This window comes from Mustela nivalis (genome assembly GCF_964662115.1).
Source record: "Mustela nivalis genome assembly, chromosome: 1".
NCBI classification, from domain to species: domain Eukaryota; kingdom Metazoa; phylum Chordata; class Mammalia; order Carnivora; family Mustelidae; genus Mustela; species Mustela nivalis.
Window position 1 is genome coordinate 106471603 of NC_139020.1, and position 64295 is coordinate 106535897.

A 64295-nucleotide genomic window follows, 5' to 3' on the forward strand; every position below is an offset into this window, starting at 1 on the left:
CACACTTTAGGGGCCACAAGGAACTGAAATGACATGGGGTGTCCCCAATTCTTCTCAGATAACCGTAGTGATCACAATGATATCAAGACTGCACATCCCTTAGTCAACACCTGAATCCGTGCCGAGCATTGCGCTAGTTATTTTCTATGTGTTTTCTTATTTAAGCATCACCCAATCCTGCCAAGAGTTGTGAATCTCCATTTTGTAAATGAGAAAATTAAGAATGAGAGAAGTTTTGTAGTTTACCCAGCATCACACAGTAGGAGAACAGGGCAGGTTTGAAATTCAGATCAGACTCCAAAAGTCACAGGCTTTTAATCCTTCTATTTTACTCAGAACTCAGTTCCTTTTATGGTGCTAACCATTTAATGTGTTCCCTCCCTTCAGCAATGCAGCTACATCCTACTGAGGACTTTGGGTGTAATAATGAGTGGGGGGGCGCAGGGTGTGATGATGGAGATTCCTGGTGGAGACAGGCAGGCAGACGGCAGAGAACTGCTTTACTTCTAACCCCATCCCACACCCCAATGTAGGCTGTGCTTAAGGTCAAAACACACTCTGGATCTGCTACTACTAGAAAAATCCAGATTTCGCGCGGATCACAGGTCTACCCACTCACCAGAGGCATGTCTTGACTTTCTGTCCCCAGGGACCCACTAATCATTTACAGCATGTTGACAGATGTTTTAACCAGGGGTCAAGGTGACTCTCCCTGGTTACATAACAGAAATGCATAAAGACTTTGTTTAATCAATTGTGTGTGTGTGTTTGTATGTGTTTTAGAAAGTCTGTATAAAATTCTCTGCTGGGATAAAACTATAGCAAGGGGTGGTTTTCACATGTGCGGGAAATGAGAGCCTTCAGGGCAACACTGCTCCTGATCCCCTTGCTCGCGCTGCAGAACTCCTGCGCCGCCACCGTGAGTCCCGCAGACTGCGATGCTACTGAGCCCTTTGCTGGGAAAGTGCTAGACGTGATCAATAAGGGACGGCGGCATGGCTACCTTTTCCAGTTGCTGCGGGTCGCTGATGCCCATGTGGACCAGGCGGTGAGGAATCGGCAGGGCCAGAGCTGAGCTGGGAGACCAGGAGCCCCTAAGGGGAAAGTGGTTTTGGGCCAGAATCGTGCTGCTTTGCACTGCTATGCAGTGGCTTCGGCTAGGGCTTCCCGTTTAGTGTCTGCTGCTGCTCTACATTGTTCTTTCCTTCGAACTCACATCTGTTATTCGTATGTCTGTAATTGTGAATCAGTCTCTAAGTCCCTATAAGCATTTATTCTGAGCCAAATCAAATAATAAGTACTGTAAGAGAAGACTTAGAGCAAAGCATGGCCGGGGTCCTCAAGGAAAGAATCATTGGCTCATAGACACGCACAGGCAAACTGTGTAAGATAGGGCACAGTTCCATAGCCAAATAAGCGGTATAGGCGCTGAAACAATCTAAGGAAAGGAGATTAAAATTGGGTGGGAGAGGGGTGTGGGTAGGGAATCAGGAAGGAGGGTGTCAGGGAGTAATTGCACATAAGCCGAGGGGGGAGGGGGGAGGGGGGTAGTTCCAGAAGATTTATGTGGGCTTTGGAGCAGCTATCACATTGGAAGAGAAACTAGGCTTATCTTGAAGCAAAGAGAGCCTACTGCTTTCACATAATAGTAAGATTAAATGCTCATTTGGAATACATTTGAGGGCTTGATAGAGATTCTGGAAGGAGGCTTCCCTCCCCACCCCACCACCAAAATAAGACTGGGCTCCTCCACATGCTTCCTTTGGTGGAACTGCTGAAATCAAGGAGGCCAGACCACAGAGCTGCACAAGAAGACAAGCAGAGAAATTCTACTTGTTACCAGTATTAGAGACGGAGACATTACAGGTTGCAGAGACCAAGACCGATTGCTGGACTTCAGGATTCAAGCAGCAATTCAGCGACTGTTGGTTCCATTTCAGGCTCTCTGCCTCCTGTGCAGAGCATAGGATGGCTTGGGACAGTGCTACCTCTGAGTGGTGGTGAGAAGTTACGTGGGTGATTAAGGCAGGTCCACAGTGTGCCTGGAGAGATGGAGGCAGGTGCCATGAACCAGGAAGCTCTTTCCTGTGTTCGGGAGGGAGGAAATGAGGATCAGCCTCAGGCAGTGGGAATCAGAACAGGAAGAATGAAGGAAAGACAGGAGGCATTTCAAAGAAAGATGGTGGGCAAGCCTGGTGCCTGGATAGTGAAAGCAAAGGAAAGAAGTCAAAGTTGATCATCCGATTCTGATTCTAAGCCAGAGACTAAGGTGATCCGTAATTAATGACGCCTCTGCTCAAAGACAAGGGGAGTTGGGAGAGGGAGCTGGTTTGTAGGAGAAGAGAGTGGTTTCAGCTTTGGGCAAGTTGAAATCAAGGCAAGCAATCCAAGTTCAGGAATAGAGCTGGGAGAGAGGACATGACTGCGCGTACAGATTGGAGGCTGTCATCACTTATAATTCTGGGCTTGCACCTTCACCACCTCCACCCAAACCCACACTGCTATTTAGTGGTTGCTTTTTAAAGCTCGTGGGCAGAAGCAGCATCATGACCAGTTAGAAAGAACATTTGGAAGCAACGCTTTGAAGCTATTTATTCAAAATAAGTAGATCAAATGACACAAAGGTAGGACATCTGTGAGGGCTTGGAGAGGAGCAGGACTTCTGTTTCAGAAATAAAGAGACTGCTTCTCTCGAAAAAGCACTGGGCTCCCACATGCTATTCACCTGTTGCTCTCTTGGCATTCCTCAGGAATCTGCAGCTGTCTATTACTTAGTCTTGGATGTGAAAGAATCTGACTGTTCGGTCCTATCCAGGAAACACTGGGATGACTGTGAGCCAGCTCTTTCTAAACGTGTACCTGAGATAGTAAGTAAGCAAGGTACCCTTCTCCTTCTTTTATCGTTCTTGACCTTGACCTCTGTCTACTCTGCTTACACAGGGTGGCTGCATGCCTGGTGGCTAACACAGCGAGAAAGGAAGAGCAGATTCTGCCTCTTGACTCATGAAGACTATGTTGACCTTGAGGAATAGTCTCCTGAGAGCCATACCTGGGATCTGGGATCCTGGGGATTATGGTCTCATGGGATAACAAGCCCAGCTGTGAGACCTTGGGAAAATCACCTAAAGTTGTTAGAATTTTGCCTCTTCAACTGTGAAAGAAGAGGAGGGGTTTGGAGTAGCTGGACCCCAAGGTCCACTCCATGGGTCTAAGTACCTATGAACTTGTGAGTATGTCCTATAAAGACTGGCCCCATCGGCAGGAATAGCCCAAGGGATTAACTGCGGTGACCTTGAGGAATAGGGTCTTATTCTATACACATTGCATGTGGGCACTCACCAGACTCTCCACCATTGGAAGAGAACACAAAGAAGATTAAGCACATATGCAAGATTTCACTTCTAGAAAATAAGATGTTTGCATATGTAGAACTTTTAGTACCTTTTTCCCTTGAAAATGTTTGGGATATGGTCATGATCTGTTTAAACAGTTTCTCCCTGGCTCTCATGAAGGTTTTGGAGGCCTACAGCGTTCAGCTTCCAGATATAGACTAAGACAATACAGGTTTTGAAAGAGGATTTGGTGAGAGAAAACATAGCTGAATTCTCAGTTGATAGTAGGGGTATGTGACCTCACTTTTTGTCCCCTCACGTTCAACCCAGGGAAAGCAGTATGCGATGACACAAACCCTTTTCTCTTACAGGTGATCGGACAGTGTAAGGTAATAGCTACACAATGTTTGAATGACTCCCAGCATTTCAGAGTGAATGACTATAACTGCACCACAAGTTCTGGTATGGTCGTCTGTTAAAATGCTAATTCTGGATTAACAATTACACCATGGTATTCATCATATAATGCTAAGAAATGGTTCCTGCCCTCATAGACTCAATTATTATTTGCTGTCTTCAGAGGAGAAGGGAGAGGGTTTTCTTCTGTTACCAGTACACCTTCCCTTAAAGAAATTCGATATAGAATAGAAATCTGTAAGAGGTGGTACAGTATCATTGTACAGAACATATGTTCTGAGGTCACATTTGAGTTTGAATCCCAGCTTCCTCACTTAATAGTTGTACCATCTTAAGGGCAAGTTACTTAACCTCTTTAAGCTTTCCTCCTTTGTAAAATAAGGATAATAGTATTAGCCTTCCAGATCCTTCTTAGAATTAAGATGCTATATGTAGCATACTTTGCAGACTACTTAGCACTCCATTACTGATTTCAGCATCTAAAAGTTGTGTATTACTGTAGAGTTCCCAAAGTGGTTACACAGTTTATCCCATTTCTCATCTTACAACAAGATCATACGAGGTAAAGATTATGATACTTTCTATTTTAGAGATAAAATAACCGAGTCTCAAAGCGGTTCAGTGACTTGGCCTTGGGAACACAGCGAAAATGTGGTAAAGACATGATCCTATTTTGGGACTATTAACTCTGAGTGTCATCCTCTTTTTTGTTGTTGTTTCCAAAAGAATCATTACAGAATTCCTTTAAAAATTGTCCATTGCAACATGATTCAACTTACAATAATTTCATAGCCAAGTGACTACTTCAGGAAGTCACCTTGAAGAAAGAGTGACCTGTATTTTCTCTCTCTGGGCAAAACTCTGTTAATAATGCCTCTGCCTCCACGGAGAGACAGGAGGAGTTTAGTGAAATATTAACCCTTTGTGAGTGATGGGAGGTGTGTCTCAATGGGTACACAGCAGAGACTAAAGCATCAAAAAGATCTGGATTTAAGCAGAGCTCTGCTACTGACTGGAGAATTTGATCTCAAGTGAATCACTTAGCTTCTCCAACCCTCAATTTGCTCATCTGTAAAATGGGAGCGATCATTCCTCTTGCTACCATACTTATGTGGATTAAGTCCCAGCATTGACATTGCTGTTTCCAACCCAGTACTGCAAAATTGCCATCTTCTTTCCCCAGTCTCTTCAGCACTGACCAATACTAAAGATAGCCCTGTACTCCTCGACTTCCTCAAAGAAACTGAGCTTTACAGGGAACTAGCCAACAAAGCCCTTGAGAAGTACAAACGGGAGAATGGAGATTTTGCTGCTTTCAGAGTGGACCGAGTGGAGAGAGTTGTCAGAGCGGTGAGTGTCTGCTCACGTCAGCTGGCTTCTGAGGGCCCAACTCCAACCTGGCAGGTCCAGACTCGGTGGCACTGGCCCTCTCCACTGGCCTCACATGTCCGGCTCCTTTCTAACTGAGGGCCCTGTTGCAGCCTCAACCAAAAGGCAAGAGATACCAGAGAAACTGCTTTCCTGCAGTTTTTTAATGTTGGGGAGTTGTGGGACTATAAATATCTACTGAAGAGGAGGGAAAACAGAAGGAGGGAAAGACAGAAGAGCATTATTGGGGTTACGTGAGTCATTGAAAATCACCCAGTCCTAACCTCCTTGTATGATGATGGGAAACTGAGGCACAGAGATGCCGTCTCAGCACACCCAGGGTTGTGGCTGGTGCAAGACAGTTCCCCTGCCTTCCATTCCAGTCCAGGGCTCCTGTTGCCTCCCACCCAGAGGGGTGTTGTAAAGTGGTTATCTGATGAAGGTCTTGCATTTTGAAAATGCCAAGTTAAATTAATTACGGTGTGTACCTGTGATGGAATGAATACAGCACAGTTACTAGAGAGAATGTTTTGGGTCTGTATGCACTGGGAAGAGTTCCTAAGGGGAAAAGCAGGTTAGAGAATGAAACTTGGACTCTGATGCCATTTGTGTTGATTAGATATGTGTGTATATGGGCAATATATTTAGGAAAAGCTAGAAGAAACACATCAGATATGTGGTAGGCGTACTTCTGGGAAGAAGAGATTAGGAGCAGGAAGGGTGAGTTTTCACACTGCTTGGTTATGTCTATATTATTTGACCTTTTCAATGAAATAGTATTTACCTTATCACTTACGTGACGAATTTTTAAAAGACAGTGGCCCTGAGAAAAAGGGCACATACTGGCGATTTGAATCACCATGGTGCTTTACAGTCCATTGGGTAGTAGGCATCTACGGCCTCTTCCTTTATTCTAACATCTTATGTGCCTGAAACTGCTTTGATCCAATTTGTTCTAGAGAGGAGGGGAAAGAACCAACTACTACGTGGACTTCTCTGTGAGAAACTGCTCCAGGAGCCACCATTTCCCAAGGCACCATAATGTGAGTATAATAAATGTCTCTGAAATACTAGAGTATTTGGTTATAGGTAACATTCAGAGACCACCCCCCATGCATCAGGCACCCTTCCACCACCCTGTGAGGAAGATACTATTTTTGTCTCTCTTAGAGATGGAGAAACTGAGGCACAGGGAAGTTAAATGAATCATAAGAGTATGATTTTATAATACGCACAATACATACCTAACCTTGACACTGAGATTGAATTTAAACTCACTAGGATTAAAGATTTAGCTAAAAGATTAAGAGCCTACACCATGGGTGCCTTCATTCACTTCATCTCATTTGCTCTTCACAGTGACCCCCTGTGACAAATATGGACGTACCTGAGGACCAGCAAGGGGGCTTGCCCAAGGTTCATATCCAAGCTGAGATTAGAATCCAGTTCTCCTAATGCTCAGTCCAGTGCGATTTTCCCCCTAATCACTTATAAATGGATACTCATGCATCTGTAGAAAGCTTTTATTAGTGAAACTCAGCATTGGTAGGGCGACTTAGAGTTTCCAAAACACCTCCACTGATGTTATTGCCTTGTTGGATCCCTGTGACAACTGTGCTGAGGAGAAGCAAACGTTTGCCCTCATTTCCGTGGGACAGAAGTTTAACCAGTTGCCCAAGTGCACTTAGCTAGAAAGTGTTAGGACATAGGATTTTAACAGTGGGATTCTGATTTCAAGTTCGGGATAATTCTGAGGTTTAACAGCATATTCTCCGGGGCCAGAAGAGAGGAAGTATTCGTTAGTTCCCTTCTGGCTGGTCAGTGTTCCCACCTGAAGCAGTTCTAGAATCCTGCCCCCAGAAAAGATACCTCTCTCTCTCTGTCCCTTCTTCAACAAATCCTTAACAACCCAGTGCAGAAACTTGGCAGCCCGAGAAGAGGAGTCTCAGTCCTAAGGGTTTTACAACATGATCTCATTTAATTAAGCCCTCCCACAACCTGAAGGTAGTTAGAAATTTCAAGTGACTTGCCTAAACTCACACAACTGGTAAATGGTGAAGCCAGAATTCACGTAGCTCCGTCTGACTCCAGAACTGTTCTCAGAACCTCAGTGCTTAACTGTTGCATCTAGAAAAGCATTGTCTTCTTGTCCTAGTCTAATTTTGACAGCTGGGTTTAGGAGCCTCTGCAGCAGAGGGATGCCAGCCAGTCATAGCCTCTGTACTCAGGGTACAGCCCTAAATCACTTTGATAGGGTCCAGCAAACCCATTTTCATACTGGTTCCCTCCTTTCCAGAACTTTCCTTCAAGGGTCAGGGTAAAGTTGTACAAATTCCTCTTTGGCACCTCTCTTCATTCTCTCTAGGCACAGGAAATTGGGTCTCCAGTGCAGAAGGTTTGGAGGAAAGGCAAGGCATCAATGATGGGGTATCCCTCACGACCCCCCATGGGGTGACCCTGGTGTGAACCTGGTGTGACCCCTCATGGAAGAGAACCACAGCAATTTCAAGTGAACCACTTAGGAAACTGCACTTTCTCCAAGTATTGACTGGGAAAGATTGTTAAATAACTAGCAGAGATATTTGACAATATTACCCTGATTTTTCTAAAGCTCATATTTCCCAAACATATAAAAGTTTACAGCTCTAGCTGTGCACCTTCTTGTGACCTGCACACACACATACACACACAAGTGCATACGTATACAAACGAACAAGCTTCTCTCTTCTTTATAGGCCTTGGGATTCTGCAGAGCAGATTTGTCCTACAATGTAGAAGTCTCTGACTTGGAAACGCCAGAACACATTGCCATAAACTGTGAAGTCTTCAATTTTGAGGTGGGTTGCTTAAGTCATCTTTGCTTAAGTCATGCCAGACAAAGAGATATTTTCATACATATAGTGTATTTTGTTCTTTTAGCTCTGGGGGTGGTGGGGAGATAGGGATAGAGGCAGAGAGATGAGAGGGGGCTGAAAAGGAATATAGAGGGAATAGGCCCCCAGGGAACAAATGGGGTACAATTGCTGATATGATACCCCAATTGGGAAGAGGTAAGCTTTTAAAGTAAAATCATAACCAATTCAATGAACATCTAATGAATATGAAAATGGTCCTTGTAGCCAAAGCTCCAGTCCTGAGACTCAAATCTTCACTTTCATCATCAAGCCTAGAAACTAAGGGGAATGGATAAACCTCAAACACATTATATAAAGATACATAAAATAAGGCACAAAGCAGTGTTTCACATCTGTCCCGGAAAGCTTTGTTCTGTACCAAGATAGTCATCACAGTATTTTTCATGTCAGCAAAAACTGAAAATAATACAAACGTCTATGTATTGGAGGAAAGGCAAGGCATCAATGATGGGGTATCCCTCATGACCCCCCATGGGGTGACCCTGGTGTGAACCTGGTCTATGTATTGGGGGGGTGGTGAACAAGGCAGGTTGGTCACCAGGAGTAAGGCTCCACAGATTTTTTTTTTTTATTAAAATCTTGACAAGAAGGAGAGTGAAGAAATGAAATGGTCACCCTTAAGGACCATAAGAAATGCTTATACCGTATAAGTAACATTCTACAATGTAATTTCACCATTTGATGTTGAAATGAGAAAATAGGGATGATAAGTAAAGTTTTTCATAATACAATATTTATTGCCTCTGAAGAACCACCTTTACTCTGAGATATATTTCTGACTCTTGTATTATCAAAATATTCCAATTGTGAAATAATGATGGTAGCAGATGACAGGTTTTTTGTATTTTATTTTATTTAAGATTGATTTATTTATTTTAAAGAGAGAGAGAGAGAGTGCTCAAGCAGGGAGAACGGCCAAAGGAGAGGGAGAGAAAGAATCCTAAGCAGATTCCCTGCTGAGTATGGAGACGGATGTAGGGCTTAACCTCAGAACCCTGAGATCTTGACCTGAGTGGAAACCATGACCGGATGCTTAATTGACTGAGTCACCCAGGTGCCCCATTGTTTGCATTTTAAATGTCAGTTTGGATGGATAAAAGTTTGAGACTGCTATCCTATTTTAAAAATTGATTTGTGGAGTCTGGAATTCTGAAATCCATTGGTCTAAACTGACTTTCACATCTAACTACTCCTTTTGTGTTCTGCAATGACACTCATTTGTCTGTATCCTTTACCAGGAATGTAGAAACATCAGTGGTATACCACACCATTTTGGCCATCCTCACCACTCTGGTAGGCATGAGCATTCTCTTGCTGGGAAGCCTCCATTTAAGCCCGATGAATTTAGAGATCACCATCATCCCCACAAGCCACATAAATTTGGATGCCCACCTCTCCTAGAAGACAGACCACCATTTCAGGCAGGAGCTTCTCCACGATGGCCCCCTCCAGGACCAGGATGTCATCACCCCCATTTTGGCCCCAGTGGGACCCATGGACACCCTCATAATCATAGTTCCAGTGAGCACCATCCCCACGGACACCCTCCTCCTGGGCATCATCCCCATGGGCACCATCCCCATGGGCACCATCCTCATAAGCATCATCCCCATGGACACCATCCCCATGGGCACCATCCTCATAAGCATCATCCCCATGGACACCATCCCCATGGACACCATCCCCATAAGCATCATCCTCATGGACACCATCCCCACAGCCATGATTTCTTTGACGATGGGCCTTGTGATCCACCACCCCAAAGCCAGGGTCCGGAAGATCACCATCGCCGGGGCCATGGCCCACCGTCTAGGCACTCAGAAGAAGGAGATCTAGGTAAAAGACACTTTCCCTTCCACTGGAGACAAATGGGATATGTTCACCGGCTACCTCCACTAAAGGATGGTGAAGTTCTTCCTCTTCCAGAAGCCAATTTTCCCAGCTTCTCGTTGCCAGACCTCAACAATCCTAAAAAGCCAGATATTCAGCCCTTCCCTCAATCAGTTTCTGAATTATGCCCAGGGACATTTAAGAGTGAGTTTTTACATGTCTCAAAGTTTTTTGCACACTCGCTTCCAAAATAAAATCTGATTTCCTCGATGTTGAAAAATTAATGTTCTGACTTAGAACCATAAATAAAATATGATCAATAATGAATACAAAATTCATGTACTTTAATCTTACTTATATATTCATGGTAGGGCAAATGTGGGTGAGAGAGGAGATGGCATAAGAAGACAGAGATGAAAGGAAAGGAGAGGAAAGATGTCAATGCTACAAGTCTGTCACTGACCACAAAATCCTTGCAGCAAATCTCTGATCCTCTTTCTTTCCTGAATTTAATAACTCCTTTAAGTCTAGAGGCTTTCCTCACTGAGTAGTTAGGTTGTAGCTGGGCATACCAAGAAGGTATGTTTTATCAGTCAAGGGATTATTCTTCTAACCCAAAATTCAAATTCCCTCCTACTTGTTATTTCTAGTCCTCTAAGTTTCCCTTTGGAAAAAAGTAAGTTCTAAACTCAATTTGATGCAATCAAGTCTTGGGCTATGAACTACAAAGAATGTTGCAGGAACAAATCATAACCATGAGTTCAGGTGCACAAGAAATATCACTTTATTTTCAGAACAAATTAATTTCCATTTCAGGCTGCCATCCTGGTAGATTAATAGGAGACTCAACCTCAGTTCTTCTTAGAATCCCCTCACCCTGCTACTCCCCACACAACCTTGTGCCGCAGTTCTAGAATATCATGTAGTGCCAAGGTGTTTGGGTGGTGGGCATGAGAAAGGAGCTCTGAGTCTCCTTCACTGGTCCACTAGCTTCCCTCCTGCTGAGAGATGCTTACTACCCTGTACGCCTCTCTCCTTGGGTCGAGCTTATCAGCTACTACAGTATCAAACTGAAGGTAAAAGATTCTCTGCAAGACTGCTAATGAACTTGTCTGCCCTTGGCTATTCTCTTCCTGAGGTCTTGCTGCCTTCCAGGCTACATGCCCAGAAAGCAGGGCAGACATGTTCTCTGCTTAGGACCTCCAGAAACCTCTGTCCTGCTCATATTTTCCCCCTAGGCTGCGTGTTCTAGGCTCAGGTAACCTCTCTTTATTCAGTTTTGGTACCAGAGGACTCTTTCTCCATAATTAAATCCTCTTTCTTTTCCCTTCTTCCCAAATCAAAGCTCAAGCATTTAGACATAGGCTAATAAGACTTTGGGTTTGCTACCTGAATTACTGGAAGCACTTGTAGGTACATAGTGATGGCAGGAGGTGTGTGTGTGTGTGTGTGTGTGTGTGTGTGTGTGTGTGTGTGTGTGTCTGGGAAGGGGAGGGAAGTATAGGGGGGAAAAAAAACCAAACTAAGGCCAAAGGAGATGTGGGTAAGTTGGTTGTTAGGTTGGGAAAAAGGAGAGGCCCACAAAGAGGCAGAAGCTGAAACTGGGAGAGAGAAGAGAGGTCTAACAGCACATAGTGCAGGAGGAGTTGGAATCAGAACTTAGAGTTTATCAGAAAGGTTCCTTAGGTTTGGCAAGTAGACACCCAAATCCACCACACTGGAAACAAGATGCAAGGAGGGGGAAAACAGGACCTCATTCAACCCATCTCTTCTTATGCTTCTCTACTTTCTTCTCCACCCTGAGGAGCATTTTTCTTTCTAGAACCAATGCAACTGAGTGATGAGAGGCCAACTTGACCAGAGACCAGAGAGGATGCCCATATTTTATTTTTGGTTGCCCCAGCGTCCTGGTATGGGACTCCCGGCATGCACTTTGTCCCCGTGCACAGGCTCTCCAGGCATGCAACGTGATCAGTAGCAGCCCATTTTTCTGCAGCTAGATATTTTGCAAAGAAATGATTAAAAGATATCTGTATGTTGTACTCATTGTTGCACTGTTGTGCCACGTAGTGACCTTCAGGAAGGGTTTTGGGAAAGTCACCTGGGAAAGGGAATAACAGGTGATTGGTGTTTTTTTTTTCCTCCTCCTTTAAATAGTTTCTGATTTGTTATACAACCTTGTGCAATCACCTGGAAATGTGCTCTGTGCTCCCACGTGCTTCCTGAATGCAAACAAGCAGGTTAACGACCCCAGTGTTATAACATTTCAGCCTGAAATCTGTCTGGATAACCCAACAGAGCCATTTGTTCTTTGGAAATAGGGCGAATGGTATATGGTGGCAGGAACCCACCCGGACCCGGAGCCCTGAAGCAGAGAGATGCGTGTACAGAGATAAAGGCCTGGAAATAGCTAAAATCAGCATCAAAGTTGGCGCCCGATTCTTGATTCTCGGTGAACCTGTCCCTCTGCTCCAGAGGGAGACTGCTAAATCATGAAATTACTTGCCTTGCTTTTTCTCTGCTCCAGGCTGCTACCAAGTTTAACCCAGGAGTCCTCACAAGAAATCGACTGCGATGATGAAGACTTATTTAAGGCAGTGGACACTGCGCTGAAGAAATACAACAGTAGAAGCCAAAGTGGCAACCAGTTTGTGTTGTACCGTGTAACTGAGGTCGTCAGGACGGTAAGTGAGTTGTGTTTTACCTTGAGGCCATTTGAGATGTGTGCTGTCCTTCCTAGCCCAGCCCCTCCCCCAATCCCACCACCCCACACCCCAACAATAGCAACACCATCCATCACCCAAGAACCCAGGAGCAAAGGTAGAAGCTTACATCTCTTAGAAAAGATCAACACCACTCTGGCCCCAGGGGTGCAGGGCAGGGTATGACTAGTCTTTGGGCAGCCAAGCTTGGCTTCCTGGGTGATCAGGAAACCAAAGTACCATGAGACAAAGGTAGATGGAGTCATTTGAAGGAAACCATTCAAGGTAGGAGAATCCAGGAACTCAACGGGACTGCAGCAAAAGGACTTACTGGGTGACCAGCCCTTAGACTAAAATAGAGAGACCTCCAGACCCCAGGTGGGGAGGGGATGCTTATGTCTAACAAATAATGTATGATCTCACTTACATGTGGAATTTTTTTAAAAAAGTCTAACTCACTAAGGCAGAAAGTACAGTGGTGGTTGCCAGGGGCCCAGGCTAGGGGAAAATGGAAGATGCTGATCCAAGGGTACAAACTTCCAGTTTTGAGATGAGTAGGTCCTGGGGATCTAATATACAACATGGTGACTATAGTTAAGAATACTGTATCGTATACTTGAAATTTGCTAGAAGACTAGATTTTAAGTGTTCTCACCAGACATACACACCAGACATACCCAAAAAAGGTAAGTATATCAGGTGATGGACATGTGGATCAGGTTGTTTGTGACAACTAGTTCATGATGTATGTGTATATCTGTGCATATATATCATCGCATTGCACACTTCAAATATATGTAATTTTCTTTTATCAATTATACCGCAAGAAAGCTAGGGGGAAGGCAGAGTTACATCTAAGAGGAGGTAAAAATGAGATTAACATGCATTAGACAAAATGTCGACCAGTCTGTATAAATGAATGCATCAAGGGTAACAGCGATGTTCTAGATGGTTTTTAATATATTTTTTAAAGATTTTATTTTTTTGACAGAGAGAGATCACAAGTAGGTAGAGAGGGAGGGAGAGAGAGAGGGAGGAGGAAGCAGGCTCCCTGCCTAGCAGAGACCCCGATGTGGGAATCGATCCCAGGACCCTGAGATCATAACCCGAGCTGAAGGCAGAGGCTTAACCCACTGAGCCACCCAGGCAGCCCCTGTATTTAATATTTTTTTTTTATAGCTAATTGATGCATTCAGGTTGGAGACAAATTCTGACAGTAGGTGTGGTTTCAAAAAACACAAATCTTTCAATAGTTTGTTTAAATGACTTTCACTATAAAACTCGGTGCCTATCATAGTTAAGTAACTGTTTACTTTGGCGGAGGAGAAAAGTCTAGTCATCTGACATGATCAGGGTAAAAAAAAAAGCCCAGGGGGCATGATTATTATTTTTATTTTCTGAAAGTAAAATTGGATCATCCTGTTTTACAAACTCGTGTAGTGATGTAGACATTTGGTCCTGGTCCTCACAAGCAACAGCTGACTGGTGTTCTCTTCATTGGCTGACATCCATGACAAATGGGCTTTTTTGTTCTAAAATGTCCATGGAATTGTGCTTTATCTTTACTCTGCTATATGGGTCCCATCTATACACTACTGTTTATTTCTTACAAAATCTGAGACCTGGAAGGAACTTGGAAGGCTATCTTGTTTGACTCCATCATCTCAGATGCAAATAAAATGACACAAGCAGGGTCCCAGAGTCAGGAGACTTGGGATATGGGGCCGGCTCTGCTTTTTCAAGGTGTGGGGCTGCTGCAACCCTTCCCATCAGCTCAGGGCCTCCTTTCTCCCGCTTGCAAAGTGAGGGGCTGGACAACATCACCTCTCCGGTCTCTTGCTATTAGATGTGCCAGGCTTTTCCATTAGGAAAGCTCACCTGACTCAGCACCTTTGCACTTTCTGTTTTTAGTTGAAGTATAGTTGACACACATGTTACACTAATTTCAGGTGTGTAAAATAATGGTTTGACAACTCTCTGTGCTATGCTCCGCTCACTACAGGCATAGTTACCATCTGTCACCATAAACGCTAGGACTGTACCATTGCCTGTATTCCCTGTGCTGTGCCTTTCTTCCCTGTGACGTACTCATTCCATAACTAGAAGCTTGTACCTCCCACTCCCCTTCACCCATTTTACCCATCCCCCACCCTCCTCTGCCCTGGCAGAGTTTTTTCTCTGTATTTAGGGATCTGTTTCAACTTTGTATTTGTTCATTTGCTTCATTTTTTAGATTCCTCATATAAGTGAAATGATATGGTATTTATCTTTCCCTGGCTGATCTGTTTTACTTAATATAATACCCTCTAGGTCCATCCATGTTGTCATAAATGGCAAGATCTCATTCTTTTGTATGGCTGTGTAATATTCCATTATATATATGTATACACCAAGGTTTGCCTACCATATATATATGCATGTATACACACACACACACACACACACACACGTATTCTTTATCTATTCATCTATTGATGGACATCGGCATTGCCTCTCTATCGTAAATAATGCTGCCATAAACATATGGATTCATGTGTTTAGTGTTTTTGTTTTCTTTGGGTAAATACACAGTAGTCAATTGCTGGATCAGATAGTATTTCTATTTTTAATTGTTTAAGGAAGCTTCATACTATTTTTCATGGTGGCTACACCAATTTACATTCCCACTGACAGTGCAAGAGGGTTCCTTTTTCTCCATGTCCTCACCACTTGTTATTTCTTGTCTTTTTGATTCTAGTCATTCTGACAGATGCAAGGTGGTATCCCATTGTGGTTTTAAGTTGCATTTCCCTGATGCTGAGTGGTGATGAGCATCTTTACATGTGTCTGTTGGCCATCTGTATGTCTTCTTTAGAAAAAACATCTATTCAGGTCCTCTGCCCATTTTTTAATTGGATTATTTGTTTTATTTGATGTTGAGTTGTGTAAGTTCATTATATATTTTGGATGCTAACCCTTTACCAAATATATCATATGCAATTATCTTCTCCCATTCAGTAGGTTGGTGGCCTTTTCATTTTGTTGATGGTTTTCTTTGCTATACAAGAGCTTTTCATTTTGGTGCAGTCCTAATCATTTATTTTGGCTTTTGTTCCCTTTGCCTGAGAAGACATATCTAGAAAGATGTTGCCAAGCCCAATGTCAGAGAAATTACTGCCTATGCTTTCTTCTAGGAGTTTTATATTTTCAGGTCTTTAAAATGTCTTTGCACTTTAAAAGTTTCATTTATTATCTCATGTCATGGTAGAAAAAATAGAAAAATGAGGCAATAAAAACAGTAAAGTTACCAAAAATTCATCTGCCATCCAGTGATAACTTAATTTTTTTATAAAAATGAAAAGTGGCTTCTTATTTGTTTCCTCACTGTAAAAGAAATGTTTATTTTTTTAAAAGACAGCTCACAAACACTTGATTAAAGAAGTGAGACAGCTGTACTCCTACCACTGAAAGACAAACATTTTAATAGCTTTGCTTCCTAACTTTCTGGACTTTAAAGAATTATGTATGTACCTACAATTGGTTTTCACAGAAATGGGCTAATACTAGGATACCACTTTGTAACTTAAAAATAAATATTTGTAGGGGCGCCTGGGTGGCTCAGTGGGTTAAGCCGCTGCCTTCGGCTCAGGTCATGATCTCAGAGTCCTGGGATCGAGTCCCGCATCGGGCTCTCTGCTCAGCAGACAGCCTGCTTCCCTCTCTCTCTCTCTCTCTCTCTCTACCTGCCTCTCCATCTACTTGTGATTTCTCTCTGTCAAATAAATAAATAAAATCTTTAAAAAAAATAAAATAAGAATAAAAATATATATTTGTAAATATATTGTGGACATTCTTCAAGTAAATATTTATGACTTTCAGATTTTTTTAAAAGATTTTATTTATTTGAGAGAGAGAGAGAGAGAGAGCGCACGTGCAAGTTTGTGAGTGTGTGTGTGTGTGTATGCTCACAAGTAGGGGGAGGAGCAGAGGCAATGGGGGGAAGCAGACTCCTGGCTGAGCAGGAAACCTCACAGGAGGCTTGATCTCAAGACGCTGAGATCATGACCTGAGCCAGGCAGGTGACTGAGCAGGTGTCAGCTTTCAGTATTTTTAATAAATGTTTTGGTCTTACTGAATTAAATCAAGATCACATACTCATATCAGCATTAGCTCCCACTCAGAGTTATTTGCTGTTGGGTCAGTTATGTGTGTCTGGTTGCTTTTTTTCAGGATGACCCTGACACGTTTTATTCCTTCAAGTACGAAATTAAGGAAGGAAACTGTTCTGTTCAAAGCGGCAAAACCTGGCAGGATTGTGACTACATAGAATCTGCTCAAGCTGTAAGTGGGCCGTGGTTCCTGAGCCCCTGGCGTTCTCTGTGGAGACCGTCAGATCTTTTCACTAGGGCGGGAGATGGTTAGTACTGTCAGGCCTCTTTGTAAGTCATGCAGATAAACCCTCAAACGTGTGGAAAAGCCAAAGGCTTGCTGTCCATGTTCTTCTGTGTGTCAGAACACGGAGAGGACAGCAGTGAAACATAGAGAAGCCCTCCCATGAGAAGGGGACTCTAATGACTCATTGGGACAGAGGACATGGCCCCAAAGAGACCCTAGAGCAACATTTGGGCCAAGACTGAGGGCTGGTGAGGGGACAGCATGCCTCTGCCTCCCACTAGCTGACACCCCAGAATCTGGATGCTGCTTCCTAAAGGGGAGAGGACATTGACCTCATCAGGCTGTTGGAGGACGAAATGAGGCAGGATATGCAAAGAACCGTTTTTGGATAACAACGGCTATCTTAACCAAATGCCTAACCCCTGCCTGGCACAGCGGGGCTGATTGTTGCCTTAATGAGGGGGGCATGGGGACAGTGTTTACTCCACTTCAACAGTGCTTGCCCCCACCCCCGCCCCAACCCCAGCAAGCCGCTCTTTCCCCATCCCGGGAACCCACGCCTGTCATACCCTGCTTGCAGTTTCAACACCGAAATTGAAGGGAAAGTCATGAGGAGGCTTTAGCAGGCACATGCATCCATTTTGGTGAAAAGGAAACGTGCTTTAAAACCTAGCCTTTTGTACTACCTCTCCTCCAACGTCTGGTGAAATCAGTGGCTGGCAAAAATAATCACGAGGCTACAAAAACTTTCACTCTTGCGTGTCAAAAGTCTGAAAAAAATTTGGCAAGTTCAAAAAAATAAAAAAAGGAAAAGCTATATTGAGCTGTAGTACTAGGTGGGCTTCTCCATCTGAAAGATGGAGATAAATGGTCTCTCTCTTTCTTTTTTTTTTCTTTTCTTTTTAGGCCACAGGAGAATGCTCCGCCACAGTGGGGAAGAGAGGGAATATGAAATTCTCCGTGGCTACACAGACCTGCCAGATCACTCCAGGTAGCTAATGTGTCTGGGGAAAAAGGAACCGGTTCTCTGTGGTGTCAGGAGCACAGCCTCGAAGAAGCCCCCTCCCTCAGTGGCACCAGCGACCGGTGCATTGGGGGTGGGATGGTGGAAGGGCAGAGTCCTAGGTCTGGGCGAGGCTCCTTCTGATCATCCCTTCAGCTCTCTCTGGGCTCCCCTCCTGACTGCTCCAGTGTATGGGGCCTGTGCAAAGGCTCTAAGAAGGGACCAGAAGACACGAGAACTATCTTCAATTGTAGGCCAGGAGGGAGGGAGAGAAGCACAGGCTTTGAGGTCAGACTTGGCCTGGAATCTTTCCAAATTCCTCACCTTATCGGGTTTTCTCTTCCTTATCTCTGAAAGGGAGTAAGGGATACCAATGATCTTACCTCAGAGGCTTGTTGTAGACTCAGCTGGAAGAGATGCCTGAAGGTCCTGCCATCACAATCTAGTAATGATAGCCAGGATACGGGGTCGTAAGAGCTAAGAATTTTTGAGCATTTACAGCCAGCCACAGTTCAAAATGCTTCACATATGGTAACGTACTTAATTCTCACAACTCTATGAGGCAGGCATTAAATCCTCACTTCACAGGAGAGAAACTGAGGTCCGCCAATGTTAGATACCTTGCCCAAGATCCCACAGCTACTAATTATCAGCGTTGGTATTGTAGATGCTGACTAAACACAATTCCTTTGGCATTTAAGTATGGAGACACTTATCAACCGATACAGCTACTTAACTCCTTTCCGAAAACAGCAGACCCATGTGCAGCCTGTCTCTCTCGCTTGACTTCTGCCCAACTGCTTCACACCAGTGACCGGTGGCCATTACTGATGGATTAACATACCCGTGGAGCCAAGCTCAGCACCTGGCTCACTACGGCAGATGCAAAACATGTTGGTTGGACTGAATCAATAGAAAATACATTGTGCTCTGAACCAGGCTTCAAGGAGCTTTAGTTCATGCTTAAAAAAATAAAGAAAGAAAGAATAATGTATCTATTTTGTTTTACTTTAAAAAAAAAAGATTTATTTATTTATTTTAGAGAGAGGGAGAGAGTGCGAGGTGGGAAGGGACGTGGAGGGGCAGAGGGACAGAGTGAATCTCAAGCAGACTCTGTGCTGAGCGGGGAGCCTGAAACAGGGGTTCCATCTCATGACCCTGAGACCATGACCTGAACTGAAATCAAGAGTCAGATGCTTAACCGACCAAGCCACCCAGGTGCCCCAATGTTTTACTTTTTATAAGAGGATAAATCCAGGTTGCTTCTATAATTTAAAATTACTTTTAAGTAAATTTAAAATAACTGTGCACAGTAGTACATGTGTAAGATGTTCCTAAGTGAATGAGAGCTTTATTGTTTTGGCTAGAAAGCAGTCTTGCATTCTCTTTTTTGGTGAATACTAGGATTCACTGGAAGGTTTATGAGGGCTTTCCAAATTATCTCATTTAGGGCAGTGCATCTGAACGCAGGTTTCACTCATTAATGCTGCCCCTTTGCCTGCTCTTTGTCAAGCCGATGGCCCGGTGGTGAGAGCCCAGTTTGACTGCCTTGGCTGTGTGCACCCCATCTCGACCGCGAGCTCTGACCTAGAACCCGTTCTAAGACACGCCATTGAACATTTCAACAATAACACGGATCATTCCCACCTCTTTGCTCTTAAAGAAGTGAAAAGGGCCAACCGACAGGTTTGTTCTTTACTGCAAACAGTAATCAGTATTACGTGTTCTTTGTAGAGACAGCGAAACAGAAAAGTTCTTCTGTGCTTAAGGCTTTAAGAAAACCATATCATTACCCAGCATTCATGAGTCAAACATGGCTCCCCAAATTAAATTGTACCTAAAATGTTGGCACAGTTTTCTGGATATCCTTTAAATTCTAAGTTCCATATCATTGCGGGGGTGGGGGAAGAAAATACTTATAAAACTGGTCTTTTCGTTGCCTCAGTTCACTAAGCCTCTACTCACAGTTGACTATTTCCTTTGTATTTCAGCCTCTAATTATGAAGGACTCACTTTGGTCAGTAATATGCCCTGCTTTTAATAGACCTTCCGGTTTGCTTTCAAGCAAGACCGTGTTCTGCTCCATTATGTCCATATCCAGCTGTATCAGGATGCAACTAGCCCAGGGTGAAGCAGGAGAAATTTTCCTGGCCTGGCAGTTTGGAAAACTGAGGCCCTACCTGGAAAGGGCGCCCAAGCTCGAAAGTCTTCTTCTTGATCTAGAAGAGCATTACTAATATTTCACAAAGTTGATGGAAGCTTTTCTTCCCGCTGCCTAGCTGGGAAGTACTGCTAGGTCTTAGGGAGTTAGAGTAATTCCATATATACGTTGCTTTCTGTTGTTAGATGGGTAGGAGTGCAGGGGGTGGGGGTGGTGTGGACAGAGTGAGAGGCATCCTTTTGCTGTTTATTCAGAAGTGAGTTCTGCCTACTCACAATCATCGTTCATATCATCCACCACTTACGATATGCCAGGCAGTCTTCTCTGTGCCCCATAATGCTGTCAATGATGTTTAAACTGCCTTTTCAATATTTGCTCCCAAATTTGTTTCAGGTGGTATCCGGATGGAACTATGAAATTACTTACTCAATTGCGCAAACGAATTGTTCCAAGGAGAATTTTCTGTTCTTAACTCCAGACTGCAAGTCCCTTTTGAATGGTGTAAGTAGGCAAAACTCTGATTATGAAGTTCTTAGCACCTTGTGTCCAGTCTTTCCAGGTGGAGGAACGCTCAGCTGTGTAGGAAGTGTCAGTCACTAAAATGTTAGGTGCTATTTACTGATTCACATTCCCCCAGGAACTCCGAAGCTCACACACTGGTCACGCTGCTTTCCCACCTAGTTCAAGAATCTGCATGCCTAGCAGAGCACTTACAGATATAAGCAGGGACTAGGAGAGCCTGAGACCAGATGATGCCATGATCCAGTTTGTCTTTTCATGCCTTCAGTCTCCTGTGTCCTTTTCTTCCCCATGTGCTGTATATCCTTTCTCCCAAGCTCTACTCAGAAGAGTCCCTCACTTCCAACTCGTTTTCTTACCTTTCCTCCCCTGCTTTTATCTCTAATGAACACATCCCGAGTCCCTATTCCTTAGTGACCCTTTCTGGGATGATATACTGTTGTCTGAACCAAAACTATGTTAAAGGAGAGTATGTCGAGATGTAGGTTAAGATAGCCAAGGCATGGCTTCCTTGGGGATATGGGCATGGTAGTAGGAGACCATGCTTTAAGCAAGCCCTTTAACCAAGGAATTTGACTTCTAGAATTCCATTACATGGGAAGAAAATGGGAAATCCAGATAGCAATAATTTCAGCATTATTATTAATAGAACAACACTGGAAGTGACATATCTTCAACAGTAAGGAATGGTTAAGTAAATTACAGTGTATCTGTATAGTAGAATACATGCAGCTATTCAAGTTGCATTTCTAGTCTTTAGTGACTTAGTAAAATGACTATAATATGTTAAATAAAAACCAAAAAAGTAGGGTACAGAACTATACAGACAGAGTCACTCAAATCTATAAAGTAAACATAAGTATAAAAAATGATGAGAAGCTGGGGCTCCTGGGTGGCTCAGTCGGTTAAGTGTCTGCCTTAGACTCAGGATCGAGTCCACATCGGGCTCCTTGCTCAGTGGGGAGCCTGCTTCTCCCTCTCTCTTCTGCTCTCCCTGCTTGTGCTTTCCCTCTCTCTTTCTCTGACAAATAAATAAATAAATTTATAAAAAGTGACGAAAAACTAATATGCCAAAACATAAAATATAGTTAACTTTGAGTTGGAAATTTTGGAGCTTTTTCTAATTCTTCATACTTTTTAAGGTCTTTGATGAAGTTTGTATTTATTTCTTAATTAGGAAAAATTAAAAGGACAGCCTTAAGAGAGTGAAAAGACAATCCACAGAGTGGGACACAATAATCCCTTATTTGATAAGGGTTTAGTATGAAGAATATATTATTAAAAGCCCTTACATTGCCACAACAAAAAGACCACCCAATTTAAAAATGGGCAAAAGGATTCAATAGATGTTTCTTTCAAAAAGACATGCAAATGGGGGCACCTGGGTGGCTCAGTGGGTTAAGCCTCTGCCTTTCGCTCAGGTCATGATCTCAGGGTCCTGGGATCGAGTCCTGCATCAGGCTCTCTGCTCAGCGGGGAGCCTGCTTCCTCCTCTCTCTCTCTCTGCCTATCTGCCTACTTGTGATCTTTCTCTGTCAAATAAATGAATAAAATCTTAAAAAAAAAAAAAAAGACATACAAATGGCCAATAAGCACACGAAAAGGTGCTCAACATGGTCAGCCATCAGGGGGATGTAAATATGAACCATACTGAGCTGCCACTTGACACCCAGAGGGTGGTTGTCATTTTTAATAAATTGGGAAATCATTTCTCATTTTTAATAATTGGGAATTAGCATGTATTGGGGAGGATGTGGAGAAATTGGGAATTTTGTATATTGCCAATGGGAACATAAAATGATGTAGCCACTGTGGGAAACAATTTGGCGCTTCCTCAAAAAGTTAAACATAGAATTACCACATGACCCAGCAACAGCAAGCCTAGGTGTATGTACCCAAACAAATTGAAAATGGAGACACAGATACTTGCCTGGCAACATTCACTGCAGCATTATTCACACTAGCAGAAAGGTGGAAACAACACAAAGGCCCGTCAACAGATGAATGGGTAAACAAGATGGGATATATATATATAAAACAATGGAAAATTCTTAATCATAGAAAGAAATCCCAACACACACTACAACATGGCTAAACCTGGAAAATGTTATGCTAAGTGAAAGAAGCCAGACACAAGAAGACGCACGTTGCGTGATTCCACTTATGTAATATCTAACCTATGCAAATTCATAGAGACAGAAGGTGGATTAGAGTTTATCAGGGGCTGGAAGAGGGAGAATGGGGATTTATTGTTTAATAGGTACAGGATTTGTGTTTGGGGTGATGAACACGTCTGCAAATTATTAGTGGTGAGGGCAGCACACCACTATGAATGTACTTAATGCCCTGAATTATACATTTTTAAATGGCTAAAATAGGAAATTTTATGTTGTAAGTATTTTAGCATAATAAAAAGCATAATATAAAAAGAAAAGGAGAGGAATCCTCTAAAAGCATAAGCTCTCACTACTGTTTCACTTTGTCAGTTTGATTCAAGTCCGGCCATTCAAGCATCTATGAACACCTCGTGCTCCTCTGTGTACTTAGTGGTGTGAAGGGACAGAAGCCTACAATGCTCTCTAGCCTCAATTTTTCTGCATTGGCTTGTTAGAACCTCAGTTTAGTTTTCTCTTCACCCCCCAGAGAGACACAAGGGCGGGTGGGGGTCACAAAGCCAATCAGACTTTTGGAATAGCTTCTCTGAGCCTCCATGGCCTCGTTTGCAAAAGAGTGAAGAATAGCGACACCTGTCTCACAGATGGCTTAGCGTAGTTCAAGGGCATGAAACAGAAATGAAATGTTTTGCCCACAACTGGTATAGTGTAAAGCCTTGCTATGCAAAGTGTGCGGCAGTGAGTGGCAGAAACAGCATCACCAGGGAGGCTGTTGGAAAAGCAGGAGCTCAACTCCACTCCAGCTGGTTCAGAATCTGCATATTAACAAGATTCTCTGGTAATTTATTTGTCTGAAAAGCACTGATTTGAGAGGTTTCATAAATAATTTTCAGGCCACTTTGCATACTAAAATCACTCTGCTAGCTTTAAAAAACACCTATTCCCAGGTCATTCACCCAGACATTCTGATGTAATTGTTCTGGGTTGGGTCCCTAGAATCAGAATGATCTAGAAGCTTCTCAGGTGAACCAAATATACTGATAGAATTCAGAACCTTTGGGCTACTTCTCCCCATCTGAAATTAAGGTATTCTAAGTCTGATGTTCCCTGTATCTTTCAAAAATATGACATTATATATGTATGTATTATATATATGTAAATAATATGTATGTATATGTGTGTATATATGTATATATACATGTATACATATTAGTATATATGTATATAATATGTATGTATATGTATATATACATACATACATACATATATATATTCCTATTTTGGAAATATGCATGTATAGAAAACTTTAAGAAAATGCAAAAACAGAGAAAAAAATAATACTGAACCACACATGCCCAAACATCCAAAGACATCTTAGAGTATTTCTCCTCCTTTCATTTTTGTAAGGCATACAGACAATTTTTGGTAATTTTTTGGTCTTTTAATAGTTGTATTTATTTTACATGCTACATTTTTCCCCTAAATATTTTCCTATGCCATTAAAACTCTCAATAAACTTCTTTTTAAATAACTGGAATATTCTAGTGAGTATACCATAGATTATTTTCTAATTACTTTTCTTTTTCTGGACATTTGGTTTCTTCCTATTTTTATTATAATTAATAATAATAATAGCTCACCAAACATTTTTTAGAATAAACTTCTTTCTGTATTCGGCATTTTGTTCCCTCAGAATAAACTCTCCACTTTACGCATAGTATAAGATTGTATAGACGCTCTTAAAACTCTTATCTAGAGAAAAAACAAAGATGGAAGTATCATAGTTCTTGATTTACTACAGAGCTTTACTATAAAGCTATAGTAATCAAAGTAGTATGGTACTGGCATGATAACAGACAGAGACCAATGGAGCAGAATAGAGAGCCCAGAACGAACCACGCTTATGTGGTGATCTCTGACAAAGGAGATAAAAATTTACAGTGGGGAAAAGACAGTCTCTTCAACCAATGGTGTTGGGAAAACTGGACAGCAACAAGCAAAAGAAGAAAATTGGACCACTGCCTTATGTCATAAACAAAATAAATTCAAAACGGACTAAAAAGTTGAATGTGAGACCTGAAACCATTATGCTTGTAGAAGAAAACAGAGACCGCTCTTTGATATTTGTTTTAGAAATGCCTTTTTGGATCAGTCTCCTCAGGCAGGGGCAACAAAACTAAAATAAGGAAATGAGATTATATCAAAATTAAAAGCTTCTGCACAGTGAAGGAAATCATCAACAAAAAAAAGTAGGCTACTGAATGGAAGAAGATATTGGCAAATCACACATCTGTTAGTGGGTTAGTGTCCAAAATATATAAAGAAATGACACAAATCAACACCAAAAAAAGAAATAATCCAATTTAAAAATGGGCAGAGGACATAAACCGACATTTTTCCAAAGAAGACACACAGATGGCCAACACATACATAAAAAGAAGCTCAGCCTCACATCACTCATCATCAGGAAAGTGCAAATAAAACCACAATGAGGTATCTCACACCTGTCAGATTCACTAGTATCAAAAAAAAAGCTAAAAAATAACAAGTGTTATTGCTGAGGAGAAAGGGGAACCTTGGTGCACTATGGGTGGGGGTGGGGATGTAAATTGGTACAGCTGCTATGGAAAACAGTATCTTTTTTTTTTTTTTGAAAACAGTATCTTTTAAAAAATATTGAATCACTATGATGTACACCTGAAACTAATAAGATATTATAACTATACTTCAATTTTTCCCAAAAGCTCTTAAAACTCTTGATATAGATATAAATTGTTTGTTGAATGCATCAATTTAAATTCTATCAGCAATGTATACTCCTGATAGAATTCAGTATTAAAAAAACAAAACAAAACAAAACAAAACAAAACAAAAAACCTGGCTGGATCAATTGGTAGAGCATGAGACTCTTGATTTTGGGGTCATGAGTTCAGGCCCCCACCTTGGGGCGGAGTTTACTTAAAAAAAAAAAATGTGAATTAAAAAGTCATGAAGGTTAAAAAAAACACTTAGCTAGTTTCATAGACAAAAACCTTTTTAGTTTTCATTTTATCAGTGTAGTTAATATGCATTTATTTAGCCAATATGTTTTCATAGATTTGTTGGAAATTTATGGGTTGAATTTATAAATTGTCTTCTATATTCTTCGCCCATTTGTCTTTGGAATAAATCTTAAAGATTTGGAAAGTCATATTTCTATAGTAAATGTATCAGTGCTTTGTCATATCTTCTCAGATGTTTACTTTTTAGTTTTCATTATAGTATTTCTGACTTACAAATAGATTTTTTTTTTACAGGTGGCCAAATCTACCAATATTTTCATTTGAAATTTTCCACCATTTGCACAGCAGTCACTTTATTTTTTTTTTCTAGTTTGTCTATAGTCAGTATTTTATAACGTAAGTTTCAATCCTATCTGGAATTAATTTTGATGTATCTCGTGATTTTTTTTCAATTTTTTAAGAGAATAACCAGAAGTTGCAACAGTCTTTCCTGCTACATAAATTAATGACAACTTTTATTCCATAGCAGTCTTGTCCAAAAAAATGTGTTCTCTGTTTTTGTATCAAAACTACCATGTTTAAACAACAATAGGTTCATAGAAAGTTTAAATATGTGATTTATTATCCAGTGTTTATATCTTCAAAACCAACCTTAGAAAAAATTTGTGAGAAAAACTTACATTGTCACATATTGGGATTCCATTACATGTCTAAATTAATTTGAGGAGAACCCATATGTACTCTCATTTAGTCTTTTTAGTCCAGAATTTGGTATACATCTCAATTTAGACAAAGTTTCATTTTATATTTCTAAAGTTGTGGGATTTTCTTTATATATATCCAGAATATTGCTCACTAAGGCTATTTTTAAGTTTCGTTTTGGGTTTTGTTTTTGTTTTTGTTTTTGGTTATTGCTATAAGGAATTAGATCCTTTTGTTTTTATTTTCTTCTCTTTTTAATAAATTATTGTTAGAAAGAAATGTATACTTTTTATGCATTTTTCTTACATCCAGCAACTCTGCTGAATTCTCACTAGCTTTAAGAGCTTTTCATTGATTCTTTTGATTGCTCTTGATATACAATAATATCTTATGCAAAAAATACTTTTATTTTCTTTTCTGATGCTCAATTTTTTGTTCAATGTCTTAATGAATTGACCCAAACAGACATAATTTTTGAAGTAACAGTGATCCAACACCATCATGTTTTATTCCTGATTTTATTGGGAAAGTCTCAAAGTGTTTGTCATTATGTATTATATGTGCTGTGGGTTCCAGGTAGACATTCTTTGTCATGTTAAGGAAGCATCCTTACATTCCTGTTCTTTAAAGAGTTTTGTTCTTTTTGTTTTGTTCTTAAATAAGGAATTGGTATTGAATTCAGCAAGTGGTTTAGAACAGATATTAAAATGTCATATTTTGTTTTCCCAATTTGTTTTTTAAAGATTTTTTATTCTTTTGAGAGAGAGAGAGAGAGCCAGAGAGAGCATGCGCACAAGCAGGGGGTAGGGGCAGTGGGAATGGGAGAGGCAGACTCCCTGCTGAGTATGGAGCCCTACACAGGGGCTGAGTCCCAGGACCCTGAGATCATGACCTGAGCCAAAGGCAGAAGCTTAACCATCTGAGCCACCCAGAAGCCCCTGCTTTCCTAATTTAATCTGTTATGTTGTTTAAACTGCTTTCCTAAAGTAATCTTTGGGTTCCTAAACTAAACTCTATTCGTTTAGTTTAATTACTTTTTAGATCTATGTTTGGATTCTATTTCTAATTTAGGAATTTGACATCTATATTTATAAGTGAAAGGGCTTTAACAGTTTTCTCTGTGTGTGTATGTACATTCTATTTTTTCAGGTTTTGATATCAGGATTAAAATTTTATAGAATGAAAATAGTTTGCCACTGTTTTAGTTTCTTTCTTCTTCTTTTTTTTTTTTTTTTTTTTTTTTTGTCAGAGAGAGAGAGAGAGAGAGAGAGAGCACAGGCAGACAGAGTGGCAGGCAGAAGCAGAGGGAGAAGCAGGCTCCCTGCCAAGCAAGGAGCCCGATGTGGGACTCGATTCCAGGATGCTGGGATCATGACCTGAGCTGAAGGCAGCTGCTTAACCAACTGAGCCACCCAGGCGTCCCACCACTATTTTAGTTAAGTTTATTTTTTTAGTAATTTCTACACTCAACATGGGGCTCAAACCCAAGACCCTGAAATCAAGAGTCACATGTTCTACCCACTGAGCCAACCAGGCACTTCTGCCACTATTTTCTATATTCAGAAACAGCTTATACAACATGGAAATATATATACTTCTTTAATTTTTAAAATGATTTATCCATAAAACATCTATATTGTTTGGAGGTGAGAAGTGGAATGCAGTTAAGAGGAATAACATCCTCTCCTTCCAGTCATTCATCTATTCAAGTCTTCTTGTTTTTAAGTCAGTTGGTTAATTATAATGTTCAGAAAATTATCTATTTCTTTGGAATTTAAATTATCACACACTTGTTCATAATATTCTCTTATATTTTTATACTTCTCTGTACACTTTGCTCTGTTGCCTTTTTTTGTGCTTGATTTTTTTCCTCACCCCAAGAGCGATCTTTTGAGTTTATTTTTTAATGCTAATGCTGTTTTCTAACTTCTCAGTATTGCTTTTACCTTCATTGTTTTCTCCTTCTTATTTTCCTGAAGACTGTTCATTATTCTTTTTCTTGAACTTCTTGAGATAAATACGTAGATTTAGGAATGTTTTGTTTTGTTTCTTGCCTCTTTAAATTACAAAAGCATATAAACCCACAAGTTAACTTTAAATGGTGCTCTGGCAATATGATATGGAATTTTCATTTTTGTTTTATCTTTTATTTCTTTCCTTATCCAAGGAACCCTAACTAGTTAGCCAAGTGTGTTTATATTTCCAAGTAGTTCATTTTTATTTACTTATTTGGTTAAACATGTAATATTAATTTTCAGGGAGGTTTTTTTTTTTTCCTTTTGATGTTGAGGCCAAAGAACATGGCCTGTATTATATTTGATTTGATAAATTTATTGTGGCTTTTTTATGGCCCAGTGTGGAAGTGATTAAAAATTTTGTACCATACTTATGAAAGTGTCATTTTAAATCATGTGTATCATATGGAAATGTGATTTAACTAGATATTTATTATATTATTCAAGTCTTCTATTACCTTATTTATTTTTTAATCCATCTGGCCTGTCTTCAATTTATAGTTGTATGTTTTATTTCCCACCACAATGATTTCTATCCATTTCTATTCCTATATGTTTCCTGCTTTCTGTATCTTGATTCTGGGCTTCTAAACTATATCTTTTATGTAAATAAAATAATCTTCATACTACCTTTATGAGTTTTTGTTACCTTGAATTTTACTTTTTCCAATATAATTTTTTGTCATATTTGCCTCATATAACTTTGCTCACCCATTATATTTAAACTTTATCTTTTTTATTATAAGATAGTATCTTTGAAGATGTAATACCTTAATTTTGGTTTTAGCTTAACCTAAAATTCATTACCTCTCTTAAAGAAAATTTTATCTGTTCACTTTTATGGTTATTATTTCTACACTGGGTATTCTCTTCATCTTGGTTCATGTTTCTGTGGGTTTGTGCCTATGCGCTTATTGTTGATGCTCTTAGCTGTCTTCTATTCCCTCTTCACAATCAGACTATGTTTTGTTTTCATTTTCTACATGATGATTTGTAAAGTCAACATCCTATCTTTAGTTTTACAAGTTGATTACTTTAAAGGTTCTTAAAAATGTTCTTACTTTCTGTACCCATATACTTTTTTAAAAAACCAGGATATTGGTGAATGTACAGATGAGGCATATGTGGATCCTCAGCTGAGAATTGCTTCTTTCTCGCAGAAGTGTGACCTCTATCCAGGTATGACGTGATACATGTTAGTGCTCTACTAGTGCCTCTTGGCCCCTGACAACGGGCTAGGTCTTCTCACAGGAATTGTGTTTTAGTTTCCATGATCTGCCACCAAGTCTGTAATATCAGTAGACCTTCCCAAGAACAACTTACCCTGTCTCTGCCCAGTTGGGCGGCGACAGGTGCAGGTGACACTGCTCTGTAAGTAGCCAGAAGGGAATATGGTGATGACAAGGGGAAATGGGTGGCCTCTGGGTACAATACCAAGAGTTGGCTTTTCTCACTCTTGGAAGTTAGTCGTGTGCATTTCATGGTGAGAAGCATTATGGAATCTGCCTGCTCACCAGAATCATAGGACTTAAAGTTTCCCACTTAGAGAGTCATTCCTTTAAGTTAAGCATTGTTCTTTACAGGTGGTTCCATCAAGATGCAAAAACTTGGGAAAAATACAGCAGATTGATTGTGCCACTAACACCTACTGGTTGAATGTTTTCTTAAACACACTTGGCTCTGAGAAGAGAAAAAGCGGAGAGGCCAGAAGGTGTGCAGACAACTTCTGCTCGCTCACTGCTGAGCCTTGGGCTGTCACATGGCCCTCTACAAATAGATGCTAGGTCATGTACAGGAGAGCTACTCGGCTAGACTTTTCCTTCTGCTGCACACACTAATTTGAAACGTGTTTCTTTCAGGGGAGGATTTTGTACAACCTTCCCAGATTTGCACTGGCTGCCCCAAAGACATCCCTGTCAACAGCCCAGAGCTGGAGGTGCCTCTGAATCATTCGATCGCAAAGCTTAATGCAGAGAATAACGGAACTTTCTATTTCAAGGTTGACAAAGTGAAAAGTGCAACAGTACAGGTCTGTAAAGTATGCTACAAAAAGAGTGATATTATAGCCTAAGTGTGACTTGCTGACTAATTTTGCCATTGTCCTTGGTTCTGCATTGGGAACCAGCATACCCAGGGAATAGGATTTGGGAGATCTGAATTTCAAGTGCCAACCTCCCTGCATTCTTTGTGTATGATCTTGGAAAAGTCATTTAGAACATGTTCTCCATTTTCTGTCTGTAAAGGATGGGGTGAGGATCAAATACGAACATATCTCAATCACTTTTCAAACTCCAAAGTGCTCTATAAATATTTGCAACTATTACATAATTAGCAAAATGCAGTGCCTGGAAAAGCAAGACTTACTCTCTGCCTTTCTAGATTCATTCTCATAGCATCACTTAGTGCCTTGGGCTTGGCCCCATTTTTCTGTCTTTGTCCAGATTCTTCTGACTCATCTTCATGTCATTTCTCCCCTGCCTTGGGTGCCCTTCTCTCTTTCAGATGTACCTTCTGGGGATTCATCTCTCTTTCCATGCCTTGTCAGGAGAGGCTGAGGGGTGTCCTATTCCAGGGGGTCAGGAGAGACCCAGCTCTACCACAGCACCACCACTGTCCTGGGTGACCCTGGAGTCACTCAGACTCACTCAGCCCTATGGCTCCATCTGAAAAAACGAGTGGCTGGATTAATAGAACCCAGATTCCTTCTACTCCAGAAGCCTATAACCAATGTATTCATGGAGAGAGTCCTATGATACACCTCAAAACTGACTTCCCTAAATGCAAGCTAAAGAAAAGTAATCAAAATAGAACCAAACTGTTATAACAAACCAACATGATCTTTATAATCTGGTGAAAGAAATAGCACTAAAAAAATTCATACTTTGGCTCAGTACTAAGCCAAATTTCTAATTTCTAGAAATATAAACTAGAAGGAGTATTTATATACAGTGATATTCATCGTAGCTTTAACTGCAACACCCCCCCCCAAAAAAGATAAACTGTCAAAACGATCAATAATCTAGAAATGATTCACTATGTCTGACATATTCTTACAATAGAGTATTTTTAAGCAGCAATTTGAAAGCATCTTTGTGAGGCGTTCTTGGTGTGGGCAATGACTCCTGCTAAAATATGCAGGGAAAAACAAGAGGCCATAAACTGAACATACATTCTGTCCTCAACTGTGTTATTAAAAAGTCCAGAAGACAATACTGAAAAGAGACAAAGCTCGCAGACTATTCACAGTGGTGGTTTTTTGTTTTGTTTTGTTTTGTTTTTAGGTGACAGGACAATGGGCTATTTATGTTCATCTTTCCAATTTCCTGTTCTAGTTTTTTTTTTTTTTTTAAGATTTTATTTAACACAAGTAGGCAGAGAGAGAGGAGGAAGCAGGCTCCCTGCTGAGAAGAGAGCCCCATGCAGGGCTTGATCCCAGGACCCTGAGATCATGACCTGAGCGGAAGGCAGAGGCTTAACCCACTGAGCCACCCAGGCGCCCCTCCTGTTCTAGTTTTAAGAAAACCTCTAAACAAACAGCATGAAAGTAAACCAAACCTGACCCTTTGTCCCCTACTCAGGCGCTTGCTCCTGTCCCCAAGGCCGGCCCCCTCCTCCTGGTCTCACCAGCACGTGCCTGGCACGGGGTTCCCTCCGGGAAGACGAGAGAGAATCCCGGCCACTTCTGTTTGTCAGCTCTCCCTGGCGCTCCACCTCTCCGCGTTGCTGGGACCATCCTTTGTTCTTCACGAAGCAGGAGTCGTGCAGTGCCTGCCGTTTCTTTCGGGTCCGAGATTTGCTGTCGGGAAGAGAACCACTCATTCCCAAGCGTGACTGTCTAGTCCTCTCGATCGCTCTAGTTCCCTCTGTAAGGTAGCCAATGCGCTCTCCAGCGTGCATGCGGGTTTGTTTACGCTAAGAATGCCGGGGAACCACAGTAGGCAATGCTGTGTGAATGGAAGGCAACTGACAGCCCTCCGTTGCCAGATCGAGCTGGAATATCGTGAAGATTTCAAACTTACTTTTCAGGGACGATGCCTTACTGATGCCTGTGTTGAAAGAGAGAGCAATTTGACTGCTCGAGGATAGATACACAGGGCAGCGTTGGTGGAAGCAGCCCCTTTACTAAAAAACTCGATTTATCATAAGATGATTTTGTTAAGAGCCACGCTCCATATGACCAATCTGCCAGATTGCTAGAGATTTCTTTTCCAGTTTTAGTCTTGCCTTGGCTTTGCATGTTTAGTCCTGTGTGGGTGCATATCTATTCATATTTCAGAAACTGAGAACTTCTTAAATCCTCCATTTTTCAGTTGTGAATGGTTGTGATTTCTGTCACATGCCCGTTATTTTGCCCCACTCCTGCTGCTGCTGTCCGCCCCCCCCCCCCCCCCCCCCCCCCCCCCCCGCCCCATCAGCATTCCTCCCTGCCTCTGCTCAGATGAGTATACATCAAGGACCGTGTGTGTGCACTGAGGAGGTTCTCCTTGGACAAAATCTTGGAAATGTCAAGGAATAGGTATAGGTATATGTCTAAGACTGAATGCAAATTGCTGAATGACAAAATTATTTGCAATGATGCTAATGTACATTCACACCAACTGGGTATAAGACACTGATGATCTCGAATTCTACTCCTCCCAGCAGTGATCAAAGCTGCATGTTCCCCAGCCCTGGACAACAGCAGGCATCATCACTGGCTTCCATCTCTGCCAACATGGAAGATTAAAAAGGATGTTGCGTTGCTTTTTAAATGTGCATATCCTTGGTTATTAATGAAGTAAACTTTTTTTTTTCCCAGGATAAATGATCATTTTAACTTCTTTCCTAAAATACCTGTTCATGTCCTTTCCACATTTGTTTTGGCATTGGGCTTTTTATTGATCCTACATTATGTTTTTCCCCAATTGCCTTGCTACTTTGCTTACTGTGATTTTGAGAATCAGTTTTCATTTTTGTCAAGTCAAATTTAGACATTTTCCCCTCCCTTTAGGTTTTCTTCTGCTCTTCACCTAAGAAAGGGCTTCCTCATCCCTAGATGTGATGAATATTTATATCTGTTTGGCTCATTAATTTTAATTTTCAAACATCATTAGAACTTATATTGCTATATATATATATAGCATTCTCTATTTTAAAAACAAAACTTGGACAGGATGGATTTTAGCAGGGAAAACTACTGCTAAGAATGACACCTGTCATTCTTAGTAGGTGATGATGGTGATAAAGGACATGACCTTGAGGTCCTCAAACAGAAGATGGCATTAGGTCTCCATTCCTCTGGACCCTGAATACAACTAAGCTTCCAGCTGTCATTTAATTATGTGTTGTCAACTTCTTTTTTTAAAAAAAGATTTTATTTATTGGACAGACAGAGATCGCAAGTAGGCAGAGAGGCAGGCAGAGAAAGAGGAAGGGAAGCAGGCTCCCTGCTGAGCAGAGAGCCCGATTCAGGGCTTGATTCCAGGGCCCTGAGATCATGGCCTGAGCGTAAGGCAGAGGCTTTAACCCACTGAGCCACCCAGGTGCTGTCAACTTTCTTAGGCAACATCATATTGATCAACTCTAAGGCCAAAAAATTGGATTAAAGTATTCCCTGAAATGAGCCAGAAAATTTATGATCACCAAAGTATAGATGTTAAAACACTCTTAGAAACTTCCTCCCTACTTACACATACATTTGGAGTTTTAAAAGTTAATTATTATATTTCTCTTAAAATTTTAACTATACTTACCCAGCGAGACAATACCAAGAAAGAAGGAAGAGGAACTTAGTTCTTCCTACAACTCTACCTTCCTCACTTGCCTCCCATCTTGCTTTTCCTGTGTTTCTACAAAATATAAAGAGATAGGGAAGATGTTAAGTTTTGCTTTTACAAATGGGATTGTACTATCACCCTATAACTTTATTTTTTCCAAAAATGGTCTTCCTTCTAGGTCAACAGATATGTATGATGTATTCTCTTGACAGCTACATAATCTCTCTCTCTCTCTCAAACACACACACACACACACACACACACATGCACACACACGTACACAGTCTGCTTAGACTACCATAGTAAAATAGCAAAGTTTGGGTGATTTAAACAATAGGAGTTTGTTTCTCATAGTGCTAGTAGCTTAGGAGTCTAAAAATCAACCAATTCGGTTCCCTGGCGAAGGCTCTCTTCCTGGCTTGCAGATGGCCACCTTCTTGCTGTGTCAACTTCAGAGAGAGCAAGTGAGCTCCGGTCTTATGAGACCTTTCTAAAGACACTTCTTTAAGGATACTAAGCCCATTATGAGGGTACCAACATGACCTTATCTAAATCTAACTACCTCCCAAAATATCTACCTTCCAATACCATCACATTGGAGGTCAGGACTTCAATATACAAGTTTGGTGGGGGACATAGTCAGTTCATCACACACACACACACACACACACACACACACACAAATCCTAGAATTAAATACCAAATAACTTGATCTAGAAACCACATCACCTTCTTAACATATAATTTAGAAACATTTTTATCAAGTGTATTTTTCAGGGTAGAAGAAATATAAGATATGGCATTTTTAAAAGACATCCCTGGGATTTTTTTTTTAAGATTTTATTTATTTATTTGACAGAGAGAGAGATCACAAATAGGCAGAGGGACAGACAGAGAGAGAGAGATGAGGAGAAGCAGGCTCCCCGCTGAGCAGAGAGCCCCATGCGGGACTCCATCCCAGGCCCCTGGGGTCATGACCTGAGCCGAAGGCAGAGGCTTAACCCACTGAGCCACCCAGGCGCCCCCATCCCTGGGATTTTTACTGAAGTCACAGTAGTTTAAAAAAATGAGATTAATTTCTTAAATAAATAAATGAGGTGTGCCTCTTCTAAAAAGAAAGAGGAGAAAGCTCAAAAATCCCAATATTTTTCTAATCAAATAATTCTATAGTGGTAACAACTAAGTATTTCTCTAACATAAGATTTGGCAGGATGATAAGACATTTCAAAGAAAATATTTAAGTTTTTCTTCCTACTTTTCTTAGATTCTATTACAACTTGAGCCCTTGAATTATTCATGAATTTTGCAGCTGTCAAACAATAAAATTCAGGAAAATATAAAAATAGAAATTATAGCTTGCTTCCCCACCTCCCCATTTAGAAAGGGAAATGAGACCGACCAGTCATGAGCCAAATATTTTTCACATGCATACAAATTGAAAGTTCTGTTGTCAAACATTTGTACTTTTCTGTGTAACTCTCATTTGTTCAGTATATAATTAAAATGTCAATATTCTCCCCCAAAAGTTCTTAGGGTAAAAACATAGGATGTATTGTATAGTATTAATTAAGCTCCTACTTTGTGCTAATTAATTATCCAGGTGGTAGCTGGAGAGAAATTTTCCGTTGAGTTCACAGCCAGGGAAACCATGTGTTCCAAGGAAAGGAACGAAGAGCTGACAGAAAGTTGCCAGATCAATAAATATGGAGTGAGTAATAATACAACTATATACCTGTTCTCTGGAAAACTTTTTGATGTTTTATACTTGTTTAAGCGTCTCATGAATAACACTGTTCTCTCTTTTGGCTTCTGTTTTCATGGATAGCAAGCCCTAGAATGTAAAGCTGAAATTTTTGTGATACCTTGGGAGAAAAAAATTTACCCTACTGTCAACTGTCGGCCTCTGACAAAGGTATGATTCTAATTACAGTCAGCTCAGGTCAATTTTGCTCATTCTGAAAAGTCATATATGGAGGTTGAATATGAGCCATTATTTAAATGAACTGGGAGACTATCTTCTTAAAATGAGGGAAAACGCTCACATTTCTGTGCTGACCTCTTTATGGCCTGAGACGGGAGAGCAGCAGTCCTCATAATTACTTGGCCGTGCCTTGTCAGCATCCCACAGGCAGGGGGCCCTCTCTTGGGGAAGGGCAAATGCTACTGTGGAGGGCTCACGCCAAAGCTGTGCACTTTCAAGGTGTGCCTGAGAGGAGCCCCAGCTCTCCCATGACCACTGCTTACAGCCAAGGAGCTCTGGAGAAATGCAGATCTCAGCCCCCTCTGCACATCTGTTGACTTAAAATCTGCATTTTTGACATGATCGCTGGGTGGGGGGAAGTCATACCCATGTTCAAATTCAGGAAGCATTTCTTTGCATCATTTTTTAAAAATTTTTAAAAGATCCCTGGGAGGTAAGTAAAACTTTCCCTGTTTTCAAGGATGGCATACTAAAAATTACAAAAATGCTAAGAGTGCACCAAGTGCACTCTCTATCCCAGGCCCTGTACTGAGAGCATCACACCTATTTCCCTCATGACCCCTCTGTGAGGAAGGTGCTGTTGTTATCCTATTTACAGATAAGAAAAGTGAAGCTGGTGATGCTTGGATTCAAATCTAGATCAAATCAGAGCCCACCCTTTTCACTATGATGCTGATTCCTAGCAGGTTCTGACTTGTTTGCCTCCCCAAACCATGCCCTTTGTGCCACCAGACACTGCCTCTGACCAGCACATTCTCACAGTAGTGAAAATGTAGAGGAAATAACCCACAAGATCATATCTTCAGTGCAATTTGCCTCTTTTTACTTTTTTCTGATTTAGGATTTTGCCATGTGTCAGTATGTTATAGTCCAGCTGAAACATTATACAAAGACTGAGTTTCAAGCTGGTAACACTGCACTGCTAATGTGTTTTAATCCAACAAAGTAGTTGTGGATATATGCTCCTTAGATATTCAGCTCATAAATCCAGTTAGGGCCTTTCAGGATAAAAACAATAATTGTGCTAATACAAACAGTATCAATGAATAAATAATATGCCATAGTTTTATGTAACCATTGACTTAGAAGATACCCTATACATTGTTCAGTATCACCACCCAATGTTTCCCAACAAAGGAAAAAACTCTCCAGCTTAGAGTACTAAGAACAATAATCAATACCCACAAATTATAAAATCAATCAAAAGAGGAAAAAATATTCATTATCATCCTCTCTGGAATATTAATAGAGTATTTAAAGTCTGGTAGATAGGTCTTATTGTAAACTAAGATAGCATTGCCAGGATTCAGTCCCTTCTTTCTTCATGGATAGAATGGTTTTCACAGTAATGCATTCATCTTAATATTTCCTGTTTAGATCATATTGATGAAAAGGCCTCCAGGTTTTTCACCTTTCCGATCAGTACCCATGAAGAAAATAGAAGAAGGAACAACTGTAAGTCCACCCCACGCTTCCATGGCATCTGTACAAGATGAAGAGCAGGATTCAGGAAAAGAACAAAGACCTACCCATGGGCATGGCTGGGGCCATAGAAAGCAAATAAAACATGGCTTTGGCCATGGGCATAAACATGAGCATGACCAAGGCCATGGGTACCACAGGGGACATGACCTTGGCCATGGACATCAGAAGCAACATGGTCGTGGCCATGGCCAACAAAAGCAACATGGCCTTGGTCATGGACATCAATGGGAACTTGACTATGACCCTGAACACCAAGGGAGACATGGCCTTGGCCATGGACATCACAGGGGACGTGGCCTAGCCCAGGGACATACACATGAGCATGGCCAAGGCCATAGAAAATATAAAAATAAAAGAAAAGACAATGGAAAGCATAATGGTTGGAAAACAGAGTATTTGGCAAGTTCTTCTGAAGATAGTGCCACCTCTTCTGCAGAGACACAAGAGAAGACAGAAGAGCCAACACCCTTCCCTTCCCTAGCCCAGCCAGGGATAGCAGTTACCGTGCCTGACTTTCAGGACTCAGATCTCATTGCAGCCCTGACGCCTAACCCACCATCTCCCACAGAGAGGGATGATGATTGGATCCCTGACATTCAGATACAGCCAAATAGCCTTTCATTTAACCTGGTATCTGACTTGCCAGAAAAAACCTCCCCCAAATGTCCTGGACGCCCTTGGAAGCCAGTTAATGGATTGAATCCAGCTGTGGAAGTGAAAGAATTTCATGATTTCGATCTCACTGATGCTTTATATTAATTTATGTAGACATGAGTCTTAACACTTGATCATTACTCCTCCCCATTGTCTAAATATCCTGATATAATGCACCAAAAGCCCCGAAGCTTCAGAACAGCCTAGAGAGAAGGGGTGAGATGCCCAGTGGGACACTGTCAATCTCTATGGACAACATAAAGCTGTGTACAGAATCCTAAATCCCCTCTGGGTCTTCCTCCCAAGACTTCTTTACTACCACCGAAAATGGACAAACTCATGTGCCTTACAGCCTACCGCAATTGGTACAACAAATGTGTGCCTTAACAAATGTGTACCTTAAAATGTATGTCATCAACTTTCATGCAAAGATTCTTGACATTCTGAATAAACTGTGGCATGTGGTCCCTGAACACGTGTGAAAATAAGGGAAGTCAAGAGACTAAAGGCTGCACTTCTTAATGGGAAAAAAATAGATAACAATAAAACCTCCAGAGGTTAAAGAGACAAGAAAGAAAGACAGATAGGCCCAAGAGAGGACAGGGGGAAGTAAACTGATTGACTTTCAGTTTCTAGAATGACTAGTATGTCAAATAGTCACTCCCACTTGACAAAGCTGTCCTGATAATTCTCTTTCTGGGTGAGAGGGTTTCTTGTCAGTCAGTCATTTCTGTTTGCTCACGAAGTACCCTTTGCAACAGGGCTTTCACATGGGAGTTTTGTTTGTTTATTTGTTGCCTGGGCTACACTGAGTAATCCTGGGCTTTTAGCAACTCTGAGTTTAACGATAAGGACAGAAAGCAGAGGAAGTAATATCGAGGCAGTCTTGCCAAGGAAGATGTTTTTTCAGTATTTGACAAGGGTATATCCTGAGATGGGATGCAAAGTTCATTCAGAAATTTTATGAGGAAATTCCCCTTTAGCCTCACTTTATGATCATCTCATCTTTTTGCTGGGACGCTGAAGAGCACTGGTCTTTGCAAGAGAGAATAATACGATTGTCTTTAATTGCCTTATAACATGTGGGAGGCATATATTTTACAACCTTTGCTGTGCTTGTGGCCCAGGGAAATAAGATAGGGCTTTAAACAGCTACACTTCCCTGTGGATGAGTGCCACCGCTACTTCAGTGTATGGGATACATTTGAACCTCTGAGTTTTTATTTCATTTCCGATATTATCTGCACTTTTAAATAAAGAACCAATGATGTCAGGAAAAAGTCTCATCTTGTCAAATGGTTGCTTCACTCTTCTTTTGTTGAATGATAACAACAGATTAACAGAGTTTTACTATACTTACAGAGGCACCTAAGGTCCTGCGAGTACAAGGGCCGAGCTCAGGAGGCAGGGGCAGAGCCAGCATCTGAAAGCGAGGTTTCTTGACCAGTGGGCAGAATCTTCACGCCTGGCACAATAGCCCCAACAACCTCTATCACCAGCCCTGGCTCGAAGGACAAGAAGATGGGATAAAAGTTAAAAAGAAGAATGCTATTCTACTGTTCTGTTGCTGGGTGAAATAAAGTTCAGTCTTGATGCTCTCATTCCTGGTGAATTCATGGTGGCGCTGTGGCTCTGTCATGGAAACTCCTAGCCCAGCTCTCGAGTGTTCGTCCTAACCAAGGCAGGAGTCCCTTGGGCGAGGCTACCTTACCACCAAGACTGCATCATTTAGTGGGTCATGTTTCTACCAGCAATCTAAGGATTCTCCACCTTTCCTTCTCTCTCCTTCTGATTCCAGCCTAAACTGAAGAATAATGTGTCATACTTTTTTTTTTTATGGTCCAGATAATTACCAAAAAGAAAAGATAATCTTGTGTTAATGGGATACCTGCCAACTTCTCAATATTAGAAAATACCTAACCACAACAAAGTTCTTTAAAATTTTTTAAAATATCTTTCTGATCTGGGTAGAGGAGAAACTAGGAATCCAGTAGAAGAGAACGTGATAGAGATTTTGAATTTTCTGTAGTAAAACACAGGTATTGAATGCCTATGATAGCCATTTGCTGTGCTAATTTCCTTTTGGTGTGTAACTTAATTCTCACAAGCACTCAGAGGTTCCCCACGATCACCTTTCTTTTACAATGAGGGAACTGTAGCTCTCAGTGCCCTGCCCAGGGTCACATAATTAATATGTGACAGAGCTGAAATTCAAGCCTTTTGAACTCCACTATGCCATATAATAATGAAGCTTTGTTATCAAAGTTGTCATTACAAAAAAGCACATCAAGATAATTTCAGATTCCAAGATGATCATTTGCTCAATCCAAAAACCCTTATTAAATAGCTCATTGAGGCTGGCGCTGTCCTAGGTACTACCCAGGGTACCTGAGTCAGGCGCAGGTTTGGCTCTTTTCCATTTGCTTAGTACAAGATCCTGAGTAGAAGAGAAAATTTTAAAAGCCATAAATCCTTTCCCTTAAAGAACTTGCAATCTCATTGGGCAGTCAAGAACTAAAGCCATTTAATCAAAGCCACAGTCACTTGTGGAGCAGTGAGTGGGCCTGTCTGATGTGATAGGAAGATGTGAAGAGGTGGAGAGACCAAGGTGGAGAGAAAAAATGAAGTCCAGTTGGGAATTGAGATCAGAGTAATCCACGGAGTGCCTTTTACATTTCTTGAGCTAGGATGTGTTGGAAGAGTGTTAAGACCCATTATTCAGAAGATTCTGGGGTGCACGGGTCAGATGAGACCAACTGGACTCAAAGCAGTGTCCCAGGCATATCTGGTCCATCACACCTTAACAGAAGAATGACTATTCAAGTCTGGCCTCCAAAGCCTACGGTTCTCACTTTACTCAACAACATGAAGTTGTTGTTCATGAACATGAAGATTTGGTCCAGTTTGGACCTTTTTAAGGTAAAATAATCATGAGTTTCCTATCACCCAACACCCACATTTTACTCCTTTAAAAAAAAAAAAAATCTGCATTCTCCCCCTGAGCCAGAGGCACACCCACAGTCTTTATTTGGCTCTAGAACCATGCAGTTGATCCCTTCATGCTTCGCTTCAGCATGGGAATTTCCTCTTGCCCAGTCCAACCGACATTCCTCATGTTGTCTGGGCCTGGCAGCTCAAGCAGGATGCCCTTCTTGGCTTCTTACCCTATATTCCATTTCCTGCCTCTAATCCTGGTTCCAAGAGACTTGAGGCTTGCTGATCTCATCATCCTTGCTGATCTCTTGCGCCCAAGCTTGGCCCCCTTCTGCTGCTGCTCCATTCGCTAGACTTGTGGGACAGGCCAGACCTCCCCAAGGCCCCTGTGAGAAAATGCAGACATGATGCCAACCCACTCTTTGAGGAGTCCCAGTGTCTTTCCCTATAAGTCCACCAGAAAGCCAAATATTGTCTCAACACCTTATGCAAAGTCTTTTGTTAAATTATATTCCTTCAACCTTTATTTTACAAGAATCTCCATTTGAACACCATTCTGTCTTTTGCACAACTTTAACTGGAGATTTTGCCCAGGGCATTCATACCAGAGGCAGTATAGGAGGTGCTCAAGAATCAGATTCTACAGTTAGTCCAAAAGCTGCGATTTATTTAATTCCTCAAGACCCAAGTTTCCTCACCTGAAATATAAGGTTGATAATGTGCTCACATCATAGACGTGTTTGAGACTTAAAACAGCTAATTCCTTCAATGGGCATATTGTTTAGCCCTTGGCAAACAGTCAACAATGGGTAGCTATGAGGGGCTCCTGGCTGGCTCAGTCCTCGGGCCTCATGGGTTTAAGCCTCACATTGGGGGTAGAGATTGCTATATAAAAAAAAAAAAAGGTAACTATTGCATTATTAGGACATACACAATATATTATTTTTAGAGTCTAACTCTGGGGAAAGAATGTTTTGTCAGATAACGAGAGGTGTTGAACACAGCATCTGTGCCTTTTTGCCTTTGCAGTCATACTCAGGATTCAAAAGTTTTAATCAGCTCAGAAAGTGGCTGGTAGTGTCTACTCCTGCATGTCCAATTCCACAGGTTCTGAACCTTGGCTGCACATTCAAATCACCTACGGTGCTCGGAAAATATAGACCCAAATCTCCCAAGTATCACTATTTTTCTTAAGTTCTCCATTGTTTGTAATGCATCCAATAGTGAGAACAATTGATTTAGGCCCTCTCTGTTCTTTTTTTAATCTTAATTATCCAGATTTACATTGTTCCACTGTATTAACTCTTTTGAATCTTTTCGAAAACAGGAAGGTTCTGAAACTCACAAAAGATGGATAGATGGTCAGACGGAGACTGTGAGTATTATATGCACCAGGATTGTCCCAATAAGAACCGAGAGTACAAAATGGGTATAAATGGCATTTCAAAGACTTAAAAACAAATGACTACATTTGAATGAAGGACAGGAATAAATAAAAAACGACAGAAAGCGTTCCAGTCTAGTGTGCCTAAGGGGATAGACTGGCACAAGCAAGGAAATGGGGGAGGGGTGGTCTGTGCTTTCCAGTTACTCGCAGAGAAACTGACCCAAAAGGCACATCATTTCAGATATTTCAATACCTGGATGAACATGGGAAATCAACGTACGAGTGGAATATACATCCCTCCTCTGTCTCAAATCATTATTTCATTTCCTTTGCTATCTGTGACCCCCACCATACACCCAGGCGAGTATCATTTTACACCTGGATTAAGCTTATGACCGCTGTAATCAGAAGAAGAGATTAGAAAGAACAGGAAGAACTGAAAGGGAAGAAATTGTTCTCTGAAAGTAAACTCAGCTTCTATTTCTACTATTGAGCCAGAAGCCTGAATCTAGCAAAAGACCTTTGTTACAACAGCTTTCCTAACTTTTGTCTTCTTTATCTGGCATGTGGAGATGGTATCATATTGACTGGGTGGAAATAACACTATTTTATCATGGCTATTAAAAATAATGAAATAGGGGCAGCTGGGTGGCTCAGTCAGTTAAACGTCTGACTCTTGGTTTCAGCTCAGGTCATGATGTCAGGGTCCTGGGATCGGGCCCTGCATTGGGCTCTCTGCTCAGTGAGGAGTCTGCTTGAGGATTCTCTCTCTACCTCTGTTCCTTCCCACTGCTCGCTCTCTGCTCAGCGGGGAGCCTGCTTCCTCCTCTCTCTCACCTGCCTCTCTGCCTACTTGTGATCTCACTCTCTGCCAAATAAATAAATAAAATCTTAAAAATAAAATTAAAAAAAAGAAGCACTGATGTCAAGGCCAGAAGTCAGAGGTATTCTGGGAAGGATTTCTAGGTCAGTAAAAGGGCAGGACAAGAGGACAGATGTGGCCCATCCTCCTCAAAGAGTCTAGAATTATGTGATGAAGCAATCTAGAACCTGATAGACCAAGAGGAGAAGGAAAAACATACGGGCAATAATTTGCTTAGATTTGCCCTAAAAGTTTATTTAGCAGATGCCTCTTTCCTGCATTTAGTCTCTCTGTTTTGGACATCTGCTACTGCTTAGTTTGGAAAACTTATCCACCCCAAAACAACTTTATGCTCCATATACGGACGAGATAAATATGAATAAGTAAAAGCCCGAACATTTGGCAGGAAAATGTAGGACTAAGATTGAGGTTATTTATATTTAAATATTCATTTAAATGGTGAAATTCCTTATTAATGTTTCTTTCACATTCTTAGTATGTGTGTTTTCTTTTTTTTTTTTTTTAATGAACCACTTTTTCAAGGTGATTTATTTTACTTTATTTATTTATTTATTTTTATAGAGAGGGAGAGAGAGAGAATCTCATGCAGGCTCTGCGCCCAGCACAGAACCTGACATGGGGCTCAATCACATGACCCTGAGGTCATGACCTGAGCTGAAATCAAGAGTCAGACACTCAACCGACAGAGCCTCGCAGGTGCCACAAGGTTTATCTATTTATTTGAGGCAGGGGAGGGGCAGAAGGAGAGGGAGAGAGGGAATCTCAAGCAGACTCCGTGCTGAGAGCAGAGCCTGACACCTCCATCCCACCATCCTGAGATCATGACCTGAGCCAAAATCAAGATTCAGATGCTCAATCAACTTAGACACCCAGGCACCCCGTGTTCTTTCTTTTTATGTATTTTATAGTACATAATCCTTTAGTGTTTTATGTGGGAACTTTAGAAAATACAGAATAATGTAAAGCAGAAAATAAAAGCTATTGTAATCTCACTAGCCAAATGAAACTACTGTGGAAATTTTGGTTATAACTTTCTAGAAATGTTTTCTCCAAATGTCTGTAGGTGTGTATATTCCAAAAAGGGACTTAGGCTATAAATGTAGTGTATAAAAATCATGACCATTTTTTATGTCCTTAGATTTGGTTCCCATAAATTCTTTCATAATTATAATAAATATATGAATGCCTTTTAAAGAATTTTTTATTTTTAAGTAATTTCTATGCCCAACACCAATGAATCTCTACTCACAACCCCAAGATCAAGAGGCACATGCCCACTGAGCATGTGAGTCACAACCCACTGAGCCAGCTATGCACCCCAAATATATGAATACTTTTTTTTTGGTTTCTTTTTTGTTTTTTAATAAGGCTCGACACCCAGCAAGGAGCCCATGTGGAGCTTGAATGCAGGACCCTGAGACCCGAGCTGAAATCAAGAGTCGGAGGCTTAAATGACTGAGCTGATATAGCTTCCTACTGATACATTTTAACTGTGATGCCTTTCCAAACCATTGAAGTGGCCAAGAGAATTTGTAAGCATGATATTTGTTGTTGTTTTTACTGTCCTGCCCTTTGACTCATAGTACAAAAGGTGGGTCCATGAAATAGGTGGGGAGCCATCTGTCAGTAGCTGACCCAGAAGGAGGACCAACGGTCTTTACTTCTAGAATGCATGTTTCTGCACTTGAGAGGAGATTCAGCTTCAATCTTAGTCCAGTGAGTGAGGATTTTTTGTGAAATTCCAGCCTTCGTAGGAAGCAAGTTTCTCTTCACTAGTAAAATGAGAAGTGGAAAGAATGAGGGCGAGGGGCCACGCTCCTTTTCCAAGGTTACCTTTCCTCCTTTACAGGGAACTGCTGCCCCCCAGAGGATAAATGCTTGGGGGAAGGTCACTCTGGGAAACTCAAGGCCACCGGGAGAAAATTCTCTCCTCCTCCTCCTTCTCCTCCTCCTTCTTCTTCTTTTTAAGATTTGTTTATTTGTGAGAGAGAGAGAGAGAGCACATGCATGTGCTTGCACGAGTGGGGAGAGGGGCAGAGGGAGAGACTCTTCAAGTAGACTCCCTGCGGAGCACAGAGCCCCAAGGCAGGGCTAGATCTCTGGACCCATGAGATCCCCACTCATGAGATCACCAACCGAGAGATTACGACCCATGAGATCACAACATGAGCGGAAAGCAAGAGCCCGTTGTCCAACCAACTGAGCTACCCAAATGTCCCACTTTCTTTTCCTAATGAATACATTTCCATCCTTTCTTTTCCTTGCTCTTATGGAGTTGCTGTACAATTTCCATTTGCCTGAGAGTTTACTAATTCTCTTTTTTATCTGGCTGTGGGGTTTTTTTCCCATATGAAAGTTCTTATGTACCCACGAGGATGTGGGACTCACAAACTTTCTGAAGCTTTGGCAGGGAAAGTTTTCTGTTCCTGGAGGAAACTAGTGTGGATCTGCCACAAACACCAGAGAACAAGAACCTCCCAGGGCAGAAGACTTTGAATTATATAGGATAACTTAGCCATGGAGGAAATTAAAAAATAAAGTCCAGTAAAATACCTCAAGTTTAGTGGGGCTCCTAGAGTTGGTTTCAAAAGACCACCAAAGGGATGCTTGGGAGGTTCAGTTGGTTAACCATCTGCCTTGGGCTTAGGTCATGATCCCAGGGTTCTGGGATCAAGTCCTATATCAGGTTCCCTGTTCTGCTGGGATCCTGCTTCTCCCTCTGCCTCTGCCTCTCTCTCTCTCTCTCTCTCTCTCATGAATAAATAAATAAAATCTTTAATTAAAAAAAAAAAAGACCACTAGACTTTATATGAATCTGAAAGAAAGAATCATAAAGTTTCTCCAGCAAAGTGAGACAGTAGGCCTGAAGAAAAAAAATCCTCCAGGCTGGGAGGAAAGGCAAATAAATGCTCTGTTGTCACCATGTCTGGGTGCCCAGCGGAAAAATTATAGCATGCAGCTTGTAGAAATGCATCAAGTATACTGAAGTTAGTCTATGGAAGAGAGCAACTTAAAAGGGACTTTTTCAGGGCACCTGGGTGGCTCAGTGGGTTAAAACCTCTACCTTCCATTCAGGTCATGATCCCAGGGTCCTGGGATGGAGCCCCACATCGGGCTCTCTGCTCTGGAGTGAGCCTGCTTCCTCCTCTCTCTCTCTCTCCCTCTCTCTCTCTCTGCCTGCCTCTCTGCCTACTTGTGATCTCTGTCAAATAAATAAAAACAAACAAACAAAACAAACAAACAAAAAAACTTAAAAAAAAAGGGACTTTTTCCTCCTAGGGACTTCCAAGAGGAAAAGTTTAGATTTATATGAGAATTAATACTATGATTAAAATAAAGTTAGAATATACCAATTATGATATTAAGATAACTAAAGTATTAATAAAAATTTAAACAGTGTAGCTAGTATTTCTCTTATAAACATTCTCAAAAATGTTTTTAGAGGAGGAAAAGGAAAATTTAGCTCTCATTGAATGTCCTTTCAATTCTAAAATAAATAGGCAAATTGACATCTCACCCATAATTTATAGTTATAAAGAGGGAATGAAAAGACAAATGAAGGAGAACCCTTTATTTGTTAAATGATTAATTATAAAGAAACAGTTTCCTATGGAAAAGACTCTAAGAAATTCTTTTAGAGGGCACGTGGGTGGCTCAGTGTGTTAAGCCACTGCCTTCACCTCAGGTCATGATCTCAGGGTCCTGGGATCAAGTCCTGCATCAGGCTTTCTGCTCAGCAGGGAGCCTGCTTCCCCCTCTCTCTCGCTCTGCCTGCCTCTGCCCACTTGTGATCTCTCTCTGTCAAATAAATAAAGAAAATCTTAAAAAAAAAAAAAAAAGAAATTCTTTTAGAGGCACCTGTGTGGCACAGTAGGTTAAGCATCAGACTCTTGGTTTCAGCTCAGATTGTCATCTCAGGGTCCTGAGATGGAGCCCCTATTGGGCTCTGTGCTCAGGTGCTCAGAGGGGAGTCTGCTTAAGATTCTCTCTTCCTCCCCCTCTAAAATAAATAAATAGATCTTAAACCAAAAAAAAAAAAAAAAAGAAATCCTTTAACCATGATTTATAGAGTTTTCGTATTACCTTTAAAATGTATGAATAAAAAGTAAATATAAGCCAAGTTTATGTGATACTGCTCAAATATTTTGATAAATCATTTTATATATTCTGGCTATGAAAGATAGCTATATATTTTGTCCCAGTTTTGTCACTCAAGAAATGAAAATTCAAAAACATAACATGTAATTTCATGTGATAAGTTTAGTATTTTACAAAATGTTAAATTAAATGCAAGTTTTAAGATTCTAAACACTTGACATGTAATGTATTATTGATTTACACTGATGTTTTAAAGTCTATAAACATGAATATGGGCATACAACTGGATTTAGTTTTTACTTGAATAACAAGTGTCATTGGAAACTAGTCTCATAAACCTTGGATAACACTGTAACTTAGGAGAACCTGCAGAGTTCTTCCATTTGCCCCACTGAGTAAACTTAGAAGAGTAAAAATTTTTTTAAAAGATTTTATTTGTTTATTTGACAGACAGAGATCACAAGTAGGCAGAGAGGCAGGCAGAGAGAGAGGAGGAAGCAGCCTCCCTGCTGAGTGCATAGCCAGATTCGGGGCTCTATCCCAGGACCCTGGGATCATGACCTGAGCCTAAGGCAGAGGCTTTAACCCACTGAGCCACCCAGGTGCCCCTATACTGAACTTTAATACTAACTTAATATTTTTTAATCCACAGTTGTCTTTGGAACCTTGAACTAATAGATTAGTAACTAATACTTAGTTAATAATCAACATTTACCTAGGGACTTTTAGAACTATTGAAGTTCAGAGTGCCAAGAATAATCTAATACATTACTCTTGTCTCAAGCTAACAAGTTAGCCTCCCACAGTTTCATGATCCTGGCAGAAGACACCTGAGTCCAAGACAACATTGCATATCGCAATCCCAGCGTTTCACGGGGTGACCCAAGGGAGGGGTTCTGCCGAGACCTGCACTACACACATGGTGGATTGCATAGCAGGAGAGGAACCCCGAGTTTTAAGAAAACAGATATTTTATAATGAGCAGTAAGCCTGCCTGACCTTTGGGCTGGAAGGAGACATTATCTTTATTATAAGGGACAGTAAATAAAATTGTCCTTTACTCAGAAAGGAGACACAATCTCTACTCCCAGGGCTGTTCATTGTACAAACATCCTTGAAAGATAGTGCAGAACAAAGTTAGCCATTACCTCTGCTCTTAATATGTGCAGAATTGGGGCACCTGCGTGGCTCAATGTGTTAAAGCCTCTGCCTTTGGCTCAGGTCATGATCCCAGGGTCCTGGGATCGAGCCCAGCATCAGGCTCTCTGCTCAGCAGGGAGTCTGCTTACCTTCCTCTCTCTCTCTGCCTGCCTCTCTGCCTACTTGTGATCTTTGTCTGTCAAATAAATAAGTGGAATCTTAAAAAAAAAAAATGTGCAGAATTATGAGAAACCCATGGAGGCTTGTCTCCCATCACAAAGAGAAATAAAAAAATAAAATGTACAGTTCCTACATAGCACAGAAGCTTGTTTTCATGAATGTATTCTTATTTATGCATGAATACTTTTTCCCTTCAGAATACTCAATTAAGGCAAATTAATATAAAAATCAAATTATGGTAGACTTGGTAAAGCTGTTTTAAAACCTAGAGTTTTAAAGCTTTAAGTATTGTCATTTAAATTTAGCTAACTACAAAAGTATATATGTATGCATGTGTACATATCAGAGCTAGAGCAAAGTTAACGAATTTTTAAAATTATGTTTAACAAAGGAGAGATGACTTGCAGTTTGGGAAAAGAAAATTGGTCACTGGATATGTAGTCTGCTGTCAGCGTGAAGCAGGTAAAAGTTCTTTGCCTAAACTATGTTCCGACATGGCGGCAAAAATTGTCATGGCTCTGGATGTATACTCTCACTTTTCACAAGTGTGCCAATATTTATCCTGATCCTTGTGATGATTTTGAGTACTTCATAATTAATCACAAGCATAAAACAGCACGTTTCTTCACTGCTTAAAGGAATTTTTTTCCACTGTTAACCTCTGTATGGCTATTATAAAATACTCTTTTAAAATTTTTGGTCACCTTTTCATTATTTTTACCAACTGTGCAGTCTCTTCAGGCTACTTTTTCATATATTATCCATTTCTACAATTTGACACCAAATTCAGAAGCTTTGGGCCCCTACAGGCTGTTCTACTCACTGGCCAAGGATCTTGGAAAAACTGGACTCAAGTGGCCAGAAATACTGTTCATAGCAAGGAAGCAAGTAGCAGTGGTTACCTATGGGGAGAGCAGCCAGAGGGGAAAAGGGTATGAGAAAGACTTCCTTTTAACCACTTACCCTTTTCTTTTGCATTTGGTACAGTATGTCATTGCTTATCCAAAAGTGCATATTACAAAATAACCCTCTTCTAAATTACAATTTCACATACCCAACCCTTGAATTGCACTTCTTACAGTTATATCCGCACATGTGCAAATGACCATGGTACAAAGCTGTTCATGGCAATGCTATGTGTAATAGCAAAAGATGGGAAATGTCTAAATGTCCATTAATTGGATCAGTGAAAGGAGCTGTGTAACTGTACAGTAGAATGCAAGGCAGAACTAAGGAAGGATCAAGATTATGTACTCATATGGAAATGGTATCTCAAAATATATTAAGAGGAAAAAAAAAGAGAGAGAGAGAGAGATTCAGAAAAATAAAGTATCCCTCATTTCTGTAAATTAGACATGATTTCCTTGCTTATGCATTAATATATATATATCTAAAGGACACAGAAGGAATTAATATTATTGGTTGACTCTGAAGAGAATAACTAGGTGGCAGTGAGACAAGAGTGAGAAGATGACTCTTTACTGTATATACTTACTGTAAATCCTTTTTTTTTAAAGATTTTGTTTATTTATTTGACAGACAGACATCACATGTAGGCAGAGAGGCAGGCAGAGAGAGAGGAGGAAGCAGGCTCCCTACTGAGCAGAGAGCCCGATGCGGGACTCAATCCCAGGACCCTGGACCATGACCCTAGGCGAAGGCAGAGGCCCAACCCACTGAGCCACCCAGGCGCCCCTGTAAATCCTTTTTTAAAAGATTTTATTTATGTGTTTATTTAGAGTGCACATAGGAGCAGGGGGAGGCACAGAAAGAGAGCGTGAGAGAGAATTTCAAGCAGATTCCATGCTCGCTGTGGAACCTTTCATGGGGCCGATCTCAAAATCCTGAGATCATGACCTGAGCCAAAACCAAGAGTCAGATACTTAACCAACTGAACCACCCAGGTGCCCCTAAACTTTAAATCTTATAAATGTGTTGCCTATTCACAAAATAGAAATAAACATTTTTAGAAGAGAAATTTACCGATTTCGAAAAAACTCAGTGGTATATGCTTTCCACACCTTCACCAAAGTTCTGGTGGCGTCCCAGTAAAGTCCATTCAGACTGTCTCAGAAAGTATCCTGAGATTGTATGAAGTAGAAAGAACATGTAACTGAACTCTTTTGTAGAGATAAATGAGGAAACCCTATAGTTTTTCATAGATGCAAACTGTTTTTAATGTGTAAATATCCATACATCAACATTCTCTTCTTCCAATGAGTTTTTCCAAACTTTTTAAATTGTGGCCTGATTTTAGACTGACAGAGAAGTTACAAAAATAAGATGGTTCTTGTATACCACCTTCACCAAGCTTCCCCTGATGTTACCATCTTACATAATTACAGTGCAATTAATAAAACTAAGAAATTAACATTGTATAGTATAATACAATAGTGGACATAATATACTATAATACAGTATAATATATAATATAATACTACAAACCACACTATCACATTATTCTGATTTCCTGTGAGCTTTTAAATGATGTTTCAAAACCTCGATTCAAAAAGCAAGCCATGGGTGCCTGGGTGGCTCAGTGGTTAAGCCGCTGCCTTCGGCTCAGGTCATGATCTCAGGGTCCTGGGATCGAGTCCCGCATGGGGCTCTCTGCTCAGCAGGGAGCCTGCTTCCTCCTCTCTCTCTCTCTGCCTGCCTCTCTGCCTACTTGTGATTTCTCTCTGTCAAACAAATAAACAAAATCTTAAATAAAAAAAAAAAAAGAGCAAGCCATAAGTAGGAACCTGAACATACTGTTTCTTTCTTTTCTTTCTTTCTTTTTTTTCTTTTAAGATTTTATTTATTTATTTATTTGTCAGAGAAAGAGAGCAGGCAGAGTGGCAGGCAGAGGCAGAGAGAGAAGCAGGCTCCCCACTGAGCAGAGCCTGATGCGGGACTCAATTCCAGGACCCTTGGATCATGACCTGAGCCTAAGGCAGTGGCTTAACCCACTGAGTCATCCACAAGTCCCCATACTGTTTCTTTCTGTTCACAGCAAAACTTTGGTCTTTTTTTCTTTTTTCTTTCTTTCCTTTTGTTTGTTTGTTTGTTTGTTTGTCTTCAGGTCTTAACTTTTTGTCACATGTATTTTTGCAAATGTTCAAAATAGCTAGGTTGTATTCTGAAATTTTTAAAATTTTCATATGTATGTATGAGAAGGTACATTTGCATTTGTAATGTAAAAAGCGGCATGCTAGAGAATTAAGGGTTTGTCTTAAGGGACTGCCTAAATTATGGCCTGAGGGAGCTATTCATCTGTTTCATCACTTGATCACAACATTTTACTAGTCAAATATTTTGTTAATTATCCAATTTATGAACAAAAATTCAATTCCACTCCTGAGTCTACTACCAAAAGCAGTGGTTCTCAAAGTGTGGTCCTCAGACCAGCAAGTCAGCATTATCTAGGAACCTGCTGGAAATGGAAATATCCAGCAATCTGTGTTTGAGCAAGCCCTGGATAATGCTGAAGGGGAAACATTAAGAATCTGATTAAAAGAATTGTTTTGATGACTAAAGGGAGAGGAGAGAAGGAAAGATAGAACTAAGAGAGAAATTCCCAAGGGGCATTTCAGCCTGTTTGTTAACAGAAAGGTCTTTCTTCAGATTTGTTTCTCGGGAATTCCATCGTATGTACTGTGTTTCTTTTTTTAAAACCAAACTTTATTCAATTTTTTTTTTTAAGTACTCTCAAGGCCCAGTGGGAACTCAAGCTCACAACCCCGAGACCAAGAGTCCCATGTTCTACAGACTGAGCCAGCCAGGCGCCCTTGTACTGTCTCTCGTAAGTACTGACTCACCTTCCCATGCACCAAGGTTGGACCTTAGCCACCTTTTGACCTGAGTCAAACTGATTCCAAAGACGACAAAGTAATTAACATAGAACTTCTCTGTTGATAACTTCTTCTTCCAGAAACCACTTCGATCATTTTCTGGACCTGAAATGAGTACGGGCAATCCTTACTTGGCACAGTTCTGATATCTACAAATTTTGGTTCTGTTTTCTACAAATTTAGTTAAATGAAGACCAGTACCGCAACAATGCAGTGCAAATTTCAGTTACCACATAGTGCCAATTTCGCGGTCCTGGAAACACTAGGGAAATAAGAGATGCGCATCCTGATGAGTGGCCAATCAGATCTCTTCCATCAGAGTTATCTTGATGAGTGGCCAATCACATATCTTCCTTCAGAGTCTATTGCTAAGTTGTCAGCCTGTGTCTGTTAGGCAGTTTACGCAATCTGCCAGGCATGTAGTTGCTGTAGAGGGTCTTTTTAGCCAACCAACTTGAACAAAGGAAACCTGACAAAGATAGAAGTGTCTACAGTGACCCCCAGCTCCCTGGCAGAATACAAACAGGCCTGTTAGGTGATCCACTATGAAATATCCATAAATCCTAGCTAACCAATGGGTTACTTCACCTGACCAAAAAAGAATTCCACACATTCCCATACCTCCTCACCCTCTCCACTTAACTATATCACCCCCATACCCCCCGTGCCTGCCTGATTGCACACGGTCTCTCCTTTGTTCCCAACCCTCCACCATGGCCTTGGATGAATCCTTTCACCACCCCGCTGCTGGCTTCCACCTGATGGTGTCACCCCATATTTGGTGGCCCCCATCCGATCTGGACACATTACAGTGGACATTCCCAGGAATAAACCCACAGAACATTTTACAAAAATGGGTGATGGAAAGAGAATTGTCCAACAAAGATGAAAGTGCAGCAACAAAAGGAAAAGTGGTATCATTAGAAAATAAATTGGATGTCATTAGAAGTTACTGACGGGGAATGTTGATAAAGCTGCTGGACTCTAGACTCTAGGTATATATGCAACCAGAGGAATTTGTGACAGTGAACTCACTGACATAAACACAGACCTCAATGGGACACAAAGGATGGAGTTGGCCCAGTGGAAGTGACACTTGCAAGCCCTTCACATCAGAGCACCCTCAGAGGTGTTTCAGAACACTGAAGCAGGAAGGATGGAATCTTAAGCAAACGGAAGTTGTCAAATTATATATCCCCTGAGAGCTGGGATCTGTATGGATGCCTTGGCATCGACTCTTGGAGAATTAGGGGCTGAACAAATGTTTAGTGAGTTGGAACTACAGTAGTTCAGAGAGACACTATTGCCATGTCTAGTGTAAGTTACTTTTAGCCTCTAGTTTAATTTCTCACTGGCTGTCATTCTTAGCAAGTTATCAGTCTGATAACAATATCTAAATGATTGTCTCTTTTTTTCTGAAAGATATATAAATACCTGTGAATTTTCTTTATTAAGCTAGGAAAGGGTTTGGGGGTCTCCTGCTGTGTTTATGATGGTTAAAAGAAAGAAGTAGAGGAGGGCGTTAGAAGGGGAGACAAAGAGCCAAGACCGGAGGAAGAAGAAGCTCTGTTCTCCCGCCCCCCCAGCCCCCTCTGAATTGCTTTCCCTCCAACGATTCTCATTCTTTTCTTAGGGTTCAGGTCTTGTAGATCTTAGTCATTTTAAACGTTCTTATTTAAGGTTCTCATTCAGACAGTCTTTCCGTCATCTGGCGTTCATGGCCACGGAATCCCACGGCTTATTCTAAGGACTGACTCTCATGCAGGGTGCCTTGTTTCCATGTGTGTTCATGTTTCGACTATGAACTCATCTGTAGCTGTGCTTGCTTTTTGCTTCGAGAACCCATTGTGCCCCAGGCAAAAAAGAGTTCGGGCAGAGCCATTCTTGTTGACTCTGTCAGGAGTCTTGAGATGTCACTGCACTGGGACACATTCTTAGGTTCTCATTCTGGAGTTTGGGGGACTTGAATGGTAAAAGAAAACCAAACTCCAAACCTCTCTGAGGAGCCAGACTCTAAGATGTTAACAATGAGAAGAAAGGGGCACATATAGGAACTCTGGGTGGGTACTATCTTTGCAACTTCTTTGCAAACCCCAAATTATCCAAAATAAAGAGGTAATGTTTTAAAAATGAAGCCTCCCAGTTCCTAAACCAGTTAGGTAAGCTGTGGAGTCAGCTTGTATGCTTACTGGTCCCATTTTCACCTCCTTCTTCATTGTGGGTCTCTGCTATATCCCTTCTTCCTTGCAAGTTCAGCTATGAATTTTAAAAAGTCTTTGTTATATCTTATCTAACATTTCTGGGAGTTATTGTAGGGAGATTTTGAGATCCTATCAGCTCACTGTGTGTGGAATCTTAACTCCCCATCACTCTTTAATCCACATAAATCAAGCTTCTATCCCCACCACCAAAACTGTTCTGGTCAACCTTACCGTAACACTCACCTTGCTAACCAGTCGTTGATTCTTAATCATGGACTCGATCTTCCATTAACATTTGAACCATTGCACATGGCTTCCTTGAAACCCTATATTCCTTTGGTTTGTCACTTAATTCACTGCCTTTCCTCAGACTTCTTTGTGGACTCCGGCTCCTTGGCTGACCCTTCAATGTTGAGGGCCTTTGGACTCAGTCTGTTACCCAGTGTCTTATAATTTGACACCAGTCTCTCACTGATTCTATTCAGTCTAGGGATTTTAAATGTCATATACATGTTAATGACTCTCAACTTGAGATCTTATGACTTGATTTCTTCCATGCCCACCCCAGGGTCCCCAGACTCATGGATGCTATATTACTGCCTAGTCAACATTCTTACTTGAATATCAAACTTATTATTACCCAAACTGAAATCTGGATTAGGTTCTAATGGTAACAGAATAGATTGTCCCCCATATACCTGTGGTAGGCCTGGGCCAGGTCTGTTGATGTGGCAGCAAAGAGAACAGAGCAAAAAAGCCCTGTGGCATAGCATAACCCTCTCTGTGGAGTAGCAGTAGACTTTTCAGTGTGAACTTGGTCCTTTCCCATGTCTAACTGTCTAATAAACCTCTAGCCTAGCCAGCATGGAGGGAAAGTTGCCTAACTCTATGGGAGTAAGGAAGGAATTTCCGAAGAATTCTTCTTTCTTGTGTCTTCATTTAATGTCACATTTATTCTCATTGCATTGGACGGGAAAGGAAAGAGTCATAAGTATAGAGAATTGTTCTATGCCATTATCTTTCAGACAGCAGTGGGATCCTGGTTCCAATTTTCTTTGAGTTCAGGATCTGAATCTGAGTCAGAGGAGGCTGACACCTGTTGGGAGCTGGGGCCGGCTAGGAGACAGGCAGGAAACCAGAATGTACTTGACTTTGGAGGTTGCGTGTCTCAGGGCTTGAATTCAGGTACCCGAAGACCCTCCAGGTAGATCACATGGGAAATAAAAATGGCGCAAGCCTAGGGCTGGGCTCAGGAGGTGGGAGGTCAGCCCCATGTGCATAGGAAGGACCTGAGAAGCCACTGTCCTCTCATCTGTACCCCAGGATCCTGGGAAGGGCCTCTGCATAAGGACAGGACCAGGTTTTCTCCTCTGGTTGGCCTCATGAATAGTAGAGAGTAAATCCTGCAAATTGATGAGCATCTGGAGACATTGTTGCCATTTTTCCTTCAGGCCCCTGTGCTTGAGACCCTAGCCAGTGGCTGTTGACCATACATGATTCTCCATCCTCACTCCTTCACATGCAAGGGGTTCCCGTTCTTGTAGGAAACTCTGGATTTCCTAGTCCATCTAAGGTTTCATTAAAAGGCCCATGGGCTTTTCTGATTCCTGGGTTTCTTTTTCCTTCTTTACTTCCTGGAGGTTTCTATTAATTTCAGCCTGATGGGCCACTTTGTCCATTTCTACTCCTGAGTTTTCTCTGCACCCCAGGGTTCTAATAGGGTGGGGGCAGGGGGCACGTGCAGAGCGCTGGTCCACGCTGGGCCCTGCTGCAGCTCGGCGATCTGGAGATGCCCCAGCACAGAAATGTGCTTGTTCCTCTCTGTGCTGGTGCTTTCCAACAGCTTTTGCAAAGGATTTTCAACCCGTGTTGATGGTTTAGTCTCACATCCATGTCCAAAGGAACCTGATGCTTCTAGTTCCTGAGGCTTTCGGCTGTTCTGCACCATAACTGGGTTGCTCTCGGCTTCCTCCACTCCCCGTTTAGGACTAAGCTTTCTCCCATCTGTTAATTTTGTCATCATTTCCCCTTTTGCTTTCCAATTTAAGAAGCTTTGTGGGCTGTTGTCTCTTGTCCAATTTTCTTGAGTGTTTAAGTCTTTTTAACCAGACTTTTTACCCTTATTTTAGTTAGCTCTTAGCATCTTCCAACTTGAAACAAAAGTCAAGACTGTAATATACAGAGACAAAATCCCTTCTTGAAGGCAGAGGTAAAGGTGGAGCAAAGGTGGGGCTGCTAATGCCTCTAGGGGTCTAAAGCATCTATCTGGATTCACAAACTGAATTATTCAGAGTTCCCTGGGAAGCTTTGAGACCTCAGTTCATACTTGGTAACCTGGGAGGGATTGCCGAGGGAACTCTCATCTCCTTCTACGTAAGCAAAACATTCTTTTTCTTTCTTTTCTTTTCTTTTCTTTTTTTTTTTTTAGATTTTTCAAAGATTTTATTTACTTATTTGACAGACAGATCACAAATAGGCAGAGAGGCAGACAGAGAGAGAGGAGGAAGCAGGCTCCCTGCTTAGTTCGGGGCTCGATCCCAGGACCCTGGGATCATGACCTGAGCCGAAGGCAGAGACTTAACCCACTGAGCCACCCAGGTGCCCCCTGAGCAAAATATTCCTGTGTAAGCATTTCAAAATGAATCATTTAATCTCTGTACCATCCAATCTCCTCCATGGATTTTACCTCTAGGAATCAGGGTCCCTGCAAAGAAGGAAGGCCCCCAAAGTTGGAAAATAGGCTCCCCCCCCAAAAATTTAGTCATTTGCTTCAATCAGTACCCCACTGAGAGTCTATCCCTCAGTGATTCTTACCGTCCCACAAACATACCTCTGTCTTATCAGATGACCTTTGATCTGATTCATCTAAACTCATATAGAAATGTACTCCCAGGGAGCCTGGGTGGCTCATTTGGTTACGCTTCCACCTTTGGCTCAGGTCAGGATCCCAGGGTTCTGGGATTGAGCCCCACATGGGGCTCCCTGCTCAGCGGGAAGTCTGCTTTTCCATCTCCCACCCTCCCCCTGCTTGGGTTCCCTCTCTTGCTATGTCTCTCTCTCTGTCAAATAAATAAATAAAAATCTTAAAAAAAAAAAAAAAACTAAGAAAGAAATAAAATAAATGCACTCCCTGCCTCTACTTTTTAACCTGTGAACCTCATTTAGTTCATCTGATAAATGTTCTGTTCATTTTCTACTTCGGTGAGTCTGACAGATTCAGCAACTAACCCCAAATTAGAGCCAGGCAGGGAAGACAGGAAGACTCCTGAGGAAGGCCCCAGAGGATCAGCAGGCTGCCTTTTACTTCCTTTGGTTTGTCAGGGGTCCATCCAGAACATCTCCTTTGCTTCTTTTATTTATTTATTTATTTATTTATTTATTTATTTATTTATTTATTTGATAGAGATCGCAGGTAGACAGAGAGGCAGGCCGAGAGAGAGGAGGATGGGGGGCTTGATTCCAGGACCCTGGGATCACGACCTGAGCCGAAGGCAGAGGCTTAACCCACTGAGCCACCCAGGCGCCCCTCTCCTTTGCTTCTGAAGGCAGTTTTGCCAGCTGAAGTTACCACAGCCTCCTCTGGTCCAGGGTCTGGGTGTGTTTGGGGTGTGTTTAGATGTACATTTATTAGAATTTCTATTTTCTTTTACTTACACAGCCAACAAGAAGACACCTAGACACAGTCTCAGGTTTCCTAATCAAGTAACAGAAGAGACTTTAGGTTATGTAGAAAGATCAATCATGTTAAATCAAGACTATCGGGGCGCCTGGGTGGCTCAGTGGGTTAAAGCCTCTGCCTTCTGCTCAGGTCATGATCCCGGGGTCCTGGGATCGAGCCCCGCATCGGGCTCTCTGAGCCTGCTTCCTCCTCTCTCTCTGCCTGCCTCTCTGCCTACTTGTGATCTCTGTCTCTCAAATAAATAAATAAAATCTTAAAAAAAAAAATCAAGACTATCAAAGTTCAACAGCAAGGTAAGTAAATAAATCCCATTTCCTACTGCAAACATATTCTATAGATTAAAGAAACACTGCAAAGTTATATTTGCTTTGCAATGGATAGGAGATCAAATGATCAATCAAGTGAAGGAAACACATGTGGGCAGCATTGGGCATCCAGGAAAATTTCTGGTATTTCTTATTGACCTTAAGAAATAGAGCCTTATACATTACTATTAAATGAGTCCTTTTCTCCACCCATCTGGTTGCCTGATTTCTGAGATTACTGGATTGCTGGATTGTACATATATACACATATGTACAATCTGGATACATATATATATATAATTATATACATAATTATATATAATATATATAATATAAAATTTTATATATGTATATATTAAAAAAATTTTAAGGAGGGGAGGTGCAGAGGCAGAGGGAGAGAAAGAATCTTAAGCAAGCTCCGTGTTCAGTATGGAATCCAACGTGTGTCTCAGTCTCACAACCCTGAGACCATGACTTGAGCCAAAATCAAGAGTTGGACACTTAACTGACTGAACCACGCATGTGCCTTTGGTTTGTACATATTCTCGATCCCTGATTTCTTAAGTTATTGTGGAAGACAATGACCAGCCTAGTACTTGGAAAATTTCATGTACTTGATATAATAGGTCAAGGTCATAACAGATCATAATAGGTTCCTTGCACCAGAACTGCTGCTGCTGCTGCTGCTATTTCTTCTTCTTCTTCTTACTATTATTATTATTATCATCATCATCATCATCATTTTAAAAGGGTTTTTAAAAATTTATTTGCGTAATCTCTACACCCCATGTTGGGCTGGAACTCACAATTCCAAGATCAAAAGTCACATACATGGGATGCCTAGGGGTCTTAGTCTGTTAAGCGTCTGCCTTTGGCTCTGGTCATGATCCCAGGGACCTGGGATCAAGTCCTGCATCTGATGCCCTGCTCAGTGGGAGGTGGCTTGCTTCTCCCTTTCCTTCCCCCTCTCATGCTCTCTCTTGTTATCTCTGTCCCTCTTTCTCAGATAAATAAATAAAATTTTTTTAAAAAGAGTCCTATGCTTATCCAACTGAGCCAGCCAGCTGCCCTTCCTCAGAGCTTATTAAATGACATTATACCTTATGTAATTTTTAAAATTGAGATAAAGTATAAGTGTAAACTTATAAAATTACTTTTCTAAAAAAAATGTTAAAGGAGAATAAAAGTAAAAGCCTCCAGCAAGGGGGCACTACCCCTTGACTGTCTTCTCTCTTTAGGGAAGACTAGAAGATCTTCCCAAGGGGCACCTGGCTGGCTCAGTTGGTGGAGTGTGCAACTCTTGGTCTTGGCATTGTGGGTTTGATCCCACATTGGGTGCAGAGATTACTTAAAAAAAAAAAAAAAAAAAAAGGCCTTCTCAAACAGAGACAGTCTCAAAAAACACCAGCTAGTTATGTTTTGCCTCAGTCTTTCTATAGGAGTCAGGAAGATAGCAGAATGGCAGTTCTAGAAAGTTTTTGTTTTGTTTTGTTTGCCAAAGTTCTGTTGATACAATAAAAAATAATTTTCACCAAAAACAACTGACAATATTTATCTGGCTAGTCACAGACTTCAGCAGGCTTCTCATTCAGAATTCAACACTGGAAACCCAAGATCAAATTGGCTTCTGCCATAGTCTGGCTAAGGACTACAGATTTCAGTAAGCCTCCAATCTCGCAGAACTAGTATATCCCCAGTCAGAAATCTTCAGATGGAGTGTACTGACATGCATTTATTTTGATAGTTACATAATTATTTTAACTAGTATTAGGAAAATGCAACAAATTAAACCTATGGTTTCACTCTGATAAAGTAAATGCAAATCAACTTATAAAAATATCAGGTAAATAATGGTACTCAGATGGTACACAAGTATGGCAAAAATCACAAAGCCTGAGTAATCCCAGAGGCAGATGTAAGAACTGGATCTGAGGACCACTACCGCCCCCCTCCCCTAGGGCCTGCTCCAGACCCAGCCTCTGCTTGGGGCAGATTTCCCCTTACAAATAAGACTGGTAGAAGTGACCAGACCAGGGCAGCTAACAGAACAGGGAGTAGGAGGAAATGTTCAGCTGCAGTAAGCTTTGTTCCCTAATGTAGTAGGGTGAGGAGAAATTTTACTTTTTAAATGTTCTCCCTGGCTTTTAAAGTGTTAGTTGTAGCATAAAAGAGTAAGATTACTAAATTGCAAGTAGAACTGCAATTTATTTTATAGTCTAGACAGTTTAAAACAGCTCTTTGTTGAAAAACTGTATTTAAATTTATTTACATAAATTTACTTGTATGTCAGTTATCACCATTTCAACAAGTAAATGAAGGCCTAGGGGGTAAAAATTTGGTGTAGAAACTAGAAGGAACATCAGGACCTGTCCTTTTTGAATGTAGCTAGTACTCCATATAAGAAGTAATTTACTCTGAAAGAAATCAGGCACAGTTTCAACATAAATCACTGCAGGAAATAGATAATAATCCTCCATCTTTGAGTTCTACTATTCATTCCTCTAGTTATTCACTCATTCATCAAAAAATTGCTGAGTGCTTACTATATGTATAAGGAATTACTGCCAGCAATGAAAAATTCTTCTAGGGACGCCTGGGTGGCTCAGTGGGTTAAGCCTCTGCCTTCGGCTCAGGTCATGATCTCAAGGTCCTGGGATCCAGTCCCACATGGGGCTCTCTGCTCAGCAGGGAGCCTGCTTCCCTTCCTCTCTCTGCCTGCCTCTCTACCTACTTGTGATTTCTGTCAAATAAATAAATAAAATCTTTTTAAAAAATTTCTTATCACTTTGTTTGACCTATGAATCAAGGAAGCAAAAAAAAAAAAATCATTTTGCCATTTTTGAATCAAAATTCACAACTTCTTAGAAGCTTTTATGGGTCACCTCTATTCCATTCTAATAATTTGTTTAGTATCTCCCCTCAGGACTTATTTTATACACTATTCCACAAATTGATTGGCTGTTGTAGCTGGCAAAATAATGCTCCAAGCCCCCCAGAGATGTCCATACCCTAATCCCCAGACCAGACCGATGTGGCCAGGAACCAAGGAAGGTGGGAGCCTCTAGAGGCTGGAAAACACAAGGAACAGATTCTCTCCAGGGCCTCCCTGAGGAGCACAGCTCTCCTGACCCCTTGAATTTAGCCTTGTAAGACACATTTCAGTTTCCTGAGCTCTAGAAGTAAAAGAGAACACATTTTTGGTTGGTTTAAGCCATGAAGTTCCTTGTTTTGAGCTATAGGAGCAATAGAAACGAAAGCAAACATCAAAGCATTGGGCTTCCTGTTGTGAGGGACACAAAGATGAGTAAGACACATTTACTCTCTCAGGATGCTTACTGACTGGTCAGAGGAGAAGAGACACACACTAGTGTGTGTGGCATATTACAGCCAGGAACAGGATGATTGTCCTAAGGGAGGCACCACCCAATGGCTATGGAGTCCAAAGAAGGAAATCACTTCATTTTGAGGGCAATTAGGAAGAGAAGGCTTTTGAGCCCACCTGAAGAAGTTAAGTAAATTTTAAGAGATAAAAGGAATGGAGAAATTTGTGTAAGTGTGCACATGGCCTTCCGTCTGTGCAAGCAAAGACAACAGTTCTTTCTGAAGAGAGCCCCCCCCTTATGACCTCATTTAACCGTAATTACCTCTTTTTTTTTTTTTTGCATTTTTTAAAAATTTCTTTTCAGTGTAACAGTATTCATTGTTTTTGTACCACACCCAGTGCTCCATGCAATATGTGTCCTCCCTAATACCCGCCACCCGTAATTACCTCTTTAAAGGCCCTAACTCCTAATCTAGTCACACTGGGGGTTAGAGCTTCAACATATGAACTTGGGGGAACCAGTCAGTCCATATCATATTGTAATTATGGTTTTAAAAATTATAGCCGTAATATATGCCAATGGCACAAAAAAATACTGAACAACTGCATGTCAAGTAAAAAATTAAAATTTTCTTTTCTCTCATTTATGCACTTCCTTTAGAGGGAATTGGTTTCCTTCTGGAAAAGTCTGATTGAAATAATTATAGTTAAGATGCCAGAGAGATTGCTTCCTCTCGCTTTCTCTGCCCAAATGTACCTAGGGAAGGTCATGTGAGGACCCAGTGAGAAAGCTGCCATCTGCTACCCAAGGAGAGAGCTCTCATTAGGCACGGACCCTGCCGGCCTAATCTCCAGAACTAGTCTCCAGAACTATGAGAAATAAATTTCTGTTGTCTGAGCCCCCCAGGCTATAGTTCTTTGTTATGGCAGCCCAAACAGACTAAGATAGCATGGTTCTCTGCATAAAACTATGCATATATCTATCCATTTTTAACACAAATAAGATCTTGCTAAATATACTGTTCCTCAATGAGCCTTTTCCATTTACGGTACATCTTGAACATCTTTCCAAACTGGTACACACAGATCTAGTGACCTCATTTTGTTCTTTTCCACTGTCATTATATCCTATCAGTGTCTACCCCAGAATACCAGAATCCATTTGACAATTATTCTCTTTGTTTTTTTAATTAAACTTTCAATTTTATTTTGAGATCCCTGTAGATTCACATGGAGTTGTAAGAAATAATACACGCATTCTTCCCCCAGTTTCTCCCCACGGTAAGGACCATCTCGGAAAACTACAGAACGGTTTCACAACCAGGATGCTGACAGCGGTGCATTCAGTATATGAATACTTCTGTCACTCCAAGGATCTCTTCTGTGGCCCTTTCATAGCCACACCCACTTCTCTCCCACCTGCTCTTTCTTTACCACACTCCCCCACAACTACTAACCTGTTTTCCATTTCTGTAATTTTCTCTGTTCAAGAATGTGATCTGTATAGAATCACACAGTAGGTAACCTTTTGACATTGGGTTTTTTCATTCAGTCCAATAGTCCAGAAATTCCTCCAGGTTGTGTGTGTATGGATGAATAGATCCTTTCTACAGCTGAATAGTATTCCATGGCTAGATGTAGTGCACCTCGACTTGTTCCCCAATTGAAAGACATGTGAATTGTTTCCAGCTTTTGACTATTGTAAATAAAGCTGCTATGATCATTCACGCACAAGACTTTGTGTGAACATTAGTCTTCATTTCTCTCTGGTACATGTCTAGGAGTAACAGTTGCTACATCATATGATAGTTACACATTTAGCTTTGTAAGAAACTGCCAAACTCTTTTTCAGAGGAGCTGTACCATTTTACATTCCCACCAGCAATGTAGAAGAGGTACAGTTTCTCTGCATCCTTGCCAGAATTTGGTGTTGTCACTGTATTTATTTTAGCCAGTTCTATTAGATGTGTGCGATAGCTCATGGTGGTTTTGCTTCTTCCTTT

General features: G+C 41.1%; 2 protein-coding genes across 5 annotated transcripts; both read left to right on the plus strand.

Annotated features, from left to right (window-relative positions):
- The first annotated feature begins 781 nt into the window (after positions 1 to 781).
- Positions 782 to 10196, plus strand: HRG (histidine rich glycoprotein). Of its 2 annotated transcripts, none has more exons than XM_082740235.1 (7): positions 782 to 919; positions 2751 to 2867; positions 3704 to 3794; positions 4933 to 5099; positions 6077 to 6160; positions 7853 to 7954; positions 9271 to 10196. In XM_082740235.1, the coding sequence occupies exons 1-7, from the start codon at positions 851 to 853 to the stop codon at positions 10114 to 10116; spliced, it is 1476 nt and encodes a 491-aa protein (XP_082596361.1). In that variant the 5' UTR covers positions 782 to 850; the 3' UTR covers positions 10117 to 10196. The 2 variants fall into 2 exon arrangements, with proteins under 2 accessions (XP_082596361.1, XP_082596360.1); XM_082740234.1 differs by having other exon boundaries at positions 805 to 1048.
- A 1883-nt stretch (positions 10197 to 12079) lies between these two features.
- Positions 12080 to 39931, plus strand: KNG1 (kininogen 1). Of its 3 annotated transcripts, XM_082693858.1 has the most exons (11): positions 12092 to 12546; positions 16774 to 16884; positions 17845 to 17929; positions 19455 to 19627; positions 20496 to 20603; positions 29549 to 29633; positions 30314 to 30483; positions 35811 to 35918; positions 36036 to 36122; positions 37569 to 37646; positions 39693 to 39931. In XM_082693858.1, exons 1-11 carry the CDS (start codon positions 12355 to 12357, stop codon positions 39771 to 39773), a joined length of 1278 nt encoding a protein of 425 aa, XP_082549984.1. In that variant the 5' UTR covers positions 12092 to 12354; the 3' UTR covers positions 39774 to 39931. The 3 variants fall into 3 exon arrangements, with proteins under 3 accessions (XP_082549983.1, XP_082549985.1, XP_082549984.1); XM_082693857.1 differs by lacking the exon at positions 39693 to 39931 and having other exon boundaries at positions 12080 to 12546; positions 37569 to 39613; XM_082693859.1 differs by lacking the exon at positions 37569 to 37646 and having other exon boundaries at positions 12089 to 12546.
- The last annotated feature ends 24364 nt before the right edge of the window (positions 39932 to 64295 follow it).

Excerpts from the sequence above, each read along its gene's own strand:
- HRG (XM_082740234.1), top strand. The coding sequence starts at position 851 with ATGAGAGCCTTCAGGGCAACACTGCTCCTGATCCCCTTGCTCGCGCTG. Across the intron at positions 3,795-4,932 it reads TAACTGCACCACAAGTTCTG|TCTCTTCAGCACTGACCAAT; the intron begins GTATGGTCGTCT and ends TTCTTTCCCCAG. Across the intron at positions 6,161-7,852 it reads ATTTCCCAAGGCACCATAAT|GCCTTGGGATTCTGCAGAGC; the intron begins GTGAGTATAATA and ends TCTTCTTTATAG.
- KNG1 (XM_082693857.1), top strand. The coding sequence starts at position 12,355 with ATGAAATTACTTGCCTTGCTTTTTCTCTGCTCCAGGCTGCTACCAAGT. Across the intron at positions 30,484-35,810 it reads TGAAAAGTGCAACAGTACAG|GTGGTAGCTGGAGAGAAATT; the intron begins GTCTGTAAAGTA and ends TTAATTATCCAG. Across the intron at positions 35,919-36,035 it reads GCCAGATCAATAAATATGGA|CAAGCCCTAGAATGTAAAGC; the intron begins GTGAGTAATAAT and ends TTTCATGGATAG.